The following is a 72,089-nucleotide window of genomic DNA, read 5'->3' as shown; positions in this document are numbered from 1 at the left end:
GCAGCCCCTTTCCATGAAAGTGTTTATCGCCCGTCACTGCTTAGGGGTACATCAAGAGGAAACAAAACGTAGAGATAGAAGATGAAACTACATTATTGTGTCAAGTTTAAAGAAGCTAGCACAAACCGTGTTGTATTTAGAGTTCCAAATACATCTATCAATATAGGAGAAAACAGAGTGAAATCTAAAAATTCAAACTGTTACTGGAAACGAACGCTTCAACATAGAAGAACGAAGTTTCGGGAACCAAGTCGCCTTAGTGTACTGATCATTACCTGAAAGTATCATCCAGTTTGGGTGAAAAAATATTTGCTGAGATTTCTGGAGATTCGTAATTTTTGGACGCTTGGCAACCCCTTTATATGGAAGTGTTTCTCTCCAGTCAGTGCTTAGGGCTACATCAAGAGGAAACAAAACATAGAGACAGAACGTGAAACTACTTTATTGTGTCAAGTTTCAAGAAGCTAGCACAAACCGTGTTGGATTTAGAGTTCCAAATACATCTATCAATATAGGAGAAAACAGAGTGAAACCTAAAAATTCAAACTGTTACTGGAAACGAACGCTTCAACATAGAAGAATGAAATTTGGGGAACCAAGTCAGCTTAGTGTGCTGATCATTATGTGAAAGTATCATCCATTTTGGGTGAAAAAATATTTGCTGAGATTTCTGGAGATTCGTAATTTTTGGATGCTTGGCAACCCCTTTCCATGAAAGTGTTTCTCGCCAGTCACTGCTTAGGGCTACATCAAGAGGAAACAAAACATAGAGATAGAACCTGAAACTACTTTATTGTGTCAAGTTTTATGAAGTTAGCACAAACCGTGTTGTATTTAGAGTTCCAAATACATCTATCAATATAGGAGAAAACAGAGTGAAACCTAAAAATTCAAACTGTTACTGGAAACGAACGCTTCAACATAGAAGAACGAAATTTGGTGAACCAAGTGGGCTTAGTGTTCTGATCATTACCTGAAAGTTTCATCGAGTTTGGGTGAAAAAATATTTGCTGAGATTTCTGGAGATTCGTAATTTTTGGACGCTTGGCAACCCGTTTCCATGAAAGTGTTTCTCGCCAGTCACTGCTAAGGGCTACATCAAGAGGAAACAAAACATAGAGACAGAACGTGAAACTACTTTATTGTGTCAAGTTTCAAGAAGCTAGCACAAACCCTGTTGGATTTAGAGTTCCAAATACATCTATCAATATAGGAGAAAATAGAGTGAAACCTAAAAATTCAAACTGTTACTGGAAATGAACGCTTCAACATAGAAGGACGAAGTTGCGGGAACCAAGTCGCCTTAGTGTACTGATCATTACCTGAAAGTATCATCCAGTTTGGGTGAAAAAATATTTGCTGAGATTTCTGGAGATTCGTAATTTTTGGACGCTTGGCAACCCCTTTATATGGAAGTGTTTCTCGCCAGTCACTGCTTAGGGCTACATCAAGAGGAAACAAAACATAGAGACAGAACGTGAAACTACATTATTCTGTCAAGTTTCAAGAAGCTAGCACAAACCGTGTTGGATTTAGAGTTCCAAATACATCTATCAATATAGCAGAAAACAGAGTGAAACCTAAAAATTCAAACTGTTACTGGAAACGAACGCTTCAACATAGAAGAATGAAATTTGGGGAACCAAGTCAGCTTAGTGTACTGATCATTACCTGAAAGTATCATCCAGTTTGGGTGAAAAAATATTTGCTGAGATTTCTGGAGATTCGTAATTTTTGGACGCTTGGCAACCCGTTTCCATGAAAGTGTTTCTCCCAGTCACTGCTAAGGGCTACATCAAGAGGAAACAAAACATAGAGACAGAACGTGAAACTACTTTATTGTGTCAAGTTTCAAGAAGCTAGCACAAACCGTGTTGGATTTAGAGTTCCAAATACATCTATCAATATAGGAGAAAACAGAGTGAAACCTAAAAATTCAAACTGTTACTGGAAACGAACGCTTCAACATAGAAGAATGAAATTTGGGGAACCAAGTCAGCTTAGTGTACTGATCATTACCTGAAAGTATCATCCAGTTTGGGTGAAAAAATATTTGCTGAGATTTCTGGAGATTCGTAATTTTTGGACGCTTGGCAACCCGTTTCAATGAAAGTGATTCTCCCAGTCACTGCTAAGGGCTACATCAAGAGGAAACAAAACATAGAGACAGAACGTGAAACTAATTTATTGTGTCAAGTTTCAAGAAGCTAGCACAAACCGTGTTGGATTTAGAGTTCCAAATACATCTATCAATATAGGAGAAAACAGAATGAAACCTAAAAATTCAAACTGTTACTGGAAATGAACGCTTCAACATAGAAGGACGAAGTTGCGGGAACCAAGTCGCCTTAGTGTACTGATCATTACCTTAAAGTATCATCCAGTTTGGGTGAAAAAATATTTGCTGAGATTTCTGGAGATTCGTAATTTTTGGACGCTTGGCAACCCCTTTATATGGAAGTGTTTCTCGCCAGTCACTGCTTAGGGCTACATCAAGAGGAAACAAAACATAGAGATAGAACGTGAAACTACATTATTGTGTCAAGTTTCAAGAAGCTAGCACAAACCGTGTTGTATTTAGAGTTCCAAATACATCTATCAATATAGGAGAAAACAGAGTGAAACCTAAAAATTCAAACTGTTACTGGAAACGTACGCTTCAACATAGAAGAACGAAATTTGGTGATCCAAGTGGGCTTAGTGTACTGATCATTACCTGAAAGGATCATCAAGTTTGGGTGAAAAAATATTTGCTGAGATTTCTGGAGATTCGTAATTTTTGGACGCTTGGCAACCCCTTTATATGGAAGTGTTTCTCGCCAGTCACTGCTTAGGGCTACATCAAGAGGAAACAAAACATAGAGATAGAACGTGAAACTACATTATTGTGTCAAGTTTCAAGAAGCTAGCACAAACCGCGTTGGATTTAGAGATCCAAATACATCTATCAATATAGGAGAAAACAGAGTGAAACCTAAAAATTCAAACTGTTACTGGAAATGAACGCTTCAACATAGAAGAATGAAATTTGGGGAACCAAGTCAGCTTAGTGTGCTGATCATTATGTGAAAGTATCATCCAGTTTGGGTGAAAAAATATTTGCTGAGATTTCTGGAGATTCGTAATTTTTGGATGCTTGGCAACCCCTTTCCATGAAAGTGTTTCTCGCCAGTCACTGCTTAGGGCTACATCAAAAGGAAACAAAACATAGAGATAGAACCTGAAACTACTTTATTGTGTCAAGTTTCAAGAAGGTAGCACAAACCGTGTTATATTTAGAGTTCCAAATACATCTATCAATATAGGAGAAAACAGAGTGAAACCTAAAAATTCAAACTGTTACTGGAAACGAACGCTTCAACATAGAAGAACGAAATTTGGTGAACCAAGTGGGCTTAGTGTTCTGATCATTACCTGAAAGTTTCATCCAGTTTGGGTGAAAAAATATTTGCTGAGATTTCTGGAGATTCATAATTTTTGGACGCTTGGCAACCCGTTTCCATGAAAGTGTTTCTCGCCAGTCACTGCTAAGGGCTACATCAAGAGGAAACAAAACATAGAGACAGAACGTGAAACTACTTTATTGCGTCAAGTTTCAAGAAGCTAGCACAAACCGTGTTGGATTTAGAGTTCCAAATACATCTATCAATATAGGAGAAAATAGAGTGAAACCTAAAAATTCAAACTGTTACTGAAAATGAACGCTTCAACATAGAAGGACGAAGTTGCGGGAACCAAGTCGCCTTAGTGTACTGATCATTACCTGAAAGTATCATCCAGTTTGGGTGAAAAAATATTTGCTGAGATTTCTGGAGATTCGTAATTTTTGGACGCTTGGCAACCCCTTTATATGGAAGTGTTTCTCGCCAGTCACTGCTTAGGGCTACATCAAGAGGAAACAAAACATAGAGAGAGAACGTGAAACTACATTATTGTGTCAAGTTTCAAGAAGCTAGCACAAACCGTGTTGGATTTAGAGTTCCAAATACATCTATCAATATAGGAGAAAACAGAGTGAAACCTAAAAATTCAAACTGTTACTGGAAACGAACGCTTCAACATAGAAGAATGAAATTTGGGGAACCAAGTCAGCTTAGTGTACTGATCATTACCTGAAAGTATCATCCAGTTTGGGTGAAAAAATATTTGCTGAGATTTCTGGAGATTCGTAATTTTTGGACGCTTGGCAACCCGTTTCCATGAAAGTGTTTCTCCCAGTCACTGCTAAGGGCTACATCAAGAGGAAACAAAATATAGAGACAGAATATGAAACTACTTTATTGTGTCAAGTTTCAAGAAGCTAGCACAAACCGTGTTGGATTTAGAGTTCCAAATACATCTATCAATATAGGAGAAAACAGAATGAAACCTAAAAATTCAAACTGTTACTGGAAATGAACGCTTCAACATAGAAGAACGAAGTTTCGGGAACCAAGTCGCCTTAGTGTACTGATCATTACCTGAAACTATCATCAAGTTTGGGTGAAAAAATATTTGCTGAGATTTCTGGAGATTCGTAATTTTTGGATGCTTGGCAACCCCTTTCCATGAAAGTGTTTCTCGCCAGTCACTGCTTAGGGCTACATCAAGAGGAAACAAAGCATAGAGATAGAACGTGAAACTACTTTATTGTGTCAAGTTTCAAGAAGCTAGCACAAACCGTGTTGGATTTAGAGTTCCAAATACATCTATCAATATAGGAGAAAACAGAGTGAAACCTAAAAATTCAAACTGTTACTGGAAACGAACGCTTCAACATAGAAGAATGAAATTTGGGGAACCAAGTCAGCTTAGAGTACTGATCATTACCTGAAAGTATCATCCAGTTTGGGTGAAAAAATATTTGCTGAGATTTCTGGAGATTCGTAATTTTTGGACGCTTGGCAACCCCTTTATATGGAAGTGTTTCTCGCCAGTCACTGCTAAGGGCTACATCAAGAGGAAACAAAACATAGAGACAGAACGTGAAACTACTTTATTGTGTCAAGTTTCAAGAAGCTAGCACAAACCGTGTTGGATTTAGAGTTCCAAATACATCTATCAATATAGGAGAAAACAGAGTGAAACCTAAAAATTCAAACTGTTACTGGAAAAGAACGCTTCAACATAGAAGAACGAAATTTGGTGAACCAAGTGGGCTTAGTGTTCTGATCATTACCTGAAAGGATCATCCAGTTTGTGTGAAAAAATATTTGCTGAGATTTCTGGAGATTCGTAATTTTTGGACGCTTGGCAACCCGTTTCCATGAAAGTGTTTCTCGCCAGTCACTGCTAAGGGCTACATCAAGAGGAAACAAAACATAGAGACAGAACGTGAAACTACTTTATTGCGTCAAGTTTCAAGAAGCTAGCACAAACCGTGTTGGATTTAGAGTTCCAAATACATCTATCAATATAGGAGAAAACGGAATGAAACCTAATAATTCAAACTGTTACTGGAAATGAACGCTTCAACATAGAAGAACGAAGTTTCGGGAACCAAGTCGCCTTAGTGTACTGATCATTACCTGAAACTATCATCAAGTTTGGGTGAAAAAATATTTGCTGAGATTTCTGGAGATACGTAATTTTTGGAAGCTTGGCAGCCCCTTTCCATGAAAGTGTTTATCGCCCATCACTGCTTAGGGGTACATCAAGAGGAAACAAAACGTAGAGATAGAAGATGAAACTACATTATTGTGTCAAGTTTAAAGAAGCTAGCACAAACCGTGTTGTATTTAGAGTTCCAAATACATCTATCAATATAGGAGAAAACAGAGTGAAACCTAAAAATTCAAACTGTTACTGGAAACGAACGCTTCAACATAGAAGAACGAAGTTTCGGGAACCAAGTCGCCTTAGTGTACTGATCATTACCTGAAAGTATCATCCAGTTTGGGTGAAAAAATATTTGCTGAGATTTCTGGAGATTCGTAATTTTTGGACGCTTGGCAACCCCTTTATATGGAAGTGTTTCTCTCCAGTCAGTGCTTAGGGCTACATCAAGAGGAAACAAAACATAGAGACAGAACGTGAAACTACTTTATTGTGTCAAGTTTCAAGAAGCTAGCACAAACCGTGTTGGATTTAGAGTTCCAAATACATCTATCAATATAGGAGAAAACAGAGTGAAACCTAAAAATTCAAACTGTTACTGGAAACGAACGCTTCAACATAGAAGAATGAAATTTGGGGAACCAAGTCAGCTTAGTGTGCTGATCATGATGTGAAAGTATCATCCATTTTGGGTGAAAAAATATTTGCTGAGATTTCTGGAGATTCGTAATTTTTGGATGCTTGGCAACCCCTTTCCATGAAAGTGTTTCTCGCCAGTCACTGCTTAGGGCTACATCAAGAGGAAACAAAACATAGAGATAGAACCTGAAACTACTTTATTGTGTCAAGTTTCAAGAAGTTAGCACAAACCGTGTTGTATTTAGAGTTCCAAATACATCTATCAATATAGGAGAAAACAGAGTGAAACCTAAAAATTCAAACTGTTACTGGAAACGAACGCTTCAACATAGAAGAACGAAATTTGGTGAACCAAGTGGGCTTAGTGTTCTGATCATTACCTGAAAGTTTCATCGAGTTTGGGTGAAAAAATATTTGCTGAGATTTCTGGAGATTCGTAATTTTTGGACGCTTGGCAACCTGTTTCCATGAAAGTGTTTCTCGCCAGTCACTGCTAAGGGCTACATCAAGAGGAAACAAAACATAGAGACAGAACGTGAAACTACTTTATTGTGTCAAGTTTCAAGAAGCTAGCACAAACCGTGTTGGATTTAGAGTTCCAAATACATCTATCAATATAGGAGAAAATAGAGTGAAACCTAAAAATTCAAACTGTTACTGGAAATGAACGCTTCAACATAGAAGGACAAAGTTGCGGGAACCAAGTCGCCTTAGTGTACTGATCATTACCTGAAAGTATCATCCAGTTTGGGTGAAAAAATATTTGCTGAGATTTCTGGAGATTCATAATTTTTGGACGCTTGGCAACCCCTTTATATGGAAGTGTTTCTCGCCAGTCACTGCTTAGGGCTACATCAAGAGGAAACAAAACATAGAGAGAGAACGTGAAACTACATTATTCTGTCAAGTTTCAAGAAGCTAGCACAAACCGTGTTGGATTTAAAGTTCCAAATACATCTATCAATATAGGAGAAAACAGAGTGAAACCTAAAAATTCAAACTGTTACTGGAAATGAACGCTTCAACATAGAAGAATGAAATTTGGGGAACCAAGTCAGCTTAGTGTACTGATCATTACCTGAAAGTATCATCAAGTTTGGGTGAAAAAAATATTTGCTGAGATTTCTGGAGATTCTTAATTTTTGGACGCTTGGCAACCCGTTTCCATGAAAGTGTTTCTCCCAGTCACTGCTAAGGGCTACATCAAGAGGAAACAAAACATAGAGACAGAACGTGAAACTACATTATTGTGTCAAGTTTCAAGAAGCTAGCACAAACCGTGTTGGATTTAGAGTTCCAAATACATCTATCAATATAGGAGAAAACAGAATGAAAGCTAAAAATTCAAACTGTTACTGGAAATGAACGCTTCAACATAGAAGAACGAAGTTTCGGGAACCAAGTCGCCTTAGTGTACTGATCATTACCTGAAACTATCATCAAGTTTGGGTGAAAAAATATTTGCTGAGATTTCTGGAGATTCGTAATTTTTGGATGCTTGGCAACCCCTTTCCATGAAAGTGTTTCTCGCCAGTCACTGCTTAGGGCTACATCAAGAGGAAACAAAGCATAGAGATAGAACGTGAAACTACTTTATTGTGTCAAGTTTCAAGAAGCTAGCACAAACCGTGTTGGATTTAGAGTTCCAAATACATCTATCAATATAGGAGAAAACAGAGTGAAACCTAAAAATTCAAACTGTTACTGGAAACGAACGCTTCAACATAGAAGAATGAAATTTGGGGAACCAAGTCAGCTAGAGTACTGATCATTACCTGAAAGTATCATCCAGTTTGGGTGAAAAAATATTTGCTGAGATTTCTGGAGATTCGTAATTTTTGGACGCTTGGCAACCCCTTTATATGGAAGTGTTTCTCGCCAGTCACTGCTAAGGGCTACATCAAGAGGAAACAAAACATAGAGACAGAACGTGAAACTACTTTATTGCGTCAAGTTTCAAGAAGCTAGCACAAACCGTGTTGGATTTAGAGTTCCAAATACATCTATCAATATAGGAGAAAACGGAATGAAACCTAATAATTCAAACTGTTACTGGAAACGAACGCTTCAACATAGAAGAACGAAGTTTCGGGAACCAAGTCGCCTTAGTGTACTGATTATTACCTGAAAGTATCATCCAGTTTGGGTGAAAAAATATTTGCTGAGATTTCTGGAGATTCGTAATTTTTGGACGCTTGGCAACCCCTTTATATGGAAGTGTTTCTCTCCAGTCAGTGCTTAGGGCTACATCAAGAGGAAACAAAACATAGAGATAGAACGTGAAACTACTTTATTGTGTCAAGTTTCAAGAAGCTAGCACAAACCGTGTTGTATTTAGAGTTCCAAATACATCTATCTATATAGGAGAAAACAGAGTGAAACCGAAAAATTCAAACTGTTACTGGAAACGAACGCTTCAACATAGAAGAACGAAATTTGGTGAACCAAGTGGGCTTAGTGTACTGATCATTACCTGAAAGGATCATCAAGTTTGGGTGAAAAAATATTTGCTGAGATTTCTGGAGATTCGTAATTTTTGGACGCTTGGCAACCCCTTTATATGGAAGTGTTTCTCGCCAGTCACTGCTTAGGGCTACATCAAGAGGAAACAAAACATAGAGATAGAATGTGAAACTACATTATTGTGTCAAGTTTCAACAAGCTAGCACAAACCGTGTTGGATTTAGAGTTCCAAATACATCTATCAATATAGGAGAAAACAGAGTGAAACCTAAAAATTCAAACTGTTACTGGAAACGAACGCTTCAACATAGAAGAACGAAATTTGGTGAACCAAGTCAGCTTAGTGTACTGATCATTACCTGAAAGTATCATCCAGTTTGGGTGAAAAAATATTTGCTGAGATTTCTGGAGATTCGTAATTTTTGGACGCTTGGCAACCCCTTTATATGGAAGTGTTTCTCGCCAGTCACTGCTTAGGGCTACATCAAGAGGAAACAAAACATAGAGAGAGAACGTGAAACTACATTATTCTGTCAAGTTTCAAGAAGCTAGCACAAACCGTGTTGGATTTAGAGTTCCAAATACATCTATCAATATAGGAGAAAACAGAGTGAAACCTAAAAATTCAAACTGTTACTGGAAACGAACGCTTCAACATAGAAGAACGAAATTTGGTGAACCAAGTGGGCTTAGTGTTCTGATCATTACCTGAAAGTTTCATCCAGTTTGGGTGAAAAAATATTTGCTGAGATTTCTGGAGATTCGTAATTTTTGGACGCTTGGCAACCCGTTTCCATGAAAGTGTTTCTCGCCAGTCACTGCTAAGGGCTACATCAAGAGGAAACAAAATATAGAGACAGAAGGTGAAACTACTTTAGTGTGTCAAGTTTCAAGAAGCTAGCACAAACCGTGTTGGATTTAGAGTTCCAAATACATCTATCAATATAGGAGAAATTAGAGTGAAACCTAAAAATTCAAACTGTTACTGGAAATGAACGCTTCAACATAGAAGGACGAAGTTGCGGGAACCAAGTCGCCTTAGTGTACTGATCCTTACCTGAAAGTATCATCCAGTTTGGGTGAAAAAATATTTGCTGAGATTTCTGGAGATTCGTAATTTTTGGACGTTGGCAACCCCTTTATATGGAAGTGTTTCTCGCCAGTCACTGCTTAGGGCTACATCAAGAGGAAACAAAACATAGAGAGAGAACGTGAAACTACATTATTCTGTCAAGTTTCAAGAAGCTAGCACAAACCGTGTTGGATTTAGAGTTCCAAATACATCTATCAATATAGGAGAAAACAGAGTGAAACCTAAAAATTCAAACTGTTACTGGAAACGAACGCTTCAACATAGAAGAATGAAATTTGGGGAACCAAGTCAGCTTAGTGTACTGATCATTACCTGAAAGTATCATCCAGTTTGGGTGAAAAAATATTTGCTGAGATTTCTGGAGATTCGTAATTTTTGGACGCTTGGCAACCCGTTTCCATGAAAGTGTTTCTCCCAGTCACTGCTAAGGGCTACATCAAGAGGAAACAAAACATAGAGACAGAACGTGAAACTACTTTATTGCGTCAAGTTTCAAGAAGCTAGCACAAACCGTGTTGGATTTAGAGTTCCAAATACATCTATCAATATAGGAGAAAACGGAATGAAACCTAATAATTCAAACTGTTACTGGAAATGAACGCTTCAACATAGAAGAACGAAGTTTCGGGAACCAAGTCGCCTTAGTGTACTGATCATTACCTGAAACTATCATCAAGTTTGGGTGAAAAAATATTTGCTGAGATTTCTGGAGATACGTAATTTTTGGAAGCTTGGCAGCCCCTTTCCATGAAAGTGTTTATCGCCCGTCACTGCTTAGGGGTACATCAAGAGGAAACAAAAGGTAGAGATAGAAGATTAAACTACATTATTGTGTCATGTTTAAAGAAGCTAGCACAAACCGTGTTGTATTTAGAGTTCCAAATACATCTATCAATATAGGAGAAAACAGAGTGAAACCTAAAAATTCAAACTGTTACTGGAAACGAACGCTTCAACATAGAAGAACGAAGTTTCGGGAACCAAGTCGCCTTAGTGTACTGATCATTACCTGAAACTATCATCAAGTTTGGGTGAAAAAATATTTGCTGAGATTTCTGGAGATTCGTAATTTTTGGACGCTTGTCAACACCTTTATATTGAAGTGTTTCTCTCCAGTCAGTGCTTAGGGCTACATCAAGAGGAAACAAAACATAGAGATAGAACGTGAAACTACATTATTGTGTCAAGTTTCAAGAAGCTAGCACAAACCGTGTTGTATTTAGAGTTCCAAATACATCTATCAATATAGGAGAAATCAGAGTGAAACCGAAAAATTCAAACTGTTACTGGAAACGAACGCTTCAACATAGAAGAACGAAATTTGGTGAACCAAGTGGGCTTAGTGTACTGATCATTACCTGAAAGGATCATCAAGTTTGGGTGAAAAAATATTTGCTGAGATTTCTGGAGATTCGTAATTTTTGGACGCTTGGCAACCCCTTTATATGGAAGTGTTTCTCGCCAGTCACTGCTTAGGGCTACATCAAGAGGAAACAAAACATAGAGATAGAACGTGAAACTACATTATTGTGTCAAGTTTCAAGAAGCTAGCACAAACCGCGTTGGATTTAGAGATCCAAATACATCTATCAATATAGGAGAAAACCGAGTGAAACCTAAAAATTCAAACTGTTACTGGAAACGAACGCTTCAACATAGAAGAACGAAATTTGGTGAACCAAGTGGGCTTAGTGTTCTGATAATTACCTGAAAGTTTCATCCAGTTTGGGTGAAAAAATATTTGCTGAGATTTCTGGAGATTCGTAATTTTTGGACGCTTGGCAACCCGTTTCCATGAAAGTGTTTCTCGCCAGTCACTGCTAAGGGCTACATCAAGAGGAAACAAAACATAGAGACAGAACGTGAAACTACTTTATTGCGTCAAGTTTCAAGAAGCTAGCACAAACCGTGTTGGATTTAGAGTTCCAAATACCTCTATCAATATAGGAGAAAATAGAGTGAAACCTAAAAATTCAAACTGTTACTGAAAATGAACGCTTCAACATAGAAGGACGAAGTTGCGGGAACCAAGTCGCCTTAGTGTACTGATCATTACCTGAAAGTATCATCCAGTTTGGGTGAAAAAATATTTGCTGAGATTTCTGGAGATTCGTAATTTTTGGACGCTTGGCAACCCCTTTATATGGAAGTGTTTCTCGCCAGTCACTGCTTAGGGCTACATCAAGAGGAAACAAAACATAGAGAGAGAACGTGAAACTACATTATTCTGTCAAGTTTCAAGAAGCTAGCACAAACCGTGTTGGATTTAGAGTTCCAAATACATCTATCAATATAGGAGAAAACAGAATGAAACCTAAAAATTCAAACTGTTACTGGAAATGAACGCTTCAACATAGAAGGACGAAGTTGCGGGAACCAAGTCGCCTTAGTGTACTGATCATTACCTGAAACTATCATCAAGTTTGGGTGAAAAAATATTTGCTGAGATTTCTGGAGATTCGTAATTTTTGGACGCTTGTCAACCCCTTTATATGGAAGTGTTTCTCTCCAGTCAGTGCTTAGGGCTACATCAAGAGGAAACAAAACATAGAGATAGAACGTGAAACTACATTATTGTGTCAAGTTTCAAGAAGCTAGCACAAACCGTGTTGTATTTAGAGTTCCAAATACATCTATCAATATAGGAGAAATCAGAGTGAAACCGAAAAATTCAAACTGTTACTGGAAACGAACGCTTCAACATAGAAGAACGAAATTTGGTGAACCAAGTGGGCTTAGTGTACTGATCATTACCTGAAAGTATCATCCAGTTTGGGTGAAAAAATATTTGCTGAGATTTCTGGAGATTCGTAATTTTTGGACGCTTGGCAACCCCTTTATATGGAAGTGTTTCTCGCCAGTCACTGCTTAGGGCTACATCAAGAGGAAACAAAACATAGAGATAGAACGTGAAACTACATTATTGTGTCAAGTTTCAAGAAGCTAGCACAAACCGTGTTGGATTTAGAGTTCCAAATACATCTATCAATATAGGAGAAAACAGAGTGAAACCTAAAAATTCAAACTGTTACTGGAAACGAACGCTTCAACATAGAAGAACGAAGTTTCGGGAACCAAGTCGCCTTAGTGTACTGATCATTACCTGAAAGGATCATCAAGTTTGGGTGAAAAAATATTTGCTGAGATTTCTGGAGATTCGTAATTTTTGGATGCTTGGCAACCCCTTTCCATGAAAGTGTTTCTCGCCAGTCACTGCTTAGGGCTACATCAAGAGGAAACAAAACATAGAGATAGAATGTGAAACTACTTTATTGTGTCAAGTTTCAAGAAGCTAGCACAAACCGTGTTGGATTTAGAGTTCCAAATACATCTATCAATATAGGAGAAAACAGAGTGAAACCTAAAAATTCAAACTGTTACTGGAAACGAACGCTTCAACATAGAAGAATGAAATTTGGGGAACCAAGTCAGCTTAGTGTACTGATCATTACCTGAAAGTATCATCCAGTTTGGGTGAAAAAATATTTGCTGAGATTTCTGGAGATTCGTAATTTTTGGACGCTTGGCAACCCCTTTATATGGAAATGTTTCTCGCCAGTCACTGCTTAGGGCTACATCAAGAGGAAACAAAACATAGAGATAGAACGTGAAACTACACTATTGTGTCAAGTTTCAAGAAGCTAGCACAAACCGTGTTGGATTTAGAGTTCCAAATACATCTATCAATATAGGAGAAAACAGAGTGAAACCTAAAAATTCAAACTGTTACTGGAAAAGAACGCTTCAACATAGAAGAACGAAATTTGGTGAACCAAGTGGGCTTAGTGTTCTGATCATTACCTGAAAGGATCATCCAGTTTGTTTGAAAAAATATTTGCTGAGATTTCTGGAGATTCGTAATTTTTGGACGCTTGGCAACCCGTTTCCATGAAAGTGTTTCTCGCCAGTCACTGCTAAGGGCTACATCAAGAGGAAACAAAACATAGAGACAGAACGTGAAACTACTTTATTGCGTCAAGTTTCAAGAAGCTAGCACAAACCGTGTTGGATTTAGAGTTCCAAATACATCTATCAATATAGGAGAAAATAGAGTGAAACCTAAAAATTCAAACTGTTACTGAAAATGAACGCTTCAACATAGAAGGACGAAGTTGCGGGAACCAAGTCGCCTTAGTGTACTGATCATTACCTGAAAGTATCATCCAGTTTGGGTGAAAAAATATTTGCTGAGATTTCTGGAGATTCGTAATTTTTGGACGCTTGGCAACCCCTTTATATGGAAGTGTTTCTCGCCAGTCACTGCTTAGGGCTACATCAAGAGGAAACAAAACATAGAGAGAGAACGTGAAACTACATTATTCTGTCAAGTTTCAAGAAGCTAGCACAAACCGTGTTGGATTTAGAGTTCCAAATACATCTATCAATATAGGAGAAAACAGAGTGAAACCTAAAAATTCAAACTGTTACTGGAAACGAACGCTTCAACATAGAAGAATGAAATTTGGGGAACCAAGTCAGCTTAGTGTACTGATCATTACCTGAAAGTATCATCCAGTTTGGGTGAAAAAATATTTGCTGAGATTTCTGGAGATTCGTAATTTTTGGACGCTTGGCAACCCGTTTCCATGAAAGTGTTTCTCCCAGTCACTGCTAAGGCCTACATCAAGAGGAAACAAAACATAGAGACATAACGTGAAACTACTTTATTGTGTCAAGTTTCAAGAAGCTAGCACAAACCGTGTTGGATTTAGAGTTCCAAATACATCTATCAATATAGGAGAAAACAGAATGAAACCTAAAAATTCAAACTGTTACTGGAAATGAACGCTTCAACAAGAAGAACGAAGTTTCGGGAACCAAGTCGCCTTAGTGTACTGATCATTACCTGAAACTATCATCAAGTTTGGGTGAAAAAATATTTGCTGAGATTTCTGGAGATTCGTAATTTTTGGATGCTTGGCAACCCCTTTCCATGAAAGTGTTTCTCGCCAGTCACTGCTTAGGGCTACATCAAGAGGAAACAAAACATAAAGATAGAACCTGAAACTACTTTATTGTGTCAAGTTTCAAGAAGTTAGCACAAACCGTGTTGTATTTAGAGTTCCAAATACATCTATCAATATAGGAGAAAACAGAGTGAAACCTAAAAATTCAAACTGTTACTGGAAATGAACGCTTCAACATAGAAGAACGAAATTTGGTGAACCAAGTGGGCTTAGAGTTCTGATCATTACCTGAAAGTTTCATCAAGTTTGGGTGAAAAAATATTTGCTGAGATTTCTGGAGATTCGTAATTTTTGGACGCTTGGCAACCCGTTTCCATGAAAGTGTTTCTCGCCAGTCACTGCTAAGGGCTACATCAAGAGGAAACAAAACATAGAGAGAGAACGTGAAATTACATTACTCTGTCAAGTTTCAAGAAGCTAGCACAAACCGTGTTGGATTTAGAGTTCCAAATACATCTATCAATATAGGAGAAAACGGAATGAAACCTAAAAATTCAAACTGTTACTGGAAACGAACGCTTCAACATAGAAGAATGAAATTTGGGGAACCAAGTCAGCTTAGTGTACTGATCATTACCTGAAAGTATCATCCAGTTTGGGTGAAAAAATATTTGCTGAGATTTCTGGAGATTCGTAATTTTTGGACGCTTGGCAACCCGTTTCAATGAAAGTGTTTCTCCCAGTCACTGCTAAGGGCTACATCAAGAGGAAACAAAACATAGAGACAGAACGTGAAACTACTTTATTGTGTCAAGTTTCAAGAAGCTAGCACAAACCGTGTTGGATTTAGAGTTCCAAATACATCTATCAATATAGGAGAAAACAGAATGAAACCTAAAAATTCAAACTGTTACTGGAAATGAACGCTTCAACATAGAAGGATGAAGTTGCGGGAACCAAGTCGCCTTAGTGTACTGATCATTACCTGCAACTATCATCCAGTTTGGGTGAAAAAATATTTGCTGAGATTTCTGGAGATTCGTAATTTTTGGACGCTTGGCAACCCCTTTATATGGAAGTGTTTCTCGCCAGTCACTGCTTAGGGCTACATCAAGAGGAAACAAAACATAGAGATAGAAGGTGAAACTACTTTATTGTGTCAAGTTTCAAGAAGCTAGCACAAACCGTGTTGTATTTAGAGTTCCAAATACATCTATCAATATAGGAGAAAACAGAGTGAAACCGAAAAATTCAAACTGTTACTGGAAATGAACGCTTCAACATAGAAGAACGAAATTTGGTGAACCAAGTGGGCTTAGTGTTCTGATCATTACCTGAAAGTTTCATCCAGTTTGGGTGAAAAAATATTTGCTGATATTTCTGGAGATTCGTAATTTTTGGACGCTTGTCAACCCGTTTCCATGAAAGTGTTTCTCGCCAGTCACTGCTAAGGGCTACATCAAGAGGAAACAAAACATAGAGACAGAACGTGAAACTACTTTATTGCGTCAAGTTTCAAGAAGCTAGCACAAACCGTGTTGGATTTAGAGTTCCAAATACATCTATCAATATAGGAGAAAATAGAGTGAAACCTAAAAATTCAAACTGTTACTGAAAATGAACGCTTCAACATATAAGGACGAAGTTGCGGGAACCAAGTCGCCTTAGTGTACTGATCCTTACCTGAAAGTATCATCCAGTTTGGGTGAAAAAATATTTGCTGAGATTTCTGGAGATTCGTAATTTTTGGACGCTTGGCAACCCCTTTATATGGAAGTGTTTCTCGCCAGTCACTGCTTAGGGCTACATCAAGAGGAAACAAAACATAGAGAGAGAACGTGAAACTACATTATTCTGTCAAGTTTCAAGAAGCTAGCACAAACCGTGTTGGATTTAGAGTTCCAAATACATCTATCAATATAGGAGAAAACAGAGTGAAACCTAAAAATTCAAACTGTTACTGGAAATGAACGCTTCAACATAGAAGGACGAAGTTTCGGGAACCAAGTCGCCTTAGTGTACTGATCATTACCTGAAACTATCATCCAGTTTGGGTGAAAAAATATTTGCTGAGATTTCTGGAGATTCGTAATTTTTGGACGCTTGGCAACCCCTTTATATGGAAGTGTTTCTCTCCAGTCAGTGCTTAGGGCTACATCAAGAGGAAACAAAACATAGAGATAGAACGTGAAACTACATTATTGTGTCAAGTTTCAAGAAGCTAGCACAAACCGTGTTGTATTTAGAGTTCCAAATACATCTATCAATATAGGAGAAATCAGAGTGAAACCGAAAAATTCAAACTGTTACTGGAAACGAACGCTTCAACATAGAAGAATGAAATTTGGTGAACCAAGTGGGCTTAGTGTACTGATCATTACCTGAAAGTATCATCCAGTTTGGGTGAAAAAATATTTGCTGAGATTTCTGGAGATTCGTAATTTTTTGGCGCTTGGCAACCCCTTTATATGGAAGTGTTTCTCGCCAGTCACTGCTTAGGGCTACATCAAGAGGAAACAAAACATAGAGATAGAACGTGAAACTACATTATTGTGTCAAGTTTCAAGAAGCTAGCACAAACCGTGTTGGATTTAGAGTTCCAAATACATCTATCAATATAGGAGAAAACAGAGTGAAACCTAAAATTTCAAACTGTTACTGGAAACGAACGCTTCAACATAGAAGAATGAAATTTGGGGAACCAAGTCAGCTTAGTGTGCTGATCATTATGTGAATGTATCATCCAGTTTGGGTGAAAAAATATTTGCTGAGATTTCTGGAGATTCGTAATTTTTGGATGCTTGGCAACCCCTTTCCATGAAAGTGTTTCTCGCCAGTCACTGCTTAGGGCTACATCAAGAGGAAACAAAACATAGAGATAGAACCTGAAACTACTTTATTGTGTCAAGTATCAAGAAGTTAGCACAAACCGTGTTGTATTTAGAGTTCCAAATACATCTATCAATATAGGAGAAAACAGAGTGAAACCTAAAAATTCAAACTGTTACTGGAAATGAACGCTTCAACATAGAAGAACGAAATTTGGGGAACCAAGTGGGCTTCGTGTTCTGATCATTACCTGAAAGTTTCATCCAGTTTGGGTGAAAAAATATTTGCTGAGATTTCTGGAGATTCGTAATTTTTGGACGCTTGGCAACCCGTTTCCATGAAAGTGTTTCTCGCCAGTCACTGCTAAGGGCTATATCAAGAGGAAACAAAACATAGAGACAGAAGGTGAAACTACTTTATTGTGTCAAGTTTCAAGAAGCTAGCACAAACCGTGTTGGATTTAGACTTCCAAATACATCTATCAATATAGGAGAAAATAGAGTGAAACCTAAAAATTCAAACTGTTACTGGAAATGAACGCTTCAAAATAGAAGGATGAAGTTGCGGGAACCAAGTCGCCTTAGTGTACTGATCCTTACCTGAAAGTATCATCCAGTTTGGGTGAAAAAATATTTGCTGAGATTTCTGGAGATTCGTAATTTGTGGACGCTTGGCAACCCCTTTATATGGAAGTGTTTCTCGCCAGTCACTGCTTAGGGCTACATCAAGAGGAAACAAAACATAGAGAGAGAACGTGAAACTACATTATTCTGTCAAGTTTCAAGAAGCTAGCACAAACCGTGTTGGATTTAGAGTTCCAAATACATCTATCAATATAGGAGAAAACAGAGTGAAAGCTAAAATTTCAAACTGTTACTGGAAATGAACGCTTCAACATAGAAGGACGAAGTTGCCGGAACCAAGTCGCCTTAGTGTACTGATCATTACCTGAAAGTATCATCCAGTTTGGGTGAAAAAATATTTGCTGAGATTTCTGGAGATTCATAATTTTTGGACGCTTGGCAACCCGTTTCCATGAAAGTGTTTCTCCCAGTCACTGCTAAGGGCTACATCAAGAGGAAACAAAACATAGAGACAGAACGTGAAACTACTTTATTGCGTCAAGTTTCAAGAAGCTAGCACAAACCGTGTTGGATTTAGAGTTCCAAATACATCTATCAATATAGGAGAAAACGGAATGAAACCTAATAATTCAAACTGTTACTGGAAATGAACGCTTCAACATAGAAGAACGAAGTTTCGGGAACCAAGTTGCCTTAGTGTACTGATCATTACCTGAAACTATCATCAAGTTTGGGTGAAAAAATATTTGCTGAGATTTCTGGAGATACGTAATTTTTGGAAGCTTGGCAGCCCCTTTCCATGAAAGTGTTTATCGCCCGTCACTGCTTAGGGGTACATCAAGAGGAAACAAAAGGTAGAGATAGAAGATTAACCTACATTATTGTGTCATGTTTAAAGAAGCTAGCACAAACCGTGTTGTATTTAGAGTTCCAAATACATCTATCAATATAGGAGAAAACAGAGTGAAACCTAAAAATTCAAACTGTTACTGGAAACGAACGCTTCAACATAGAAGAACGAAGTTTCGGGAACCAAGTCGCCTTAGTGTACTGATCATTACCTGAAACTATCATCAAGTTTGGGTGAAAAAATATTTGCTGAGATTTCTGGAGATTCGTAATTTTTGGACGCTTGTCAACCCCTTTATATGGAAGTGTTTCTCTCCAGTCAGTGCTTAGGGCTACATCAAGAGGAAACAAAACATAGAGATAGAACGTGAAACTACATTATTGTGTCAAGTTTCAAGAAGCTAGCACAAACCGTGTTGTATTTAGAGTTCCAAATACATCTATCAATATAGGAGAAATCAGAGTGAAACCGAAAAATTCAAACTGTTACTGGAAACGAACGCTTCAACATAGAAGAACGAAATTTGGTGAACCAAGTGGGCTTAGTGTTCTGATCATTACCTGAAACTATCATCAAGTTTGGGTGAAAAAATATTTGCTGAGATTTCTGGAGATTCGTAATTTTTGGACGCTTGGCAACCCCTTTATATGGAAGTGTTTCTCGCCAGTCACTGCTTAGGGCTACATCAAGAGGAAACAAAACATAGAGATAGAACGTGAAACTACATTATTGTGTCAAGTTTCAAGAAGCTAGCACAAACCGCGTTGGATTTAGAGATCCAAATACATCTATCAATATAGGAGAAAACCGAGTGAAACCTAAAAATTCAAACTGTTACTGGAAACGAACGCTTCAACATAGAAGAACGAAATTTGGTGAACCAAGTGGGCTTAGTGTTCTGATAATTACCTGAAAGTTTCATCCAGTTTGGGTGAAAAAATATTTGCTGAGATTTCTGGAGATTCGTAATTTTTGGACGCTTGGCAACCCGTTTCCATGAAAGTGTTTCTCGCCAGTCACTGCTAAGGGCTACATCAAGAGGAAACAAAACATAGAGACAGAACGTGAAACTACTTTATTGCGTCAAGTTTCAAGAAGCTAGCACAAACCGTGTTGGATTTAGAGTTCCAAATACATCTATCAATATAGGAGAAAATAGAGTGAAACCTAAAAATTCAAACTGTTACTGGAAATGAACGCTTCAACATAGAAGAACGAAGTTCGGGAACCAAGTCGCCTTAGTGTACTGATCATTACCTGAAACTATCATCAAGTTTGGGTGAAAAAATATTTGCTGAGATTTCTGGAGATACGTAATTTTTGGAAGCTTGGCAGCCCCTTTCCATGAAAGTGTTCATCGCCCGTCACTGCTTAGGGGTACATCAAGAGGAAACAAAAGGTAGAGATAGAAGATTAAACTACATTATTGTGTCATGTTTAAAGAAGCTAGCACAAACCGTGTTGTATTTAGAGTTCCAAATACATCTATCAATATAGGAGAAAACAGAGTGAAACCTAAAAATTCAAACTGTTACTGGAAACGAACGCTTCAACATAGAAGAACGAAGTTTCGGGAACCAAGTCGCCTTAGTGTACTGATCATTACCTGAAACTATCATCAAGTTTGGGTGAAAAAATATTTGCTGAGATTTCTGGAGATTCGTAATTTTTGGACGCTTGTCAACCCCTTTATATGGAAGTGTTTCTCTCCAGTCAGTGCTTAGGGCTACATCAAGAGGAAACAAAACATAGAGATAGAACGTGAAACTACATTATTGTGTCAAGTTTCAAGAAGCTAGCACAAACCGTGTTGTATTTAGAGTTCCAAATACATCTATCAATATAGGAGAAATCAGAGTGAAACCGAAAAATTCAAACTGTTACTGGAAACGAACGCTTCAACATAGAAGAACGAAATTTGGTGAACCAAGTGGGCTTAGTGTTCTGATCATTACCTGAAACTATCATCAAGTTTGGGTGAAAAAATATTTGCTGAGATTTCTGGAGATTCGTAATTTTTGGACGCTTGGCAACCCCTTTATATGGAAGTGTTTCTCGCCAGTCACTGCTTAGGGCTACATCAAGAGGAAACAAAACATAGAGATAGAACGTGAAACTACATTATTGTGTCAAGTTTCAAGAAGCTAGCACAAACCGCCTTGGATTTAGAGATCCAAATACATCTATCAATATAGGAGAAAACAGAGTGAAACCTAAAAATTCAAACTGTTACTGGAAACGAACGCTTCAACATAGAAGAACGAAATTTGGTGAACCAAGTGGGCTTAGTGTTCTGATAATTACCTGAAAGTTTCATCCAGTTTGGGTGAAAAAATATTTGCTGAGATTTCTGGAGATTCGTAATTTTTGGACGCTTGGCAACCCGTTTCCATGAAAGTGTTTCTCGCCAGTCACTGCTAAGGGCTACATCAAGAGGAAACAAAACATAGAGACAGAACGTGAAACTACTTTATTGCGTCAAGTTTCAAGAAGCTAGCACAAACCGTGTTGGATTTAGAGTTCCAAATACCTCTATCAATATAGGAGAAAATAGAGTGAAACCTAAAAATTCAAACTGTTACTGAAAATGAACGCTTCAACATAGAAGGACGAAGTTGCGGGAACCAAGTCGCCTTAGTGTACTGATCATTACCTGAAAGTATCATCCAGTTTGGGTGAAAAAATATTTGCTGAGATTTCTGGAGATTCGTAATTTTTGGACGCTTGGCAACCCGTTTCAATGAAAGTGTTTCTCCCAGTCACTGCTAAGGGCTACATCAAGAGGAAACAAAACATAGAGACAGAACGTGAAACTACTTTATTGTGTCAAGTTTCAAGAAGCTAGCACAAACCGTGTTGGATTTAGAGTTCCAAATACATCTATCAATATAGGAGAAAACAGAGTGAAACCGAAAAATTCAAACTGTTACTGGAAATGAACGCTTCAACATAGAAGAACGAAATTTGGTGAACCAAGTGGGCTTAGTGTTCTGATCATTACCTGAAACTATCATCAAGTTTGGGTGAAAAAATATTTGCTGAGATTTCTGGAGATACGTAATTTTTGGAAGCTTGGCAGCCCCTTTCCATGAAAGTATTTATCGCCCGTCACTGCTTAGGGGTACATCAAGAGGAAACAAAAGGTAGAGATAGAAGATGAAACTACATTATTGTGTCATGTTTAAAGAAGCTAGCACAAACCGTGTTGGATTTAGAGTTCCAAATACATCTATCAATATAGGAGAAAACAGAGTGAAAATAAAAATTCAAACTGTTACTGGAAACGAACGCTTCAACATAGAAGAATGAAATTTGGGGAACCAAGTCAGCTTAGTGTACTGATCATTACCCGAAAGTATCATCCAGTTTGGGTGAAAAAATATTTGCTGTGATTTCTGGAGATTCGTAATTTTTGGACGCTTGGCAACCCCTTTATATGGAAGTGTTTCTCGCCAGTCACTGCTTAGGGCTACATCAAGAGGAAACAAAACATAGAGATAGAACGTGAAACTACATTATTGTGTCATGTTTCAAGAAGCTAGCACAAACCGTGTTGGATTTAGAGTTCCAAATACATCTATCAATATAGGAGAAAACAGAGTGAAACCTAAAAATTCAAACTGTACTGGAAATGAACGCTTCAACATAGAAGGACGAAGTTGCGGGAACCAAGTTGCCTTAGTGTACTGATCATTACCTGAAAGTATCATCCAGTTTGGGTGAAAAAATATTTGCTGAGATTTCTGGAGATTCGTAATTTTTGGACGCTTGGCAACCCGTTTCCATGAAAGTGTTTCTCCCAGTCACTGCTAAGGGCTACATCAAGAGGAAACAAAACATAGAGACAGAACGTGAAACTACTATATTGTGTCAAGTTTCAAGAAGCTAGCACAAACCGTGTTGGATTTAGAGTTCCAAATACATCTATCAATATAGGAGAAAACAGAATGAAACCTAAAAATTCAAACTGTTACTGGAAATGAACGCTTCAACATAGAAGAACGAAGTTTCGGGAACCAAGTCGCCTTAGTGTACTGATCATTACCTGAAACTATCATCAAGTTTGGGTGAAAAAATATTTGCTGAGATTTCTGGAGATTCGTAATTTTTGGATGCTTGGCAACCCCTTTCCATGAAAGTGTTTCTCGCCAGTCACTGCTTAGGGCTACATCAAGAGGAAACAAAGCATAGAGATAGAACGTGAAACTACTTTATTGTGTCAAGTTTCAAGAAGCTAGCAAAAACCGTGTTGGATTCAGAGTTCCAAATACATCTATCAATATAGGAGAAAACGGAATGAAACCTAAAAATTCAAACTGTTACTGGAAATGAACGCTTCAACATAGAAGAACAAAGTTTCGGGAACCAAGTCGCCTTAGTGTACTGATCATTACCTGAAACTATCATCAAGTTTGGGTGAAAAAATATTTGCTGAGATTTCTTGAGATACGTAATTTTTGGAAGCTTGGCAGCCCCTTTCCATGAAAGTGTTTATCGCCCGTCACTGCTTAGGGGTACATCAAGAGGAAACAAAACGTAGAGATAGAAGATGAAACTACATTATTGTGTCAAGTTTAAAGAAGCTAGCACAAACCGTGTTGTATTTAGAGTTCCAAATACATCTATCAATATAGGAGAAAACAGAGTGAAACCTAAAAATTCAAACTGTTACTGGAAACGAACGCTTCAACATAGAAGAACGAAGTTTCGGGAACCAAGTCGCCTTAGTGTACTGATCATTACCTGAAACTATCATCATGTTTGGGTGAAAAAATATTTGCTGAGATTTCTGGAGATTCGTAATTTTTGGATGCTTGGCAACCCCTTTCCATGAAAGTGTTTCTCGCCAGTCACTGCTTAGGGCTACATCAAGAGGAAACAAAACATAGAGATAGAATGTGAAACTACTTTATTGTGTCAAGTTTCAAGAAGCTAGCACAAACCGTGTTGGATTTAGAGTTCCAAATACATCTATCAATATAGGAGAAAACAGAGTGAAACCTAAAAATTCAAACTGTTACTGGAAACGAACGCTTCAACATAGAAGAATGAAATTTGGGGAACCAAGTCAGCTTAGTGTACTGATCATTACCTGAAAGTATCATCCAGTTTGGGTGAAAAAATATTTGCTGAGATTTCTGGAGATTCGTAATTTTTGGACGCTTGGCAACCCCTTTATATGGAAATGTTTCTCGCCAGTCACTGCTTAGGGCTACATCAAGAGGAAACAAAACATAGAGATAGAACGTGAAACTACACTATTGTGTCAAGTTTCAAGAAGCTAGCACAAACCGTGTTGGATTTAGAGTTCCAAATACATCTATCAATATAGGAGAAAACAGAGTGAAACCTAAAAATTCAAACTGTTACTGGAAAAGAACGCTTCAACATAGAAGAACGAAATTTGGTGAACCAAGTGGGCTTAGTGTTCTGATCATTACCTGAAAGGATCATCCAGTTTGTGTGAAAAAATATTTGCTGAGATTTCTGGAGATTCGTAATTTTTGGACGCTTGGCAACCCGTTTCCATGAAAGTGTTTCTCGCCAGTCACTGCTAAGGGCTACATCAAGAGGAAACAAAACATAGAGACAGAACGTGAAACTACTTTATTGCGTCAAGTTTCAAGAAGCTAGCACAAACCGTGTTGGATTTAGAGTTCCAAATACATCTATCAATATAGGAGAAAATAGAGTGAAACCTAAAAATTCAAACTGTTACTGGAAATGAACGCTTCAACATAGAAGAACGAAGTTTCGGGAACCAAGTCGCCTTAGTGTACTGATCATTACCTGAAACTATCATCAAGTTTGGGTGAAAAAATATTTGCTGAGATTTCTGGAGATACGTAATTTTTGGAAGCTTGGCAGCCCCTTTCCATGAAAGTGTTTATCGCCCGTCACTGCTTAGGGGTACATCAAGAGGAAACAAAAGGTAGAGATAGAAGATGAAACTACATTATTGTGTCATGTTTAAAGAAGCTAGCACAAACCGTGTTGTATTTAGAGTTCCAAATACATCTATCAATATAGGAGAAAACAGAGTGAAACCTAAAAATTCAAACTGTTACTGGAAACGAACGCTTCAACATAGAAGAACGAAGTTTCGGGAACCAAGTCGCCTTAGTGTACTGATCATTACCTGAAACTATCATCAAGTTTGGGTGAAAAAATATTTGCTGAGATTTCTGGAGATTCGTAATTTTTGGACGCTTGTCAACCCCTTTATATGGAAGTGTTTCTCTCCAGTCAGTGCTTAGGGCTACATCAAGAGGAAACAAAACATAGAGATAGAACGTGAAACTACATTATTGTGTCAAGTTTCAAGAAGCTAGCACAAACCGTGTTGTATTTAGAGTTCCAAATACATCTATCAATATAGGAGAAATCAGAGTGAAACCGAAAAATTCAAACTGTTACTGGAAACGAACGCTTCAACATAGAAGAACGAAATTTGGTGAACCAAGTGGGCTTAGTGTTCTGATCATTACCTGAAACTATCATCAAGTTTGGGTGAAAAAATATTTGCTGAGATTTCTGGAGATTCGTAATTTTTGGACGCTTGGCAACCCCTTTATATGGAAGTGTTTCTCGCCAGTCACTGCTTAGGGCTACATCAAGAGGAAACAAAACATAGAGATAGAACGTGAAACTACATTATTGTGTCAAGTTTCAAGAAGCTAGCACAAACCGCGTTGGATTTAGAGATCCAAATACATCTATCAATATAGGAGAAAACCGAGTGAAACCTAAAAATTCAAACTGTTACTGGAAACGAACGCTTCAACATAGAAGAACGAAATTTGGTGAACCAAGTGGGCTTAGTGTTCTGATAATTACCTGAAAGTTTCATCCAGTTTGGGTGAAAAAATATTTGCTGAGATTTCTGGAGATTCGTAATTTTTGGACGCTTGGCAACCCGTTTCCATGTAAGTGTTTCTCGCCAGTCACTGCTAAGGGCTACATCAAGAGGAAACAAAACATAGAGACAGAACGTGAAACTACTTTATTGCGTCAAGTTTCAAGAAGCTAGCACAAACCGTGTTGGATTTAGAGTTCCAAATACCTCTATCAATATAGGAGAAAATAGAGTGAAACCTAAAAATTCAAACTGTTACTGAAAATGAACGCTTCAACATAGAAGGACGAAGTTGCGGGAACCAAGTCGCCTTAGTGTACTGATCATTACCTGAAAGTATCATCCAGTTTGGGTGAAAAAATATTTGCTGAGATTTCTGGAGATTCGTAATTTTTGGACGCTTGGCAACCCGTTTCAATGAAAGTGTTTCTCCCAGTCACTGCTAAGGGCTACATCAAGAGGAAACAAAACATAGAGACAGAACGTGAAACTACTTTATTGTGTCAAGTTTCAAGAAGCTAGCACAAACCGTGTTGGATTTAGAGTTCCAAATACATCTATCAATATAGGAGAAAACAGAATGAAACCTAAAAATTCAAACTGTTACTGGAAATGAACGCTTCAACATAGAAGGACGAAGTTGCGGGAACCAAGTCGCCTTAGTGTACTGATCATTACCTGAAACTATCATCAAGTTTGGGTGAAAAAATATTTGCTGAGATTTCTGGAGATTCGTAATTTTTGGACGCTTGGCAACCCCTTTATATGGAAGTGTTTCTCGCCAGTCAGTGCTTAGGGCTACATCAAGAGGAAACAAAACATAGAGATAGAACGTGAAACTACATTATTGTGTCAAGTTTCAAGAAGCTAGCACAAACCGTGTTGTATTTAGAGTTCCAAATACATCTATCAATATAGGAGAAAACAGAGTGAAACCGAAAAATTCACACTGTTACTGGAAATGAACGCTTCAACATAGAAGAACGAAATTTGGTGAACCAAGTGGGCTTAGTGTTCTGATCATTACCTGAAACTATCATCAAGTTTGGGTGAAAAAATATTTGCTGAGATTTCTGGAGATACGTAATTTTTGGAAGCTTGGCAGCCCCTTTCCATGAAAGTGTTTATCGCCCGTCACTGCTTAGGGGTACATCAAGAGGAAACAAAAGGTAGAGATAGAAGATGAAACTACATTATTGTGTCATGTTTAAAGAAGCTAGCACAAACCGTGTTGGATTTAGAGTTCCAAATACATCTATCAATATAGGAGAAAACAGAGTGAAACCTAAAAATTCAAACTGTTACTGGAAACGAACGCTTCAACATAGAAGAATGAAATTTGGGGAACCAAGTCAGCTTAGTGTACTGATCATTACCCGAAAGTATCATCCAGTTTGGGTGAAAAAATATTTGCTGAGATTTCTGGAGATTCGTAATTTTTGGACGCTTGGCAACCCCTTTATATGGAAGTGTTTCTCGCCAGTCACTGCTTAGGGCTACATCAAGAGGAAACAAAACATAGAGATAGAACGTGAAACTACATTATTGTGTCATGTTTCAAGAAGCTAGCACAAACCGTGTTGGATTTAGAGTTCCAAATACATCTATCAATATAGGAGAAAACAGAGTGAAACCTAAAAATTCAAACTGTACTGGAAATGAACGCTTCAACATAGAAGGACGAAGTTGCGGGAACCAAGTTGCCTTAGTGTACTGATCATTACCTGAAAGTATCATCCAGTTTGGGTGAAAAAATATTTGCTGAGATTTCTGGAGATTCGTAATTTTTGGACGCTTGGCAACCCGTTTCCATGAAAGTGTTTCTCCCAGTCACTGCTAAGGGCTACATCAAGAGGAAACGAAACATAGAGACAGAACGTGAAACTACTTTATTGTGTCAAGTTTCAAGAAGCTAGCACAAACCGTGTTGGATTTAGAGTTCCAAATACATCTATCAATATAGGAGAAAACAGAATGAAACCTAAAAATTCAAACTGTTACTGGAAATGAACGCTTCAACATAGAAGAACGAAGTTTCGGGAACCAAGTCGCCTTAGTGTACTGATCATTACCTGAAACTATCATCAAGTTTGGGTGAAAAAATATTTGCTGAGATTTCTGGAGATTCGTAATTTTTGGATGCTTGGCAACCCCTTTCCATGAAAGTGTTTCTCGCCAGTCACTGCTTAGGGCTACATCAAGAGGAAACAAAGCATAGAGATAGAACGTGAAACTACTTTATTGTGTCAAGTTTCAAGAAGCTAGCACAAACCGTGTTGGATTCAGAGTTCCAAATACATCTATCAATATAGGAGAAAACGGAATGAAACCTAAAAATTCAAACTGTTACTGGAAATGAACGCTTCAACATAGAAGAACGAAGTTTCGGGAACCAAGTCGCCTTAGTGTACTGATCATTACCTGAAACTATCATCAAGTTTGGGTGAAAAAATATTTGCTGAGATTTCTGGAGATACGTAATTTTTGGAAGCTTGGCAGCCCCTTTCCATGAAAGTGTTTATCGCCCGTCACTGCTTAGGGGTACATCAAGAGGAAACAAAACGTAGAGATAGAAGATGAAACTACATTATTGTGTCAAGTTTAAAGAAGCTAGCACAAACCGTGTTGTATTTAGAGTTCCAAATACATCTATCAATATAGGAGAAAACAGAGTGAAACCTAAAAATTCAAACTGTTACTGGAAACGAACGCTTCAACATAGAAGAATGAAATTTGGGGAACCAAGTCAGCTTAGTGTACTGATCATTACCTGAAAGTATCATCCAGTTTGGGTGAAAAAATATTTGCTGAGATTTCTGGAGATTCGTAATTTTTGGACGCTTGGCAACCCGTTTCAATGAAAGTGATTCTCCCAGTCACTGCTTAGGGCTACATCAAGAGGAAACAAAACATAGAGATAGAATGTGAAACTACACTATTGTGTCAAGTTTCAAGAAGCTAGCACAAACCGTGTTGGATTTAGAGTTCCAAATACATCTATCAATATAGGAGAAAACAGAGTGAAACCTAAAAATTCAAACTGTTACTGGAAAAGAACGCTTCAACATAGAAGAACGAAATTTGGTGAACCAAGTGGGCTTAGTGTTCTGATCATTACCTGAAAGGATCATCCAGTTTGTGTGAAAAAATATTTGCTGAGATTTCTGGAGATTCGTAATTTTTGGACGCTTGGCAACCCGTTTCCATGAAAGTGTTTCTCGCCAGTCACTGCTAAGGGCTACATCAAGAGGAAACAAAACATAGAGACAGAACGTGAAACTACTTTATTGCGTCAAGTTTCAAGAAGCTAGCACAAACCGTGTTGGATTTAGAGTTCCAAATACATCTATCAATATAGGAGAAAATAGAGTGAAACCTAAAAATTCAAACTGTTACTGAAAATGAACGCTTCAACATAGAAGGACGAAGTTGCGGGAACCAAGTCGCCTTAGTGTACTGATCATTACCTGAAAGTATCATCCAGTTTGGGTGAAAAAATATTTGCTGAGATTTCTGGAGATTCGTAATTTTTGGACGCTTGGCAACCCCTTTATATGGAAGTGTTTCTCGCCAGTCACTGCTTAGGGCTACATCAAGAGGAAACAAAACATAGAGAGAGAACGTGAAACTACATTATTCTGTCAAGTTTCAAGAAGCTAGCACAAACCGTGTTGGATTTAGAGTTCCAAATACATCTATCAATATAGGAGAAAACAGAATGAAACCTAAAAATTCAAACTGTTACTGGAAATGAACGCTTCAACATAGAAGGACGAAGTTGCGGGAACCAAGTCGCCTTAGTGTACTGATCATTACCTGAAACTATCATCAAGTTTGGGTGAAAAAATATTTGCTGAGATTTCTGGATATTCGTAATTTTTGGACGCTTGGCAACCCCTTTATATGGAAGTGTTTCTCGCCAGTCAGTGCTTAGGGCTACATCAAGAGGAAACAAAACATAGAGATAGAACGTGAAACTACATTATTGTGTCAAGTTTCAAGAAGCTAGCACAAACCGTGTTGTATTTAGAGTTCCAAATACATCTATCAATATAGGAGAAAACAGAGTGAAACCGAAAAATTCAAACTGTTACTGGAAATGAACGCTTCAACATAGAAGAACGAAATTTGGTGAACCAAGTGGGCTTAGTGTTCTGATCATTACCTGAAACTATCATCAAGTTTGGGTGAAAAAATATTTGCTGAGATTTCTGGAGATACGTAATTTTTGGAAGCTTGGCAGCCCCTTTCCATGAAAGTGTTTATCGCCCGTCACTGCTTAGGGGTACATCAAGAGGAAACAAAAGGTAGAGATAGAAGATGAAACTACATTATTGTGTCATGTTTAAAGAAGCTAGCACAAACCGTGTTGGATTTAGAGTTCCAAATACATCTATCAATATAGGAGAAAACAGAGTGAAACCTAAAAATTCAAACTGTTACTGGAAACGAACGCTTCAACATAGAAGAACGAAGTTTCGGGAACCAAGTCGCCTTAGTGTACTGATCATTACCTGAAACTATCATCAAGTTTGGGTGAAAAAATATTTGCTGAGATTTCTGGAGATTCGTAATTTTTGGACGCTTGTCAACCCCTTTATATGGAAGTGTTTCTCTCCAGTCAGTGCTTAGGGCTACATCAAGAGGAAACAAAACATAGAGATAGAACGTGAAACTACATTATTGTGTCAAGTTTCAAGAAGCTAGCACAAACCGTGTTGTATTTAGAGTTCCAAATACATCTATCAATATAGGAGAAATCAGAGTGAAACCGAAAAATTCAAACTGTTACTGGAAACGAACGCTTCAACATAGAAGAACGAAATTTGGTGAACCAAGTGGGCTTAGTGTTCTGATCATTACCTGAAACTATCATCAAGTTTGGGTGAAAAAATATTTGCTGAGATTTCTGGAGATTCGTAATTTTTGGACGCTTGGCAACCCCTTTATATGGAAGTGTTTCTCGCCAGTCACTGCTTAGGGCTACATCAAGAGGAAACAAAACATAGAGATAGAACGTGAAACTACATTATTGTGTCAAGTTTCAAGAAGCTAGCACAAACCGCGTTGGATTTAGAGATCCAAATACATCTATCAATATAGGAGAAAACCGAGTGAAACCTAAAAATTCAAACTGTTACTGGAAACGAACGCTTCAACATAGAAGAACGAAATTTGGTGAACCAAGTGGGCTTAGTGTTCTGATAATTACCTGAAAGTTTCATCCAGTTTGGGTGAAAAAATATTTGCTGAGATTTCTGGAGATTCGTAATTTTTGGACGCTTGGCAACCCGTTTCCATGAAAGTGTTTCTCGCCAGTCACTGCTAAGGGCTACATCAAGAGGAAACAAAACATAGAGACAGAACGTGAAACTACTTTATTGCGTCAAGTTTCAAGAAGCTAGCACAAACCGTGTTGGATTTAGAGTTCCAAATACCTCTATCAATATAGGAGAAAATAGAGTGAAACCTAAAAATTCAAACTGTTACTGAAAATGAACGCTTCAACATAGAAGGACGAAGTTGCGGGAACCAAGTCGCCTTAGTGTACTGATCATTACCTGAAAGTATCATCCAGTTTGGGTGAAAAAATATTTGCTGAGATTTCTGGAGATTCGTAATTTTTGGACGCTTGGCAACCCGTTTCAATGAAAGTGTTTCTCCCAGTCACTGCTAAGGGCTACATCAAGAGGAAACAAAACATAGAGACAGAACGTGAAACTACTTTATTGTGTCAAGTTTCAAGAAGCTAGCACAAACCGTGTTGGATTTAGAGTTCCAAATACATCTATCAATATAGGAGAAAACAGAATGAAACCTAAAAATTCAAACTGTTACTGGAAATGAACGCTTCAACATAGAAGGACGAAGTTGCGGGAACCAAGTCGCCTTAGTGTACTGATCATTACCTGAAACTATCATCAAGTTTGGGTGAAAAAATATTTGCTGAGATTTCTGGAGATTCGTAATTTTTGGACGCTTGGCAACCCCTTTATATGGAAGTGTTTCTCGCCAGTCAGTGCTTAGGGCTACATCAAGAGGAAACAAAACATAGAGATAGAACGTGAAACTACATTATTGTGTCAAGTTTCAAGAAGCTAGCACAAACCGTGTTGTATTTAGAGTTCCAAATACATCTATCAATATAGGAGAAAACAGAGTGAAACCGAAAAATTCAAACTGTTACTGGAAATGAACGCTTCAACATAGAAGAACGAAATTTGGTGAACCAAGTGGGCTTAGTGTTCTGATCATTACCTGAAACTATCATCAAGTTTGGGTGAAAAAATATTTGCTGAGATTTCTGGAGATACGTAATTTTTGGAAGCTTGGCAGCCCCTTTCCATGAAAGTGTTTATCGCCCGTCACTGCTTAGGGGTACATCCAGAGGAAACAAAAGGTAGAGATAGAAGATGAAACTACATTATTGTGTCATGTTTAAAGAAGCTAGCACAAACCGTGTTGGATTTAGAGTTCCAAATACATCTATCAATATAGGAGAAAACAGAGTGAAACCTAAAAATTCAAACTGTTACTGGAAACGAACGCTTCAACATAGAAGAATGAAATTTGGGGAACCAAGTCAGCTTAGTGTACTGATCATTACCCGAAAGTATCATCCAGTTTGGGTGAAAAAATATTTGCTGAGATTTCTGGAGATTCGTAATTTTTGGACGCTTGGCAACCCCTTTATATGGAAGTGTTTCTCGCCAGTCACTGCTTAGGGCTACATTAAGAGGAAACAAAACATAGAGATAGAACGTGAAACTACATTATTGTGTCATGTTTCAAGAAGCTAGCACAAACCGTGTTGGATTTAGAGTTCCAAATACATCTATCAATATAGGAGAAAACAGAGTGAAACCTAAAAATTCAAACTGTACTGGAAATGAACGCTTCAACATAGAAGGACGAAGTTGCGGGAACCAAGTTGCCTTAGTGTACTGATCATTACCTGAAAGTATCATCCAGTTTGGGTGAAAAAATATTTGCTGAGATTTCTGGAGATTCGTAATTTTTGGACGCTTGGCAACCCGTTTCCATGAAAGTGTTTCTCCCAGTCACTGCTAAGGCCTACATCAAGAGGAAACAAAACATAGAGACAGAACGTGAAACTACTTTATTGTGTCAAGTTTCAAGAAGCTAGCACAAACCGTGTTGGATTTAGAGTTCCAAATACATCTATCAATATAGGAGAAAACAGAATGAAACCTAAAAATTCAAACTGTTACTGGAAATGAACGCTTCAACATAGAAGAACGAAGTTTCGGGAACCAAGTCGCCTTAGTGTACTGATCATTACCTGAAACTATCATCAAGTTTGGGTGAAAAAATATTTGCTGAGATTTCTGGAGATTCGTAATTTTTGGATGCTTGGCAACCCCTTTCCATGAAAGTGTTTCTCGCCAGTCACTGCTTAGGGCTACATCAAGAGGAAACAAAGCATAGAGATAGAACGTGAAACTACTTTATTGTGTCAAGTTTCAAGAAGCTAGCACAAACCGTGTTGGATTCAGAGTTCCAAATACATCTATCAATATAGGAGAAAACGGAATGAAACCTAAAAATTCAAACTGTTACTGGAAATGAACGCTTCAACATAGAAGAACGAAGTTTCGGGAACCAAGTCGCCTTAGTGTACTGATCATTACCTGAAACTATCATCAAGTTTGGGTGAAAAAATATTTGCTGAGATTTCTGGAGATACGTAATTTTTGGAAGCTTGGCAGCCCCTTTCCATGAAAGTGTTTATCGCCCGTCACTGCTTAGGGGTACATCAAGAGGAAACAAAACGTAGAGATAGAAGATGAAACTACATTATTGTGTCAAGTTTAAAGAAGCTAGCACAAACCGTGTTGTATTTAGAGTTCCAAATACATCTATCAATATAGGAGAAAACAGAGTGAAACCTAAAAATTCAAACTGTAACTGGAAACGAACGCTTCAACATAGAAGAATGAAATTTGGGGAACCAAGTCAGCTTAGTGTACTGATCATTACCTGAAAGTATCATCCAGTTTGGGTGAAAAAATATTTGCTGAGATTTCTGGAGATTCGTAATTTTTGGACGCTTGGCAACCCCTTTATATGGAAATGTTTCTCGCCAGTCACTGCTTAGGGCTACATCAAGAGGAAACAAAACATAGAGATAGAACGTGAAACTACACTATTGTGTCAAGTTTCAAGAAGCTAGCACAAACCGTGTTGGATTTAGAGTTCCAAATACATCTATCAATATAGGAGAAAACAGAGTGAAACCTAAAAATTCAAACTGTTACTGGAAAAGAACGCTTCAACATAGAAGAACGAAATTTGGTGAACCAAGTGGGCTTAGTGTTCTGATCATTACCTGAAAGGATCATCCAGTTTGTGTGAAAAAATATTTGCTGAGATTTCTGGAGATTCGTAATTTTTGGACGCTTGGCAACCCGTTTCCATGAAAGTGTTTCTCGCCAGTCACTGCTAAGGGCTACATCAAGAGGAAACAAAACATAGAGACAGAACGTGAAACTACTTTATTGCGTCAAGTTTCAAGAAGCTAGCACAAACCGTGTTGGATTTAGAGTTCCAAATACATCTATCAATATAGGAGAAAATAGAGTGAAACCTAAAAATTCAAACTGTTACTGAAAATGAACGCTTCAACATAGAAGGACGAAGTTGCGGGAACCAAGTCGCCTTAGTGTACTGATCATTACCTGAAAGTATCATCCAGTTTGGGTGAAAAAATATTTGCTGAGATTTCTGGAGATTCGTAATTTTTGGACGCTTGGCAACCCCTTTATATGGAAGTGTTTCTCGCCAGTCACTGCTTAGGGCTACATCAAGAGGAAACAAAACATAGAGAGAGAACGTGAAACTACATTATTCTGTCAAGTTTCAAGAAGCTAGCACAAACCGTGTTGGATTTAGAGTTCCAAATACATCTATCAATATAGGAGAAAACAGAGTGAAACCTAAAAATTCAAACTGTTACTGGAAACGAACGCTTCAACATAGAAAATGAAATTTGGGGAACCAAGTCAGCTTAGTGTACTGATCATTACCCGAAAGTATCATCCAGTTTGGGTGAAAAAATATTTGCTGAGATTTCTGGAGATTCGTAATTTTTGGACGCTTGGCAACCCGTTTTCATGAAAGTGTTTCTCCCAGTCACTGCTAAGGCCTACATCAAGAGGAAACAAAACATAGAGACATAACGTGAAACTACTTTATTGTGTCAAGTTTCAAGAAGCTAGCACAAACCGTGTTGGATTCAGAGTTCCAAATACATCTATCAATATAGGAGAAAACGGAATGAAACCTAAAAATTCAAACTGTTACTGGAAATGAACGCTTCAACATAGAAGAACGAAGTTTCGGGAACCAAGTCGCCTTTGTGTACTGATCATTACCTGAAACTATCATCAAGTTTGGGTGAAAAAATATTTGCTGAGATTTCTGGAGATACGTAATTTTTGGAAGCTTGGCAGCCCCTTTCCATGAAAGTGTTTATCGCCCGTCACTGCTTAGGGGTACATCAAGAGGAAACAAAAGGTAGAGATAGAAGATTAAACTACATTATTGTGTCATGTTTAAAGAAGCTAGCACAAACCGTGTTGTATTTAGAGTTCCAAATACATCTATCAATATAGGAGAAAACAGAGTGAAACCTAAAAATTCAAACTGTTACTGGAAACGAACGCTTCAACATAGAAGAACGAAGTTTCGGGAACCAAGTCGCCTTAGTGTACTGATCATTACCTGAAACTATCATCAAGTTTGGGTGAAAAAATATTTGCTGAGATTTCTGGAGATTCGTAATTTTTGGACGCTTGTCAACCCCTTTATATGGAAGTGTTTCTCTCCAGTCAGTGCTTAGGGCTACATCAAGAGGAAACAAAACATAGAGATAGAACGTGAAACTACATTATTGTGTCAAGTTTCAAGAAGCTAGCACAAACTGTGTTGTATTTAGAGTTCCAAATACATCTATCAATATAGGAGAAATCAGAGTGAAACCGAAAAATTCAAACTGTTACTGGAAACGAACGCTTCAACATAGAAGAACGAAGTTTCGGGAACCAAGTCGCCTTAGTGTACTGATCATTACCTGAAACTATCATCATGTTTGGGTGAAAAAATATTTGCTGAGATTTCTGGAGATTCGTAATTTTTGGACGCTTGGCAACCCCTTTATATGGAAGTGTTTCTCGCCAGTCACTGCTTAGGGCTACATCAAGAGGAAACAAAACATAGAGATAGAACGTGAAACTACATTATTGTGTCAAGTTTCAAGAAGCTAGCACAAACCGTGTTGGATTTAGAGTTCCAAATACATCTATCAATATAGGAGAAAACAGAGTGAAACCTAAAAATTCAAACTGTTACTGGAAACGAACGCTTCAACATAGAAGAATGAAATTTGGGGAACCAAGTCAGCTTAGTGTACTGATCATTACCTGAAAGTATCATCCAGTTTGGGTGACAAAATATTTGCTGAGATTTCTGGAGATTCGTAATTTTTGGACGCTTGGCAACCCGTTTCCATGAAAGTGTTTCTCCCAGTCACTGCTAAGGGCTACATCGAGAGGAAACAAAACATAGAGACAGAACGTGAAACTACTTTATTGTGTCAAGTTTCAAGAAGCTAGCACAAACCGTGTTGGATTTAGAGTTCCAAATACATCTATCAATATAGGAGAAAATAGAGTGAAACCTAAAAATTCGAACTGTTACTGGAAATGAACTCTTCAAAATAGAAGGACGAAGTTGCGGGAACCAAGTCGCCTTAGTGTACTGATCATTACCTGAAACTATCATCCAGTTTGGGTGAAAAAATATTTGCTGAGATTTCTGGAGATTCGTAATTTTTGGACGCTTGGCAACCCCTTTATATGGAAGTGTTTCTCGCCAGTCACTGCTTAGGGCTACATCAAGAGGAAACAAAACATAGAGATAGAACATGAAACTACACTATTTTTTCAAGTTTCAAGAAGCTAGCACAAACCGTGTTGGATTTAGAGTTTCAAATACATCTATCAATATAGGAGAAAATAGAGTGAAACCTAAAAATTCAAACTGTTACTGGAAACGAACGCTTCAAAATAGAAGGACGAAGTTGCGGGAACCAAGTCAGCTTAGTGTACTGATCATTACCTGAAAGTATCATCCAGTTTGGGTGAAAAAATATTTGCTGAGATTTCTGGAGATTCGTAATTTTTGGACGCTTGGCAACCCCTTTATATGGAAGTGTTTCTCGCCAGTCACTGCTTAGGGCTACATCAAGAGGAAACAAAACATAGAGATAGAACGTGAAACTACATTATTGTGTCAAGTTTCAAGAAGCTAGCACAAACCGTGTTGTATTTAGAGTTCCAAATACGTCTATCAATATAGGAGAAAACAGAGTGAAACCGAAAAATTCAAACTGTTACTGGAAACGAACGCTTCAACATAGAAGAACGAAATTTGGTGAACCAAGTGGGCTTAGTGTACTGATCATTACCTGAAAGTATCATCCAGTTTGGGTGAAAAAATATTTGCTGAGATTTCTGGAGATTCGTAATTTTTGGACGCTTGGCAACCCGTTTCCATGAAAGTGTTTCTCGCCAGTCACTGCTAAGGGCTACATCGAGAGGAAACAAAACATAGAGACAGAACGTGAAACTACTTTATTGTGTCAAGTTTCAAGAAGCTAGCACAAACCGTGTTGGATTTAGAGTTCCAAATACATCTATCAATATAGGAGAAAATAGAGTGAAACCTAAAAATTCAAACTGTTACTGGAAATGAACGCTTCAAAATAGAAGGACGAAGTTGCGGGAACCAAGTCGCCTTAGTGTACTGATCATTACCTGAAAGTATCATCCAGTTTGGGTGAAAAAATATTTGCTGAGATTTCTGGAGATTCGTAATTTTTGGACGCTTGGCAACCCCTTTATATGGAAGTGTTTCTCGCCAGTCACTGCTTAGGGCTACATCAAGAGGAAACAAAACATAGAGATAGAACCTGAAACTACATTATTTTGTCAAGTTTCAAGAAGCTAGCACAAACCGTGTTGGATTTAGAGTTCCAAATACATCTATCAATATAGGAGAAAACAGAGTGAAACCTAAAAATTCAAACTGTTACTGGAAACGAACGCTTCAACATAGAAGAATGAAATATGGGGAACCAAGTCAGCTTAGTGTACTGATCATTACCTGAAATTATCATCCAGTTTGGGTGAAAAAATATTTGCTGAGATTTCTGGAGATTCGTAATTTTTGGACGCTTGGCAACCCGTTTCCATGAAAGTGTTTCTCCCAGTCACTGCTAAGGGCTACATCAAGAGGAAACAAAACATAGAGACAGAACGTGAAACTACTTTATTGTGTCAAGTTTCAAGAAGCTAGCACAAACCGTGTTGGATTTAGAGTTCCAAATATCTATCAATATAGGAGAAAACAGAATGAAACCTAAAAATTCAAACTGTTACTGGAAATGAACGCTTCAACATAGAAGAACGAAGTTTCGGGAACCAATTCGCCTTAGTGTACTGATCATTACCTGAAACTATCATCAAGTTTGGGTGAAAAAATATTTGCTGAGATTTCTGGAGATTCGTAATTTTTGGATGCTTGGCAACCCCTTTTCATGAAAGTGTTTCTCGCCAGTCACTGCTTAGGGCTACATCAAGAGGAAACAAAACATAGAGATAGAACGTGAAACTAATTTATTGTGTCAAGTTTCAAGAAGCTAGCACAAACCGTGTTGGATTTAGAGTTCCAAATACATCTATCAATATAGGAGAAAAAGTGTGAAACCTAAAAATTCAAACTGTTACTGGAAACGAACGCTTCAACATAGAAGAATGAAATTTGGGGAACCAAGTCGCCTTAGTGTACTGATCATTACCTGAAAGTATCATCCAGTTTGGGTGAAAAAATATTTGCTGAGATTTCTGGAGATTCGTAATTTTTGGACGCTTGGCAACCCCTTTATATGGAAGTGTTTCTCGCCAGTCACTGCTTAGGGCAACATCAAGAGGAAACAAAACAGAGATAGAACGTGAAACTACATTATTGTGTCAAGTTTCAAGAAGCTAGCACAAACCGTGTTGGATTTAGAGTTCCAAATACATCTATCAATATAGGAGAAAACAGAGTGAAACCTAAAAATTCAAACTGTTACTGGAAACGAACGCTTCAACATAGAAGAATGAAATTTGGGGAACCAAGTCAGCTTAGTGTACTGATCATTACCTGAAAGTATCATCCAGTTTGGGTGAAAAAATATTTGCTGAGATTTCTGGAGATTCGTAATTTTTGGACGCTTGGCAACCCGTTTCCATGAAAGTGTTTCTCCCAGTCACTGCTAAGGGCTACATCAAGAGGAAACAAAACATAGAGACAGAACGTGAAACTACTTTATTGTGTCAAGTTTCAAGAAGCTAGCACAAACCATGTTGGATTTAGAGTTCCAAATATCTATCAATATAGGAGAAAACAGAATGAAACCTAAAAATTCAAACTGTTACTGGAAATGAACGCTTCAACATAGAAGAACGAAGTTTCGGGAACCAAGTCGCCTTAGTGTACTGATCATTACCTGAAACTATCATCAAGTTTGGGTGAAAAAATATTTGCTGAGATTTCTGGAGATTCGTAATTTTTGGATGCTTGGCAACCCCTTTCCATGAAAGTGTTTCTCGCCAGTCACTGCTTAGGGCTACATCAAGAGGAAACAAAACATAGAGATAGAACGTGAAACTAATTTATTGTGTCAAGTTTCAAGAAGCTAGCACAAACCCTGTTGGATTTAGAGTTCCAAATACATCTATCAATATAGGAGAAAAAGTGTGAAACCTAAAAATTCAAACTGTTACTGGAAACGAACGCTTCAACATAGAAGAATGAAATTTGGGGAACCAAGTCGCCTTAGTGTACTGATCATTACCTGAAAGTATCATCCAGTTTGGGTGAAAAAATATTTGCTGAGATTTCTGGAGATTCGTAATTTTTGGACGCTTGGCAACCCCTTTATATGGAAGTGTTTCTCGCCAGTCACTGCTTAGGGCTACATCAAGAGGAAACAAAACATAGAGATAGAACGTGAAACTACATTATTGTGTCAAGTTTCAAGAAGCTAGCACAAACCGTGTTGGATTTAGAGTTCCAAATACATCTATCAATATAGGAGAAAATAGAGTGAAACCTAAAAATTCAAACTGTTACTGGAAATGAACGCTTCAAAATAGAAGGACGAAGTTGCGGGAACCAAGTCAGCTTAGTGTACTGATCATTACCTGAAAGTATCATCCAGTTTGGGTGAAAAAATATTTGCTGAGATTTCTGGAGATTCGTAATTTTTGGACGCTTGGCAACCCCTTTATATGGAAGTGTTTCTCGCCAGTCACTGCTTAGGGCTACATCAAGAGGAAACAAAACATAGAGATAGAACGTGAAACTACATTATTGTGTCAAGTTTCAAGAAGCTAGCACAAACCGTGTTGTATTTAGAGTTCCAAATACGTGTATCAATATAGGAGAAAACAGAGTGAAACCGAAAAATTCAAACTGTTACTGGAAACGAACGCTTCAACATAGAAGAATTAAATTTGGGGAACCAAGTCAGCTTAGTGTACTGATCATTACCTGAAAGTATCATCCAGTTTGGGTGAAAAAATATTTGCTGATATTTCTGGAGATTCGTAATTTTTGGACGCTTGGCAACCCCTTTATATGGAAGTGTTTCTCGCCAGTCACTGCTTAGGGCTACATCAAGAGGAAACAAAACATAGAGATAGAACGTGAAACTACATTATTGTGTCAAGTTTCAAGAAGCTAGCACAAACCGTGTTGGATTTAGAGTTCCAAATACATCTATCAATATAGGAGAAAACAGAGTGAAACCTAAAAATTCAAACTGTTACTGGAAACGAACGCTTCAACATAGAAGAATGAAATTTGGGGAACCAAGTCAGCTTAGTGTACTGATCATTACCTGAAAGTATCATCCAGTTTGGGTGACAAAATATTTGCTGAGATTTCTGGAGATTCGTAATTTTTGGACGCTTGGCAACGCGTTTCCATGAAAGTGTTTCTCGCCAGTCACTGCTAAGGGCTACATCAAGAGGAAACAAAACATAGAGACAGAACGTGAAACTACTTTATTGTGTCAAGTTTCAAGAAGCTAGCACAAACCGTGTTGGATTTAGAGTTCCAAATACATCTATCAATATAGGAGAAAATAGAGTGAAACCTAAAAATTCAAACTGTTACTGGAAATGAACGCTTCAAAATAGAAGGACGAAGTGGCGGGAACCAAGTCGCCTTAGTGTACTGATCATTACCTGAAAGTATCATCCAGTTTGGGTGAAAAAATATTTGCTGAGATTTCTGGAGATTCGTAATTTTTGGACGCTTGGCAACCCCTTTATATGGAAGTGTTTCTCGCCAGCCACTGCTTAGGGCTACATCAAGAGGAAACAAAACATAGAGATAGAACATGGAACTACATTATTGTGTCAAGTTTCAAGAATCTAGCACAAACCGTGTTGGATTTAGAGTTCCAAATACATCTATCAATATAGGAGAAAAGAGAGTGAAACCTAAAAATTCAAACTGTTACTGGAAACGAACGCTTCAACATAGAAGAATGAAATTTGGGGAACCAAGTCAGCTTAGTGTACTGATCATTACCTGAAAGTATCATCCAGTTTGGGTGAAAAAATATTTGCTGAGATTTCTGGAGATTCGTAATTTTTGGACGCTTGGCAACCCGTTTCCATGAAAGTGTTTCTCCCAGTCACTGCTAAGGGCTACATCAAGAGGAAACAAAACATAGAGATAGAACGTGAAACTACATTATTGTGTCAAGTTTCAAGAAGCTAGCACAAACCGTGTTGGATTTAGAGTTCCAAATATCTATCAATATAGGAGAAAACAGAATGAAACCTAAAAATTCAAACTGTTACTGGAAATGAACGCTTCAACATAGAAGAACGAAGTTTCGGGAACCAAGTCGCCTTAGTGTTCTGATCATTACCTGAAACTATCATCAAGTTTGGGTGAAAAAATATTTGCTGAGATTTCTGGAGATTCCTAATTTTTGGATGCTTGGCAACCCCTTTCCATGAAAGTGTTTCTCGCCAGTCACTGCTTAGGGCTACATCAAGAGGAAACAAAACATAGAGACAGAACGTGAAACTAATTTATTGTGTCAAGTTTCAAGAAGCTAGCACAAACCGTGTTGGATTTAGAGTTCCAAATACATCTATCAATATAGGAGAAAAAGTGTGAAACCTAAAAATTCAAACTGTTACTGGAAATGAACGCTTCAACATAGAAGAATGAAATTTGGGGAACCAAGTCGCCTTAGTGTACTGATCATTACCTGAAAGTATCATCCAGTTTGGGTGAAAAAATATTTGCTGAGATTTCTGGAGATTCGTAATTTTTGGACGCTTGGCAACCCCTTTATATGGAAGTGTTTCTCGCCAGTCACTGCTTAGGGCAACATCAAGAGGAAACAAAACAGAGATAGAACGTGAAACTACATTATTGTGTCAAGTTTCAAGAAGCTAGCACAAACCGTGTTGGATTTAGAGTTCCAAATACATCTATCAATATAGGAGAAAACAGAGTGAAACCTAAAAATTCAAACTGTTACTGGAAACGAACGCTTCAACATAGAAGAATGAAATTTGGGGAACCAAGTCAGCTTAGTGTACTGATCATTACCTGAAAGTATCATCCAGTTTGGGTGAAAAAATATTTGCTGAGATTTCTGGAGATTCGTAATTTTTGGACGCTTGGCAACCCATTTCCATGAAAGTGTTTCTCCCAGTCACTGCTAAGGGCTACATCAAGAGGAAACAAAACATAGAGATAGAACGTGAAACTACTTTATTGTGTCAAGTTTCAAGAAGCTAGCACAAACCGTGTTGGATTTAGAGTTCCAAATATCTCTCAATATAGGAGAAAACAGAATGAAACCTAAAAATTCAAACTGTTACTGGAAATGAACGCTTCAACATAGAAGAAGGAAGTTTCGGGAACCAAGTCGCCTTAGTGTACTGATCATTACCTGAAACTATCATCAAGTTTGGGTGAAAAAATATTTGCTGAGATTTCTGGAGATTCGTAATTTTTGGATGCTTGGCAACCCCTTTCCATGAAAGTGTTTCTCGCCAGTCACTGCTTAGGGCTACATCAAGAGGAAACAAAACATAGAGATAGAACGTGAAACTAATTTATTGTGTCAAGTTTCAAGAAGCTAGCACAAACCGTGTTGGATTTAGAGTTCCAAATACATCTATCAATATAGGAGAAAATAGAGTGAAACCTAAAAATTCAAACTGTTACTGGAAATGAACGCTTCAAAATAGAAGGACGAAGTTGCGGGAACCAAGTCAGCTTAGTGTACTGATCATTACCTGAAAGTATCATCCAGTTTGGGTGAAAAAATATTTGCTGAGATTTCTGGAGATTCGTAATTTTTGGACGCTTGGCAACCCCTTTATATGGAAGTGTTTCTCGCCAGTCACTGCTTAGGGCTACATCAAGAGGAAACAAAACATAGAGATAGAACGTGAAACTACATTATTGTGTCAAGTTTCAAGAAGCTAGCACAAACCGTGTTGTATTTAGAGTTCCAAATACGTGTATCAATATAGGAGAAAACAGAGTGAAACCGAAAAATTCAAACTGTTACTGGAAACGAACGCTTCAACATAGAAGAATTAAATTTGGGGAACCAAGTCAGCTTAGTGTACTGATCATTACCTGAAAGTATCATCCAGTTTGGGTGAAAAAATATTTGCTGATATTTCTGGAGATTCGTAATTTTTGGACGCTTGGCAACCCCTTTATATGGAAGTGTTTCTCGCCAGTCACTGCTTAGGGCTACATCAAGAGGAAACAAAACATAGAGATAGAACGTGAAACTACATTATTGTGTCAAGTTTCAAGAAGCTAGCACAAACCGTGTTGGATTTAGAGTTCCAAATACATCTATCAATATAGGAGAAAACAGAGTGAAACCTAAAAATTCAAACTGTTACTGGAAACGAACGCTTCAACATAGAAGAATGAAATTTGGGGAACCAAGTCAGCTTAGTGTACTGATCATTACCTGAAAGTATCATCCAGTTTGGGTGACAAAATATTTGCTGAGATTTCTGGAGATTCGTAATTTTTGGACGCTTGGCAACGCGTTTCCATGAAAGTGTTTCTCGCCAGTCACTGCTAAGGGCTACATCAAGAGGAAACAAAACATAGAGACAGAACGTGAAACTACTTTATTGTGTCAAGTTTCAAGAAGCTAGCACAAACCGTGTTGGATTTAGAGTTCCAAATACATCTATCAATATAGGAGAAAATAGAGTGAAACCTAAAAATTCAAACTGTTACTGGAAATGAACGCTTCAAAATAGAAGGACGAAGTTGCGGGAACCAAGTCGCCTTAGTGTACTGATCATTACCTGAAAGTATCATCCAGTTTGGGTGAAAAAATATTTGCTGAGATTTCTGGAGATTCGTAATTTTTGGACGCTTGGCAACCCCTTTATATGGAAGTGTATCTCGCCAGCCACTGCTTAGGGCTACATCAAGAGGAAACAAAACATAGAGATAGAACATGGAACTACATTATTGTGTCAAGTTTCAAGAATCTAGCACAAACCGTGTTGGATTTAGAGTTCCAAATACATCTATCAATATAGGAGAAAAGAGAGTGAAACCTAAAAATTCAAACTGTTACTGGAAACGAACGCTTCAACATAGAAGAATGAAATTTGGGGAACCAAGTCAGCTTAGTGTACTGATCATTACCTGAAAGTATCATCCAGTTTGGGTGAAAAAATATTTGCTGAGATTTCTGGAGATTCGTAATTTTTGGACGCTTGGCAACCCGTTTCCATGAAAGTGTTTCTCCCAGTCACTGCTAAGGGCTACATCAAGAGGAAACAAAACATAGAGACAGAACGTGAAACTACTTTATTGTGTCAAGTTTCAAGAAGCTAGCACAAACCGTGTTGGATTTAGAGTTCCAAATATCTATCAATATAGGAGAAAACAGAATGAAACCTAAAAATTCAAACTGTTACTGGAAATGAACGCTTCAACATAGAAGAACGAAGTTTCGGGAACCAAGTCGCCTTAGTGTACTGATCATTACCTGAAACTATCATCAAGTTTGGGTGAAAAAATATTTGCTGAGATTTCTGGAGATTCGTAATTTTTGGATGCTTGGCAACCCCTTTCCATGAAAGTGTTTCTCGCCAGTCACTGCTTAGGGCTACATCAAGAGGAAACAAAACATAGAGACAGAACGTGAAACTAATTTATTGTGTCAAGTTTCAAGAAGCTAGCACAAACCGTGTTGGATTTAGAGTTCCAAATACATCTATCAATATAGGAGAAAAAGTGTGAAACCTAAAAATTCAAACTGTTACTGGAAATGAACGCTTCAACATAGAAGAATGAAATTTGGGGAACCAAGTCGCCTTAGTGTACTGATCATTACCTGAAAGTATCATCCAGTTTGGGTGAAAAAATATTTGCTGAGATTTCTGGAGATTCGTAATTTTTGGACGCTTGGCAACCCCTTTATATGGAAGTGTTTCTCGCCAGTCACTGCTTAGGGCAACATCAAGAGGAAACAAAACAGAGATAGAACGTGAAACTACATTATTGTGTCAAGTTTCAAGAAGCTAGCACAAACCGTGTTGGATTTAGAGTTCCAAATACATCTATCAATATAGGAGAAAACAGAGTGAAACCTAAAAATTCAAACTGTTACTGGAAACGAACGCTTCAACATAGAAGAATGAAATTTGGGGAACCAAGTCAGCTTAGTGTACTGATCATTACCTGAAAGTATCATCCAGTTTGGGTGAAAAAATATTTGCTGAGATTTCTGGAGATTCGTAATTTTTGGACGCTTGGCAACCCATTTCCATGAAAGTGTTTCTCCCAGTCACTGCTAAGGGCTACATCAAGAGGAAACAAAACATAGAGATAGAACGTGAAACTACTTTATTGTGTCAAGTTTCAAGAAGCTAGCACAAACCGTGTTGGATTTAGAGTTCCAAATATCTCTCAATATAGGAGAAAACAGAATGAAACCTAAAAATTCAAACTGTTACTGGAAATGAACGCTTCAACATAGAAGAAGGAAGTTTCGGGAACCAAGTCGCCTTAGTGTACTGATCATTACCTGAAACTATCATCAAGTTTGGGTGAAAAAATATTTGCTGAGATTTCTGGAGATTCGTAATTTTTGGATGCTTGGCAACCCCTTTCCATGAAAGTGTTTCTCGCCAGTCACTGCTTAGGGCTACATCAAGAGGAAACAAAACATAGAGATAGAACGTGAAACTAATTTATTGTGTCAAGTTTCAAGAAGCTAGCACAAACCGTGTTGGATTTAGAGTTCCAAATACATCTATCAATATAGGAGAAAAAGTGTGAAACCTAAAAATTCAAACTGTTACTGGAAACGAACGCTTCAACATAGAAGAATGAAATTTGGGGAACCAAGTCGCCTTAGTGTACTGATCATTACCTGAAAGTATCATCCAGTTTGGGTGAAAAAATATTTGCTGAGATTTCTGGAGATTCGTCATTTTTGGACGCTTGGCAACCCCTTTATATGGAAGTGTTTCTCGCCAGTCACTGCTTAGGGCTACATCAAGAGGAAACAAAACATAGAGATAGAACGTGAAACTACATTATTGTGTCAAGTTTCAAGAAGCTAGCACAAACCGTGTTGGATTTAGAGTTCCAAATACATCTATCAATATAGGAGAAAACAGAGTGAAACCGAAAAATTCAAACTGTTACTGGAAACGAACGCTTCAACATAGAAGAATGAAATTTGGGGAACCAAGTCAGCTTAGTGTACTGATCATTACCTGAAAGTATCATCCAGTTTGGGTGAAAAAATATTTGCTGATATTTCTGGAGATTCGTAATTTTTGGACGCTTGGCAACCCCTTTATATGGAAGTGTTTCTCGCCAGTCACTGCTTAGGGCTACATCAAGAGGAAACAAAACATAGAGATAGAACGTGAAACTACATTATTGTGTCAAGTTTCAAGAAGCTAGCACAAACCGTGTTGGATTTAGAGTTCCAAATACATCTATCAATATAGGAGAAAACAGAGTGAAACCTAAAAATTCAAACTGTTACTGGAAATGAACGCTTCAACATAGAAGAATGAAATTTGGGGAACCAAGTCAGCTTAGTGTACTGATCATTACCTGAAAGTATCATCCAGTTTGGGTGACAAAATATTTGCTGAGATTTCTGGAGATTCGTAATTTTTGGACGCTTGGCAACCCGTTTCCATGAAAGTGTTTCTCGCCAGTCACTGCTAAGGGCTACATCAAGAGGAAACAAAACATAGAGACAGAACGTGAAACTACTTAATTGTGTCAAGTTTCAAGAAGCTAGCACAAACCGTGTTGGATTTAGAGTTCCAAATACATCTATCAATATAGGAGAAAATAGAGTGAAACCTAAAAATTCAAACTGTTACTGGAAATGAACGCTTCAAAATAGAAGGACGAAGTTGCGGGAACCAAGTCGCCTTAGTGTACTGATCATTACCTGAAAGTATCATCCAGTTTGGGTGAAAAAATATTTGCTGAGATTTCTGGAGATTCGTAATTTTTGGACGCTTGGCAACCCCTTTTTATGGAAGTGTTTCTCGCCAGTCACTGCTTAGGGCTACATCAAGAGGAAACAAAACATAGAGATAGAACATGAAACTACACTATTTTTTCAAGTTTCAAGAAGCTAGCACAAACCGTGTTGGATTTAGAGTTTCAAATACATCTATCAATATAGGAGAAAACAGAGTGAAACCTAAAAATTCAAACTGTTACTGGAAACGAACGCTTCAACATAGAAGAATGAAATTTGGGGAACCAAGTCAGCTTAGTGTACTGATCATTACCTGAAAGTATCATCCAGTTTGGGTGAAAAAATATTTGCTGAGATTTCTGGAGATTCGTCATTTTTGGACGCTTGGCAACCCCTTTATATGGAAGTGTTTCTCGCCAGTCACTGCTTAGGGCTACATCAAGAGGAAACAAAACATAGAGATAGAACGTGAAACTACATTATTGTGTCAAGTTTCAAGAAGCTAGCACAAACCGTGTTGTATTTAGAGTTCCAAATACGTCTATCAATATAGGAGCAAACAGAGTGAAACCGAAAAATTCAAACTGTTACTGGAAACGAACGCTTCAACATAGAAGAACGAAATTTGGTGAACCAAGTGGGCTTAGTGTACTGATCATTACCTGAAAGTATCATCCAGTTTGGGTGAAAAAATATTTGCTGAGATTTCTGGAGATTCGTAATTTTTGGACGCTTGGCAACCCCTTTATATGGAAGTGTTTCTCGCCAGTCACTGCTTAGGGCTACATCAAGAGGAAACAAAACATAGAGATAGAACGTGAAACTACATTATTGTGTCAAGTTTCAAGAAGCTAGCACAAACCGTGTTGGATTTAGAGTTCCAAATACATCTATCAATATAGGAGAAAACAGAGTGAAACCTAAAAATTCAAACTGTTACTGGAAATGAACGCTTCAACATAGAAGAATGAAATTTGGGGAACCAAGTCAGCTTAGTGTACTGATCATTACCTGAAAGTATCATCCAGTTTGGGTGACAAAATATTTGCTGAGATTTCTGGAGATTCGTAATTTTTGGACGCTTGGCAACCCGTTTCCATGAAAGTGTTTCTCGCCAGTCACTGCTAAGGGCTACATCAAGAGGAAACAAAACATAGAGACAGAACGTGAAACTACTTTATTGTGTCAAGTTTCAAGAAGCTAGCACAAACCGTGTTGGATTTAGAGTTCCAAATACATCTATCAATATAGGAGAAAATAGAGTGAAACCTAAAAATTCAAACTGTTACTGGAAATGAACGCTTCAAAATAGAAGGACGAAGTTGCGGGAACCAAGTCGCCTTAGTGTACTGATCATTACCTGAAAGTATCATCCAGTTTGGGTGAAAAAATATTTGCTGAGATTTCTGGAGATTCGTAATTTTTGGACGCTTGGCAACCCCTTTTTATGGAAGTGTTTCTCGCCAGTCACTGCTTAGGGCTACATCAAGAGGAAACAAAACATAGAGATAGAACATGAAACTACACTATTTTTTCAAGTTTCAAGAAGCTAGCACAAACCGTGTTGGATTTAGAGTTTCAAATACATCTATCAATATAGGAGAAAACAGAGTGAAACCTAAAAATTCAAACTGTTACTGGAAACGAACGCTTCAACATAGAAGAATGAAATTTGGGGAACCAAGTCAGCTTAGTGTACTGATCATTACCTGAAAGTATCATCCAGTTTGGGTGAAAAAATATTTGCTGAGATTTCTGGAGATTCGTCATTTTTGGACGCTTGGCAACCCCTTTATATGGAAGTGTTTCTCGCCAGTCACTGCTTAGGGCTACATCAAGAGGAAACAAAACATAGAGATAGAACGTGAAACTACATTATTGTGTCAAGTTTCAAGAAGCTAGCACAAACCGTGTTGTATTTAGAGTTCCAAATACGTCTATCAATATAGGAGCAAACAGAGTGAAACCGAAAAATTCAAACTGTTACTGGAAACGAACGCTTCAACATAGAAGAACGAAATTTGGTGAACCAAGTGGGCTTAGTGTACTGATCATTACCTGAAAGTATCATCCAGTTTGGGTGAAAAAATATTTGCTGAGATTTCTGGAGATTCGTAATTTTTGGACGCTTGGCAACCCCTTTATATGGAAGTGTTTCTCGCCAGTCACTGCTTAGGGCTACATCAAGAGGAAACAAAACATAGAGATAGAACGTGAAACTACATTATTGTGTCAAGTTTCAAGAAGCTAGCACAAACCGTGTTGGATTTAGAGTTCCAAATACATCTACCAATATAGGAGAAAATAGAGTGAAACCTAAAAATTCAAACTGTTACTGGAAATGAACGCTTCAAAATAGAAGGACGAAGTTGCGGGAACCAAGTCGCCTTAGTGTACTGATCATTACCTGAAAGTATCATCCAGTTTGGGTGAAAAAATATTTGCTGAGATTTCTGGAGATTCGTAATTTTTGGACGCTTGGCAACCCCTTTATATGGAAGTGTTTCTCGCCAGTCACTGCTTAGGGCTACATCAAGAGGAAACAAAACATAGAGATAGAACCTGAAACTACATTATTTTGTCAAGTTTCAAGAAGCTAGCACAAACCGTGTTGGATTTAGAGTTCCAAATACATCTATCAATATAGGAGAAAACAGAGTGAAACCTAAAAATTCAAACTGTTACTGGAAACGAACGCTTCAACATAGAAGAATGAAATATGGGGAACCAAGTCAGCTTAGTGTACTGATCATTACCTGAAATTATCATCCAGTTTGGGTGAAAAAATATTTGCTGAGATTTCTGGAGATTCGTAATTTTTGGACGCTTGGCAACCCGTTTCCATGAAAGTGTTTCTCCCAGTCACTGCTAAGGGCTACATCAAGAGGAAACAAAACATAGAGACAGAACGTGAAACTACTTTATTGTGTCAAGTTTCAAGAAGCTAGCACAAACCGTGTTGGATTTAGAGTTCCAAATACATCTATCAATATAGGAGAAAACAGAATGAAACCTAAAAATTCAAACTGTTACTGGAAATGAACGCTTCAACATAGAAGAACGAAGTTTCGGGAACCAATTCGCCTTAGTGTACTGATCATTACCTGAAACTATCATCAAGTTTGGGTGAAAAAATATTTGCTGAGATTTCTGGAGATTTGTAATTTTTGGATGCTTGGCAACCCCTTTCCATGAAAGTGTTTCTCGCCAGTCACTGCTTAGGGCTACATCAAGAGGAAACAAAACATAGAGATAGAACATGAAACTACTTTATTGTGTCAAGTTTCAAGAAGCTAGCACAAACCATGTTGGATTTAGAGTTCCAAATACATCTATCAATATAGGAGAAAACAGAGTGAAACCTAAAAATTCAAACTATTACTGGAAACGAACGCTTCAACATAGAAGAATGAAATTTGGGGAACCAAGTCGCCTTAGTGTACTGATCATTACCTGAAAGTATCATCCAGTTTGGGTGAAAAAATATTTGCTGAGATTTCTGGAGATTCGTAATTTTTGGACGCTTGGCAACCCCTTTATATGGAAGTGTTTCTCGCCAGTCACTGCTTAGGGCTACATCAAGAGGAAACAAAACATAGAGATAGAACGTGAAACTACATTATTGTGTCAAGTTTCAAGAAGCTAGCACAAACCGTGTTGGATTTAGAGTTCCAAATACATCTATCAATATAGGAGAAAACAGAGTGAAACCTAAAAATTCAAACTGTTACTGGAAACGAATGCTACAACATAGAAGAACGAAATTGGGTGAACCAAGTCAGCTTAGTGTACTGATCATTACCTGAAAGTATCATCCAGTTTGGGTGAAAAAATATTTGCTGAGATTTCTGGAGATTCGTCATTTTTGGACGCGTGGCAACCCCTTTATATGGAAGTGTTTCTCGCCAGTCACTGCTTAGGGCTACATCAAGAGGAAACAAAACATAGAGATAGAACGTGAAACTACATTATTGTGTCAAGTTTCAAGAAGCTAGCACAAACCGTGTTGTATTTAGAGTTCCAAATACGTCTATCAATATAGGAGAAAACAGAGTGAAACTGAAAAATTCAAACTGTTACTGGAAACGAACACTTCAACATAGAAGAACGAAATTTGGTGAACCAAGTGGGCTTAGTGTACTGATCATTACCTGAAAGTATCATCCAGTTTGGGTGAAAAAATATTTGCTGAGATTTCTGGAGATTCGTAATTTTTGGACGCTTCGCAACCCGTTTCCATGAAAGTGTTTCTCCCAGTCACTGCTAAGGGCTACATCAAGAGGAAACAAAACATAGAGATAGAACGTGAAACTACATTATTGTGTCAAGTTTCAAGAAGCTAGCACAAACCGTGTTGGATTTAGAGTTCCAAATACATCTATCAATATAGGAGAAAACAGAGTGAAACCTAAAAATTCAAACTGTTACTGGAAACGAACGCTTCAACATAGAAGAATGAAATTTGGGGAACCAAGTCAGCTTAGTGTACTGATCATTACCTGAAAGTATCATCCAGTTTGGGTGAAAAAATATTTGCTGAGATTTCTGGAGATTCGTAATTTTTGGACGCTTGGCAACCCGTTTCCATGAAAGTGTTTCTCGCCAGTCACTGCTAAGGGCTACATCAAGAGGAAACAAAACATAGAGACAGAACGTGAAACTACTTTATTGTGTCAAGTTTCAAGAAGCTAGCACAAACCGTGTTGGATTTAGAGTTCCAAATACATCTATCAATATAGGAGAAAATAGAGTGAAACCTAAAAATTCAAACTGTTACTGGAAATGAACGCTTCAAAATAGAAGGACGAAGTTGCGGGAACCAAGTCGCCTTAGTGTACTGATCATTACCTGAAAGTATCATCCAGTTTGGGCGAAAAAATATTTGCTGAGATTTCTGGAGATTCGTAATTTTTGGACGCTTGGCAACCCCTTTATATGGAAGTGTTTCTCGCCAGCCACTGCTTAGGGCTACATCAAGAGGAAACAAAACATAGAGATAGAACATGGAACTACATTATTGTGTCAAGTTTCAAGAATCTAGCACAAACCGTGTTGGATTTAGAGTTCCAAATACATCTATCAATATAGGAGAAAACAGAGTGAAACCTAAAAATTCAAACTGTTACTGGAAACGAACGCTTCAACATAGAAGAATGAAATTTGGGGAACCAAGTCAGCATAGTGTACTGATCATTACCTGAAAGTATCATCCAGTTTGGGTGAAAAAATATTTGCTGAGATTTCTGGAGATTCGTCATTTTTGGACGCTTGGCAACCCCTTTATATGGAAGTGTTTCTCGCCAGTCACTGCTTAGGGCTACATCAAGAGGAAACAAAACATAGAGATAGAACGTGAAACTACATTATTGTGTCAAGTTTCAAGAAGCTAGCACAAACCGTGTTGTATTTAGAGTTCCAAATACGTCTATCAATATAGGAGAAAACAGAGTGAAACCGAAAAATTCAAACTGTTACTGGAAACGAACACTTCAACATAGAAGAACGAAATTTAGTGAACCAAGTGGGCTTAGTGTACTGATCATTACCTGAAAGTATCATCCAGTTTGGGTGAAAAAATATTTGCTGAGATTTCTGGAGATTCGTAATTTTTGGACGCTTCGCAACCCGTTTCCATGAAAGTGTTTCTCCCAGTCACTGCTAAGGGCTACATCAAGAGGAAACAAAACATAGAGATAGAACGTGAAACTACATTATTGTGTCAAGTTTCAAGAAGCTAGCACAAACCGTGTTGGATTTAGAGTTCCAAATACATCTATCAATATAGGAGAAAACAGAGTGAAACCTAAAAATTCAAACTGTTACTGGAAACGAACGCTTCAACATAGAAGAATGAAATTTGGGGAACCAAGTCAGCTTAGTGTACTGATCATTACCTGAAAGTATCATCCAGTTTGGGTGAAAAAATATTTGCTGAGATTTCTGGAGATTCGTAATTTTTGGACGCTTGGCAACCCGTTTCCATGAAAGTGTTTCTCGCCAGTCACTGCTAAGGGCTACATCAAGAGGAAACAAAACATAGAGACAGAACGTGAAACTACTTTATTGTGTCAAGTTTCAAGAAGCTAGCACAAACCGTGTTTGATTTAGAGTTCCAAATACATCTATCAATATAGGAGAAAATAGAGTGAAACCTAAAAATTCAAACTGTTACTGGAAATGAACGCTTCAAAATAGAAGGACGAAGTTGCGGGAACCAAGTCGCCTTAGTGTACTGATCATTACCTGAAAGTATCATCCAGTTTGGGTGAAAAAATATTTGCTGAGATTTCTGGAGATTCGTAATTTTTGGACGCTTGGCAACCCCTTTATATGGAAGTGTTTCTCGCCAGCCACTTCTTAGGGCTACATCAAGAGGAAACAAAACATAGAGATAGAACATGGAACTACATTATTGTGTCAAGTTTCAAGAATCTAGCACAAACCGTGTTGGATTTAGTGTTCCAAATACATCTATCAATATAGGAGAAAACAGAGTGAAACCTAAAAATTCAAACTGTTACTGGAAACGAACGCTTCAACATAGAAGAATGAAATTTGGGGAACCAAGTCAGCATAGTGTACTGATCATTACCTGAAAGTATCATCCAGTTTGGGTGAAAAAATATTTGCTGAGATTTCTGGAGATTCGTAATTTTTGGACGCTTGGCAACCCGTTTCCATGAAAGTGTTTCTCGCCAGTCACTGCTAAGGGCTACATCAAGAGGAAACAAAACATAGAGACAGAACGTGAAACTACTTTATTGTGTCAAGTTTCAAGAAGCTAGCACAAACCGTGTTGGATTTAGAGTTCCAAATACATCTATCAATATAGGAGAAAATAGAGTGAAACCTAAAAATTCAAACTGTTACTGGAAATGAACGCTTCAAAATAGAAGGACGAAGTTGCGGGAACCAAGTCGCCTTAGTGTACTGATCATTACCTGAAAGTATCATCCAGTTTGGGTGAAAAAATATTTGCTGAGATTTCTGGAGATTCGTAATTTTTGGACGCTTGGCAACCCCTTTATATGGAAGTGTTTCTCGCCAGCCACTGCTTAGGGCTACATCAAGAGGAAATAAAACATAGAGATAGAACATGGAACTACATTATTGTGTCAAGTTTCAAGAATCTAGCACAAACCGTGTTGGATTTAGAGTTCCAAATACATCTATCAATATAGGAGAAAACAGAGTGAAACCGAAAAATTCAAACTGTTACTGGAAACGAACGCTTCAACATAGAAGAATGAAATTTGGGGAACCAAGTCAGCTTAGTGTACTGATCATTACCTGAAAGTATCATCCAGTTTGGGTGAAAAAATATTTGCTGAGATTTCTGGAGATTCGTAATTTTTGGACGCTTGGCAACCCGTTTCCATGAAAGTGTTTCTCCCAGTCACTGCTAAGGGCTACATCAAGAGGAAACAAAACATAGACACAGAACGTGAAACTACTTTATTGTGTCAAGTTTCAAGAAGCTAGCACAAACCGTGTTGGATTTAGAGTTCCAAATATCTATCAATATAGGAGAAAACAGAATGAAACCTAAAAATTCAAACTGTTACTGGAAATGAACGCTTCAACATAGAAGAACGAAGTTTCGGGAACCAAGTCGCCTTAGTGTACTGATCATTACCTGAAACTATCATCAAGTTTGGGTGAAAAAATATTTGCTGAGATTTCTGGAGATTCGTAATTTTTGGATGCTTGGCAACCCCTTTCCATGAAAGTGTTTCTCGCCAGTCACTGCTTAGGGCTACATCAAGAGGAAACAAAACATAGAGATAGAACGTGAAACTACTTTATTGTGTCAAGTTTCAAGAAGCTAGCACAAACCGTGTTGGATTTAGAGTTCCAAATACATCTATCAATATAGGAGAAAACAGAGTGAAACCGAAAAATTCAAACAGTTACTGGAAACGAACGCTTCAACATAGAAGAATGAAATTTGGGGAACCAAGTCGCCTTAGTGTACTGATCATTACCTGAAAGTATCATCCAGTTTGGGTGAAAAAATATTTGCTGAGATTTCTGGAGATTCGTAATTTTTGGACGCTTGGGACCCCTTTATATGGAAGTGTTTCTCGCCAGTCACTGCTTAGGGCTACATCAAGAGGAAACAAAACATAGAGATAGAACGTGAAACTACATTATTGTGTCAAGTTTCAAGAAGCTAGCACAAACCGTGTTGTATTTAGAGTTCCAAATACATCTATCAATATAGGAGAAAACAGAGTGAAACCTAAAAATTCAAACTGTTACTGGAAACGAACGCTACAACATAGAAGAACGAAATTTGGTGAACCAAGTCAGCTTAGTGTACTGATCATTACCTGAAAGTATCATCCAGTTTGGGTGAAAAAATATTTGCTGAGATTTCTGGAGATTCGTCATTTTTGGACGCTTGGCAACCCCTTTATATGGAAGTGTTTCTCGCCAGTCACTGCTTAGGGCTACATCAAGAGGAAACAAAACATAGAGATAGAACGTGAAACTACATTATTGTGTCAAGTTTCAAGAAGCTAGCACAAACCGTGTTGTATTTAGAGTTCCAAATACGTCTATCAATATAGGAGAAAACAGAGTGAAACCGAAAAATTCAAACTGTTACTGGAAACGAACGCTTCAACATAGAAGAATGAAATTTGGTGAACCAAGTGGGCTTAGTGTACTGATCATTACCTGAAAGTATCACCCAGTTTGGGTGAAAAAATATTTGCTGAGATTTCTGGAGATTCGTAATTTTTGGACGCTTGGCAACCTGTTTCCATGAAAGTGTTTCTCCCAGTCACTGCTAAGGGCTATATCAAGAGGAAACAAAACATAGAGATAGAACGTGAAACTACATTATTGTGTCAAGTTTCAAGAAGCTAGCACAAACCGTGTTGGATTTAGAGTTCCAAATACGTCTATCAATATAGGAGAAAACAGAGTGAAACCTAAAAATTCAAACTGTTACTGGAAACGAACGCTTCAACATAGAAGAACGAAATTTGGTGAACCAAGTGGGCTTAGTGTACTGATCATTACCTGCAACTATCATCCAGTTTGGGTGAAAAAATATTTGCTGAGATTTCTGGAGATTCGTAATTTTTGGATGCTTGGCAACCCCTTTCCATGAAAGTGTTTCTCGCCAGTCACTGCTTAGGGCTACATCAAGAGGAAACAAAACATAGAGATAGAACGTGAAACTACATTATTGTGTCAAGTTTCAAGAAGCTAGCACAAACCGTGTTGGATTTAGAGTTCCAAATACATCTATCAATATAGGAGAAAACAGAGTGAAACCTAAAAATTCAAACTGTTACTGGAAACGAACGCTTCAACATAGAAGAATGAAATTTGGGGAACCAAGTCAGCTTAGTGTACTGATCATTACCTGAAAGTATCATCCAGTTTGGGTGAAAAAATATTTGCTGAGATTTCTGGAGATTCGTAATTTTTGGACGCTTGGCAACCCGTTTCCATGAAAGTGTTTCTCGCCAGTCACTGCTAAGGGCTACATCAAGAGGAAACAAAACATAGAGACAGAACGTGAAACTACTTTATTGTGTCAAGTTTCAAGAAGCTAGCACAAACCGTGTTGGATTTAGAGTTCCAAATACATCTATCAATATAGGAGAAAATAGAGTGAAACCTAAAAATTCAAACTGTTACTGGAAATGAACGCTTCAAAATAGAAGGACGAAGTTGAGGGAACCAAGTCGCCTTAGTGTACTGATCATTACCTGAAAGTATCATCCAGTTTGGGTGAAAAAATATTTGCTGAGATTTCTGGAGATTCGTAATTTTTGGACGCTTGGCAACCCCTTTATATGGAAGTGTTTCTCGCCAGCCACTGCTTAGGGATACATCAAGAGGAAACAAAACATAGAGATAGAACATGGAACTACATTATTGTGTCAAGTTTCAAGAATCTAGCACAAACCGTGTTGGATTTAGAGTTCCAAATACATCTGTCAATATAGGAGAAAACAGAGTGAAACCTAAAAATTCAAACTGTTACTGGAAACGAACGCTTCAACATAGAAGAATGAAATTTGGGGAACCAAGTCAGCTTAGTGTACTGATCATTACCTGAAAGTATCATCCAGTTTGGGTGAAAAAATATTTGCTGAGATTTCTGGAGATTCGTAATTTTTGGACGCTTGGCAACCCGTTTCCATGAAAGTGTTTCTCGCCAGTCACTGCTAAGGGCTACATCAAGAGGAAACAAAACATAGAGACAGAACGTGAAACTACTTTATTGTGTCAAGTTTCAAGAAGCTAGCACAAACCGTGTTGGATTTAGAGTTCCAAATACATCTATCAATATAGGAGAAAATAGAGTGAAACCTAAAAATTCAAACTGTTACTGGAAATGAACGCTTCAAAATAGAAGGACGAAGTTGCGGGAACCAAGTCGCCTTAGTGTACTGATCATTACCTGAAAGTATCATCCAGTTTGGGTGAAAAATTATTTGCTGAGATTTCTGGAGATTCGTAATTTTTGGACGCTTGGCAACCCCTTTATATGGAAGTGTTTCTCGCCAGTCACTGCTTAGGGCTACATCAAGAGGAAACAAAACATAGAGATAGAACAAGGAACTACATTATTGTGTCAAGTTTCAAGAATCTAGCACAAACCGTGTTGGATTTAGAGTTCCAAATACATCTATCAATATAGGAGAAAACAGAGTGAAACCTAAAAATTCAAACTGTTACTGGAAACGAACGCTGCAACATAGAAGAATGAAATTTGGGGAACCAAGTCAGCTTAGTGTACTGATCATTACCTGAAAGTATCATCCAGTTTGGGTGAAAAAATAATTGCTGAGATTTCTGGAGATTCGTAATTTTTGGACGCTTGGCAACCCGTTTCCATGAAAGTGTTTCTCCCAGTCACTGCTAAGGGCTACATCAAGAGGAAAAAAAACATAGAGACAGAACGTGAAACTACTTTATTGTGTCAAGTTTCAAGAAGCTAGCACAAACCGTGTTGGATTTAGAGTTCCAAATATCTATCAATATAGGAGAAAACAGAATGAAACCTAAAAATTCAAACTGTTACTGGAAATGAACGCTTCAACATAGTAGAACGAATTTTCGGGAACCAAGTCGCCTTAGTGTACTGATCATTACCTGAAACTATCATCAAGTTTTGGTGAAAAAATATTTGCTGAGATTTCTGGAGATTCGTAATTTTTGGATGCTTGGCAACCCCTTTCCATGAAAGTGTTTCTCGCCAGTCACTGCTTAGGGCTACATCAAGAGGAAACAAAACATAGAGATAGAACGTGAAACTACTTTATTGTGTCAAGTTTCAAGAAGCTAGCACAAACCGTGTTGTATTTAGAGTTCCAAATACATCTATCAATATAGGAGAAAACAGAGTGAAACCTAAAAATTCAAACTGTTACTGGAAACGAACGCTACAACATAGAAGAACGAAATTTGGTGAACCAAGTCAGCTTAGTGTACTGATCATTACCTGAAAGTATCATCCAGTTTGGGTGAAAAAATATTTGCTGAGATTTCTGGAGATTCGTCATTTTTGGACGCTTGGCAACCCCTTTATATGGAAGTGTTTCTCGCCAGTCACTGCTTAGGGCTACATCAAGAGGAAACAAAACATAGAGATAGAACGTGAAACTACATTATTGTGTCAAGTTTCAAGAAGCTAGCACAAACCGTGTTGTATTTAGAGTTCCAAATACGTCTATCAATATAGGAGAAAACAGAGTGAAACCGAAAAATTCAAACTGTTACTGGAAACGAACGCTTCAACATAGAAGAATGAAATTTGGTGAACCAAGTGGGCTTAGTGTACTGATCATTACCTGAAAGTATCATCCAGTTTGGGTGAAAAAATATTTGCTGAGATTTCTGGAGATTCGTAATTTTTGGACGCTTGGCAACCTGTTTCCATGAAAGTGTTTCTCCCAGTCACTGCTAAGGGCTATATCAAGAGGAAACAAAACATAGAGATAGAACGTGAAACTACATTATTGTGTCAAGTTTCAAGAAGCTAGCACAAACCGTGTTGGATTTAGAGTTCCAAATACGTCTATCAATATAGGAGAAAACAGAGTGAAACCTAAAAATTCAAACTGTTACTGGAAACGAACGCTTCAACATAGAAGAACGAAATTTGGTGAACCAAGTGGGCTTAGTGTACTGATCATTACCTGCAACTATCATCCAGTTTGGGTGAAAAAATATTTGCTGAGATTTCTGGAGATTCGTAATTTTTGGATGCTTGGCAACCCCTTTCCATGAAAGTGTTTCTCGCCAGTCACTGCTTAGGGCTACATCAAGAGGAAACAAAACATAGAGATAGAACGTGAAACTACATTATTGTGTCAAGTTTCAAGAAGCTAGCACAAACCGTGTTGGATTTAGAGTTCCAAATACATCTATCAATATAGGAGAAAACAGAGTGAAACCTAAAAATTCAAACTGTTACTGGAAACGAACGCTTCAACATAGAAGAATGAAATTTGGGGAACCAAGTCAGCTTAGTGTACTGATCATTACCTGAAAGTATCATCCAGTTTGGGTGAAAAAATATTTGCTGAGATTTCTGGAGATTCGTAATTTTTGGACGCTTGGCAACCCGTTTCCATGAAAGTGTTTCTCGCCAGTCACTGCTAAGGGCTACATCAAGAGGAAACAAAACATAGAGACAGAACGTGAAACTACTTTATTGTGTCAAGTTTCAAGAAGCTAGCACAAACCGTGTTGGATTTAGAGTTCCAAATACATCTATCAATATAGGAGAAAATAGAGTGAAACCTAAAAATTCAAACTGTTACTGGAAATGAACGCTTCAAAATAGAAGGACGAAGTTGAGGGAACCAAGTCGCCTTAGTGTACTGATCATTACCTGAAAGTATCATCCAGTTTGGGTGAAAAAATATTTGCTGAGATTTCTGGAGATTCGTAATTTTTGGACGCTTGGCAACCCCTTTATATGGAAGTGTTTCTCGCCAGCCACTGCTTAGGGATACATCAAGAGGAAACAAAACATAGAGATAGAACATGGAACTACATTATTGTGTCAAGTTTCAAGAATCTAGCACAAACCGTGTTGGATTTAGAGTTCCAAATACATCTGTCAATATAGGAGAAAACAGAGTGAAACCTAAAAATTCAAACTGTTACTGGAAACGAACGCTTCAACATAGAAGAATGAAATTTGGGGAACCAAGTCAGCTTAGTGTACTGATCATTACCTGAAAGTATCATCCAGTTTGGGTGAAAAAAATATTTGCTGAGATTTCTGGAGATTCGTAATTTTTGGACGCTTGGCAACCCGTTTCCATGAAAGTGTTTCTCGCCAGTCACTGCTAAGGGCTACATCAAGAGGAAACAAAACATAGAGACAGAACGTGAAACTACTTTATTGTGTCAAGTTTCAAGAAGCTAGCACAAACCGTGTTGGATTTAGAGTTCCAAATACATCTATCAATATAGGAGAAAATAGAGTGAAACCTAAAAATTCAAACTGTTACTGGAAATGAACGCTTCAAAATAGAAGGACGAAGTTGCGGGAACCAAGTCGCCTTAGTGTACTGATCATTACCTGAAAGTATCATCCAGTTTGGGTGAAAAATTATCTGCTGAGATTTCTGGAGATTCGTAATTTTTGGACGCTTGGCAACCCCTTTATATGGAAGTGTTTCTCGCCAGTCACTGCTTAGGGCTACATCAAGAGGAAACAAAACATAGAGATAGAACAAGGAACTACATTATTGTGTCAAGTTTCAAGAATCTAGCACAAACCGTGTTGGATTTAGAGTTCCAAATACATCTATCAATATAGGAGAAAACAGAGTGAAACCTAAAAATTCAAACTGTTACTGGAAACGAACGCTTCAACATAGAAGAATGAAATTTGGGGAACCAAGTCAGCTTAGTGTACTGATCATTACCTGAAAGTATCATCCAGTTTGGGTGAAAAAATAATTGCTGAGATTTCTGGAGATTCGTAATTTTTGGACGCTTGGCAACCCGTTTCCATGAAAGTGTTTCTCCCAGTCACTGCTAAGGGCTACATCAAGAGGAAAAAAAACATAGAGACAGAACGTGAAACTACTTTATTGTGTCAAGTTTCAAGAAGCTAGCACAAACCGTGTTGGATTTAGAGTTCCAAATATCTATCAATATAGGAGAAAACAGAATGAAACCTAAAAATTCAAACTGTTACTGGAAATGAACGCTTCAACATAGTAGAACGAATTTTCGGGAACCAAGTCGCCTTAGTGTACTGATCATTACCTGAAACTATCATCAAGTTTTGGTGAAAAAATATTTGCTGAGATTTCTGGAGATTCGTAATTTTTGGATGCTTGGCAACCCCTTTCCATGAAAGTGTTTCTCGCCAGTCACTGCTTAGGGCTACATCAAGAGGAAACAAAACATAGAGATAGAACGTGAAACTACTTTATTGTGTCAAGTTTCAAGAAGCTAGCACAAACCGTGTTGGATTTAGAGTTCCAAATACATCTATCAATATAGGAGAAAACAGAGTGAAACCTAAAAATTCAAACTGTTACTGGAAACGAACGCTACAACATAGAAGAACGAAATTTGGTGAACCAAGTCAGCTTAGTGTACTGATCATTACCTGAAAGTATCATCCAGTTTGGGTGAAAAAATATTTGCTGAGATTTCTGGAGATTCGTCATTTTTGGACGCTTGGCAACCCCTTTATATGGAAGTGTTTCTCGCCAGTCACTGCTTAGGGCTACATCAAGAGGAAACAAAACATAGAGATAGAACGTGAAACTACATTATTGTGTCAAGTTTCAAGAAGCTAGCACAAACCGTGTTGTATTTAGAGTTCCAAATACGTGTATCAATATAGGAGAATACAGAGTGAAACCTAAAAATTCAAACTGTTACTGGAAACGAACGCTTCAACATAGAAGAACGAAATTTGGTGAACCAAGTGGGCTTAGTGTACTGATCATTACCTGAAAGTATCATCCAGTTTGGGTGAAAAAATATTTGCTGAGATTTCTGGAGATTCGTAATTTTTGGACGCTTGGCAACCCCTTTATATGCAAGTGTTTCTCGCCAGTCACTGCTTAGGGCTACATCAAGAGGAAACAAAACATAGAGACAGAACGTGAAACTACATTATTGTGTCAAGTTTCAAGAAGCTAGCACAAACCGTGTTGGATTTAGAGTTCCAAATACATCTATCAATATAGGAGAAAATAGAGTGAAACCTAAAAATTCAAACTGTTACTGGAAATGAACGCTTCAAAATAGAAGGACGAAGTTGCGGGAACCAAGTCGCCTTAGTGTACTGATCATTACCTGAAAGTATCATCTAATTTGGGTGAAAAAATATTTGCTGAGATTTCTGGAGATTCGTAATTTTTGGACGCTTGGCAACCCCTTTATATGGAAGTGTTTCTCGCCAGTCACTGCTTAGGGCTACATCAAGAGGAAACAAAACATAGAGATAGAACATGAAACTACATTATTTTGTCAAGTTTCAAGAAGCTAGCACAAACCGTGTTGGATTTAGAGTTCCGAATACGTCTATCAATATAGGAGAAAACAGAGTGAAACCTAAAAATTCAAACTGTTACTGGAAACGAACGCTTCAACATAGAAGAATGAAATTTGGGGAACCAAGTCGGCTTAGTGTACTGATCATTACCTGAAAGTATCATCCAGTTTGGGTGAAAAAATATTTGCTGAGATTTCTGGAGATTCGTAATTTTTGGACGCTTGGCAACCCGTTTCCATGAAAGTGTTTCTCCCAGTCACTGCTAAGGGCTACATCAAGAGGAAACAAAACATAGAGACAGAACGTGAAACTACCTTATTGTGTCAAGTTTCAAGAAGCTAGCACAAACCGTGTTGGATTTAGAGTTCCAAATACATCTATCAATATAGGAGAAAACAGAATGAAACCTAAAAATTCAAACTGTTACTGGAAACGAACGCTACAACATAGAAGAACGAAATTTGGTGAACCAAGTCAGCTTAGTGTACTGATCATTACCTGAAAGTATCATCCAGTTTGGGTGAAAAAATATTTGCTGAGATTTCTGGAGATTCGTCATTTTTGGACGCTTGGCAACCCCTTTATATGGAAGTGTTTCTCGCCAGTCACTGCTTAGGGCTACATCAAGAGGAAACAAAACATAGAGATAGAACGTGAAACTACATTATTGTGTCAAGTTTCAAGAAGCTAGCACAAACCGTGTTGGATTTAGAGTTCCAAATACATCTATCAATATAGGAGAAAACAGAGTGAAACCTAAAAATTCAAACTGTTACTGGAAACGAACGCTTCAACATAGAAGAATGAAATTTGGGGAACCAAGTCAGCTTAGTGTACTGATCATTACCTGAAAGTATCATCCAGTTTGGGTGAAAAAATATTTGCTGAGATTTCTGGAGATTCGTAATTTTTGGACGCTTGGCAACCCGTTTCCATGAAAGTGTTTCTCGCCAGTCACTGCTAAGGGCTACATCAAGAGGAAACAAAACATAGAGACAGAACGTGAAACTACTTTATTGTGTCAAGTTTCAAGAAGCTAGCACAAACCGTGTTGGATTTAGAGTTCCAAATACATCTATCAATATAGGAGAAAATAGAGTGAAACCTAAAAATTCAAACTGTTACTGGAAATGAACGCTTCAAAATAGAAGGACGAAGTTGAGGGAACCAAGTCGCCTTAGTGTACTGATCATTACCTGAAAGTATCATCCAGTTTGGGTGAAAAAATATTTGCTGAGATTTCTGGAGATTCGTAATTTTTGGACGCTTGGCAACCCCTTTATATGGAAGTGTTTCTCGCCAGCCACTGCTTAGGGATACATCAAGAGGAAACAAAACATAGAGATAGAACATGGAACTACATTATTGTGTCAAGTTTCAAGAATCTAGCACAAACCGTGTTGGATTTAGAGTTCCAAATACATCTGTCAATATAGGAGAAAACAGAGTGAAACCTAAAAATTCAAACTGTTACTGGAAACGAACGCTTCAACATAGAAGAATGAAATTTGGGGAACCAAGTCAGCTTAGTGTACTGATCATTACCTGAAAGTATCATCCAGTTTGGGTGAAAAAAATATTTGCTGAGATTTCTGGAGATTCGTAATTTTTGGACGCTTGGCAACCCGTTTCCATGAAAGTGTTTCTCGCCAGTCACTGCTAAGGGCTACATCAAGAGGAAACAAAACATAGAGACAGAACGTGAAACTACTTTATTGTGTCAAGTTTCAAGAAGCTAGCACAAACCGTGTTGGATTTAGAGTTCCAAATACATCTATCAATATAGGAGAAAATAGAGTGAAACCTAAAAATTCAAACTGTTACTGGAAATGAACGCTTCAAAATAGAAGGACGAAGTTGCGGGAACCAAGTCGCCTTAGTGTACTGATCATTACCTGAAAGTATCATCCAGTTTGGGTGAAAAATTATTTGCTGAGATTTCTGGAGATTCGTAATTTTTGGACGCTTGGCAACCCCTTTATATGGAAGTGTTTCTCGCCAGTCACTGCTTAGGGCTACATCAAGAGGAAACAAAACATAGAGATAGAACAAGGAACTACATTATTGTGTCAAGTTTCAAGAATCTAGCACAAACCGTGTTGGATTTAGAGTTCCAAATACATCTATCAATATAGGAGAAAACAGAGTGAAACCTAAAAATTCAAACTGTTACTGGAAACGAACGCTTCAACATAGAAGAATGAAATTTGGGGAACCAAGTCAGCTTAGTGTACTGATCATTACCTGAAAGTATCATCCAGTTTGGGTGAAAAAATAATTGCTGAGATTTCTGGAGATTCGTAATTTTTGGACGCTTGGCAACCCGTTTCCATGAAAGTGTTTCTCCCAGTCACTGCTAAGGGCTACATCAAGAGGAAAAAAAACATAGAGACAGAACGTGAAACTACTTTATTGTGTCAAGTTTCAAGAAGCTAGCACAAACCGTGTTGGATTTAGAGTTCCAAATATCTATCAATATAGGAGAAAACAGAATGAAACCTAAAAATTCAAACTGTTACTGGAAATGAACGCTTCAACATAGTAGAACGAATTTTCGGGAACCAAGTCGCCTTAGTGTACTGATCATTACCTGAAACTATCATCAAGTTTTGGTGAAAAAATATTTGCTGAGATTTCTGGAGATTCGTAATTTTTGGATGCTTGGCAACCCCTTTCCATGAAAGTGTTTCTCGCCAGTCACTGCTTAGGGCTACATCAAGAGGAAACAAAACATAGAGATAGAACGTGAAACTACTTTATTGTGTCAAGTTTCAAGAAGCTAGCACAAACCGTGTTGGATTTAGAGTTCCAAATACATCTATCAATATAGGAGAAAACAGAGTGAAACCTAAAAATTCAAACTGTTACTGGAAACGAACGCTACAACATAGAAGAACGAAATTTGGTGAACCAAGTCAGCTTAGTGTACTGATCATTACCTGAAAGTATCATCCAGTTTGGGTGAAAAAATATTTGCTGAGATTTCTGGAGATTCGTCATTTTTGGACGCTTGGCAACCCCTTTATATGGAAGTGTTTCTCGCCAGTCACTGCTTAGGGCTACATCAAGAGGAAACAAAACATAGAGATAGAACGTGAAACTACATTATTGTGTCAAGTTTCAAGAAGCTAGCACAAACCGTGTTGTATTTAGAGTTCCAAATACGTGTATCAATATAGGAGAATACAGAGTGAAACCTAAAAATTCAAACTGTTACTGGAAACGAACGCTTCAACATAGAAGAACGAAATTTGGTGAACCAAGTGGGCTTAGTGTACTGATCATTACCTGAAAGTATCATCCAGTTTGGGTGAAAAAATATTTGCTGAGATTTCTGGAGATTCGTAATTTTTGGACGCTTGGCAACCCCTTTATATGCAAGTGTTTCTCGCCAGTCACTGCTTAGGGCTACATCAAGAGGAAACAAAACATAGAGACAGAACGTGAAACTACATTATTGTGTCAAGTTTCAAGAAGCTAGCACAAACCGTGTTGGATTTAGAGTTCCAAATACATCTATCAATATAGGAGAAAATAGAGTGAAACCTAAAAATTCAAACTGTTACTGGAAATGAACGCTTCAAAATAGAAGGACGAAGTTGCGGGAACCAAGTCGCCTTAGTGTACTGATCATTACCTGAAAGTATCATCTAATTTGGGTGAAAAAATATTTGCTGAGATTTCTGGAGATTCGTAATTTTTGGACGCTTGGCAACCCCTTTATATGGAAGTGTTTCTCGCCAGTCACTGCTTAGGGCTACATCAAGAGGAAACAAAACATAGAGATAGAACATGAAACTACATTATTTTGTCAAGTTTCAAGAAGCTAGCACAAACCGTGTTGGATTTAGAGTTCCGAATACATCTATCAATATAGGAGAAAACAGAGTGAAACCTAAAAATTCAAACTGTTACTGGAAACGAACGCTTCAACATAGAAGAATGAAATTTGGGGAACCAAGTCAGCTTAGTGTACTGATCATTACCTGAAAGTATCATCCAGTTTGGGTGAAAAAATATTTGCTGAGATTTCTGGAGATTCGTAATTTTTGGACGCTTGGCAACCCGTTTCCATGAAAGTGTTTCTCCCAGTCACTGCTAAGGGCTACATCAAGAGGAAACAAAACATAGAGACAGAACGTGAAACTACCTTATTGTGTCAAGTTTCAAGAAGCTAGCACAAACCGTGTTGGATTTAGAGTTCCAAATACATCTATCAATATAGGAGAAAACAGAATGAAACCTAAAAATTCAAACTGTTACTGGAAACGAACGCTACAACATAGAAGAACGAAATTTGGTGAACCAAGTCAGCTTAGTGTACTGATCATTACCTGAAAGTATCATCCAGTTTGGGTGAAAAAATATTTGCTGAGATTTCTGGAGATTCGTCATTTTTGGACGCTTGGCAACCCCTTTATATGGAAGTGTTTCTCGCCAGTCACTGCTTAGGGCTACATCAAGAGGAAACAAAACATAGAGATAGAACGTGAAACTACATTATTGTGTCAAGTTTCAAGAAGCTAGCACAAACCGTGTTGTATTTAGAGTTCCAAATACGTCTATCAATATAGGAGAAAACAGAGTGAAACAGAAAAATTCAAACTGTTACTGGAAACGAACGCTTCAACATAGAAGAACGAAATTTGGTGAACCAAGTGGGCTTAGTGTACTGATCATTACCTGAAAGTATCATCCAGTTTGGGTGAAAAAATATTTGCTGAGATTTCCGGAGATTCGTAATTTTTGGACGCTTGGCAACCCCTTTATATGGAAGTGTTTCTCGCCAGTCACTGCTTAGGGCTACATCAAGAGGAAACACAACATAGAGATAGAACGTGAAACTACATTATTGTGTCAAGTTTCAAGAAGCTAGCACAAACCGTGTTGGATTTAGAGTTCCAAATACATCTATCAATATAGGAGAAAACAGAGTGAAACCTAAAAATTCAAACTGTTACTGGAAATGAACGCTTCAACATAGAAGAATGAAATTTGGGGAACCAAGTCAGCTTAGTGTCCTGATCATTACCTGAAAGTATCGTCCAGTTTGGGTGAAAAAATATTTGCTGAGATTTCTGGAGATTCGTAATTTTTGGACGCTTGGCAATCCGTTTCCATGAAAGTGTTTCTCGCCCGTCAATGCTAAGGGCTACATCAGAGGAAACAAAACATAGAGACAGAACGTGAAACTACTTTATTGTGTCAAGTTTCAAGAAGCTAGCACAAACCGTGTTGGATTTAGAGTTCCAAATACATCTATCAATATAGGAGAAAATAGAGTGAAACCTAAAAATTCAAACTGTTACTGGAAATGAACGCTTCAAAATAGAAGGACGAAGTTGCGGGACCAAGTCGCCTTAGTGTACTGATCATTACCTGAAAGTATCATCCAGTTTGGGTGAAAAAATATTTGCTGAGATTTCTGGAGATTCGTAATTTTTGGACGCTTGGCAACCCCTTTATATGGAAGTGTTTCTCGCCAGTCACTGCTTAGGGCTACATCAAGAGGAAACAAAACATAGAGATAGAACGTGAAACTACTTTATTGTGTCAAGTTTCAAGAAGCTAGCACAAACCGTGTTGGATTTAGAGTTCCAAATACATCTATCAATATAGGAGAAAACAGAGTGAAACCTAAAAATTCAAACTGTTACTGGAAACGAACGCTACAACATAGAAGAACGAAATTTGGTGAACCAAGTCAGCTTAGTGTACTGATCATTACCTGAAAGTATCATCCAGTTTGGGTGAAAAAATATTTGCTGAGATTTCTGGAGATTCGTCATTTTTGGACGCTTGGCAACCCCTTTATATGGAAGTGTTTCTCGCCAGTCACTGCTTAGGGCTACATCAAGAGGAAACAAAACATAGAGATAGAACGTGAAACTACATTATTGTGTCAAGTTTCAAGAAGCCAGCACAAACCGTGTTGTATTTAGAGTTCCAAATACGTCTATCAATATAGGAGAAAACAGAGTGAAACAGAAAAATTCAAACTGTTACTGGAAACGAACGCTTCAACATAGAAGAACGAAATTTGGTGAACCAAGTGGGCTTAGTGTACTGATCATTACCTGAAAGTATCATCCAGTTTGGGTGAAAAAATATTTGCTGAGATTTCCGGAGATTCGTAATTTTTGGACGCTTGGCAACCCCTTTATATGGAAGTGTTTCTCGCCAGTCACTGCTTAGGGCTACATCAAGAGGAAACACAACATAGAGATAGAACGTGAAACTACATTATTGTGTCAAGTTTCAAGAAGCTAGCACAAACCGTGTTGGATTTAGAGTTCCAAATACATCTATCAATATAGGAGAAAATAGAGTGAAACCTAAAAATTCAAACTGTTACTGGAAATGAACGCTTCAAAATAGAAGGACGAAGTTGCGGGACCAAGTCGCCTTAGTGTACTGATCATTACCTGAAAGTATCATCCAGTTTGGGTGAAAAAATATTTGCTGAGATTTCTGGAGATTCGTAATTTTTGGATGCTTGGCAACCCCTTTCCATGAAAGTGTTTCTCGCCAGTCACTGCTTAGGGCTACATCAAGAGGAAACAAAACATAGAGATAGAACGTGAAACTACTTTATTGTGTCAAGTTTCAAGAAGCTAGCACAAACCGTGTTGGATTTAGAGTTCCAAATACATCTATCAATATAGGAGAAAACAGAGTGAAACCGAAAAATTCAAACTGTTACTGGAAACGAACGCTTCAACATAGAAGAACGAAATTTGGTGAACCAAGTGGGCTTCGTGTACTGATCATTACCTGAAAGTATCATCCAGTTTGGGTGAAAAAATATTTGCTGAGATTTCTGGAGATTCGTAATTTTTGGACGCTTGGCAACCTGTTTCCATGAAAGTGTTTCTCCCAGTCACTGCTAAGGGCTATATCAAGAGGAAACAAAACATAGAGATAGAACGTGAAACTACATTATTGTGTCAAGTTTCAAGAAGCTAGCACAAACCGTGTTGGATTTAGAGTTCCAAATACTTCTATCAATATAGGAGAAAACAGAGTGAAACCTAAAAATTCAAACTGTTACTGGAAACGAACGCTTCAACATAGAAGAACGAAATTTGGTGAACCAAGTGGGCTTAGTGTACTGATCATTACCTGCAACTATCATCCAGTTTGGGTGAAAAAATATTTGCTGAGATTTCTGGAGATTCGTAATTTTTGGATGCTTGGCAACCCCTTTCCATGAAAGTATTTCTCGCCAGTCACTGCTTAGGGCTACATCAAGAGGAAACAAAACATAGAGATAGAACGTGAAACTACATTATTGTGTCAAGTTTCAAGAAGCTAGCACAAACCGTGTTGGATTTAGAGTTCCAAATACATCTATCAATATAGGAGAAAACAGAGTGAAACCTAAAAATTCAAACTGTTACTGGAAACGAACGCTTCAACATAGAAGAATGAAATTTGGGGAACCAAGTCAGCTTAGTGTACTGATCATTACCTGAAAGTATCATCCAGTTTGGGTGAAAAAATATTTGCTGAGATTTCTGGAGATTCGTCATTTTTGGACGCTTGGCAACCCGTTTCCATGAAAGTGTTTCTCGCCAGTCACTGCTAAGGGCTACATCAAGAGGAAACAAAACATAGAGACAGAACGTGAAACTACTTTATTGTGTCAAGTTTCAAGAAGCTAGCACAAACCGTGTTGGATTTAGAGTTCCAAATACATCTATCAATATAGGAGAAAATAGAGTGAAACCTAAAAATTCAAACTGTTACTGGAAATGAACGCTTCAAAATAGAAGGACGAAGTTGCGGGAACCAAGTCGCCTTAGTGTACTGATCATTACCTGAAAGTATCATCCAGTTTGGGTTGAAAAATATTTGCTGAGATTTCTGGAGATTCGTAATTTTTGGACGCTTGGCAACCCCTTTATATGGAAGTGTTTCTCGCCAGCCACTGCTTAGGGCTACATCAAGAGGAAACAAAACATAGAGATAGAACATGGAACTACATTATTGTGTCAAGTTTCAAGAATCTAGCACAAACCGTGTTGGATTTAGAGTTCCAAATACATCTGTCAATATAGGAGAAAACAGAGTGAAACCTAAAAATTCAAACTGTTACTGGAAACGAACGCTTCAACATAGAAGAATGAAATTTGGGGAACCAAGTCAGCTTAGTGTACTGATCATTACCTGAAAGTATCATCCAGTTTGGGTGAAAAAATATTTGCTGAGATTTCTGGAGATTCGTAATTTTTGGACGCTTGGCAACCCGTTTCCATGAAAGTGTTTCTCGCCAGTCACTGCTAAGGGCTACATCAAGAGGAAACAAAACATAGAGACAGAACGTGAAACTACTTTATTGTGTCAAGTTTCAAGAAGCTAGCACAAACCGTGTTGGATTTAGAGTTCCAAATACATCTATCAATATAGGAGAAAATAGAGTGAAACCTAAAAATTCAAACTGTTACTGGAAATGAACGCTTCAAAATAGAAGGACGAAGTTGCGGGAACCAAGTCGCCTTAGTGTACTGATCATTACCTGAAAGTATCATCCAGTTTGGGTGAAAAATTATTTGCTGAGATTTCTGGAGATTCGTAATTTTTGGACGCTTGGCAACCCCTTTATATGGAAGTGTTTCTCGCCAGTCACTGCTTAGGGCTACATCAAGAGGAAACAAAACATAGAGATAGAACATGGAACTACATTATTGTGTCAAGTTTCAAAATCTAGCACAAACCGTGTTGGATTTAGAGTTCCAAATACATCTATCAATATAGGAGAAAACAGAGTGAAACCTAAAAATTCAAACTGTTACTGGAAACGAACGCTTCAACATAGAAGAATGAAATTTGGGGAACCAAGTCAGCTTAGTGTACTGATCATTACCTGAAAGTATCATCCAGTTTGGGTGAAAGAATATTTGCTGAGATTTCTGGAGATTCGTAATTTTTGGACGCTTGGCAACCCGTTTCCATGAAAGTGTTTCTCCCAGTCACTGCTAAGGGCTACATCAAGAGGAAACAAAACATAGAGACAGAACGTGAAACTACTTTATTGTGTCAAGTTTCAAGAAGCTAGCACAAACCGTGTTGGATTTAGAGTTCCAAATATCTATCAATATAGGAGAAAACAGAATGAAAACTAAAAATTCAAACTGTTACTGGAAATGAACGCTTCAACATAGTAGAACGAATTTTCGGGAACCAAGTCGCCTTAGTGTACTGATCATTAC

Source organism: Spermophilus citellus (genome assembly GCF_964194105.1).
Source record: "Spermophilus citellus genome assembly, chromosome: 5".
Classification (NCBI taxonomy): Eukaryota; Metazoa; Chordata; class Mammalia; order Rodentia; family Sciuridae; genus Spermophilus; species Spermophilus citellus.
The sequence above is the reverse complement of the archived record's forward strand: the minus strand, read 5'-3'. Positions refer to the sequence as shown.